Consider the following 70,928-nt stretch of genomic DNA (forward strand, 5'->3'; position numbering starts at 1 on the left):
GTGTGTGTGTGTGTGTGTGTGTGTGTGTGTGTGGTGGGGGAACCTGGACCAAACAGGGGGAGGCATGTGCTAGGCGTGAGGCTTCCCATCCTTAGGATATGATGCTGGAGGATTCCGGTCCAGATGAGACTCCTCCTCCCTATGGCCGTGGGTGTGGGCGGGCTGGTGGCTATTTGTGATGCAGCGTTGCCCCTGCTCCGGTGGTCCAGACGGTCGGTCGGGAGAGCTCTGTGGTGATGGGTGGCATCTTCAGGACGATTCTGCTGACTGCTGCTGCTCTGAGCTGTTTGGAGAGCTGGGTCACTCTCGGTTCCTCCATATGACTGTTAGGGAATCATGCATCAGGCTGGCAGATTCCCACTTCTGTTCAGGAAGCCCTTTTTTGGCCTCTAGGGCTAGAGGGAAGGAAGGCTTGTCTGCAGACTGGCCGTTTGGCAAGGTCATCCTGTGTCTTTAGGTTGTTTTTGTTTGTTTTCAGTGGAGAGTTTATTAACATTTCAAATGTTATCCCCTTTCCTGGTTTCCACCCCCCATTCCCAGAAGCCCCTTTTCCCATCCTCCCTCCCCCTGCTCCTATGAGGGTGTTCCTCCACCCACCCACCCACCCACACCTGCCTCCCCGTCCTTGATTCCCCTACACTGGGCCATCTATCGAGCCTTCAGAGGGCCAAGGGCCCCTTCTCCCATTGATGCCTGACAAGGCCATCCTCTACTACATATGCAGCTGGAGCCATGTGTGCTCCTTTGTTGGTGGCCTAGTTCCTGGGAGCTCTGGGGGGCTCTGGTGGGTTGATATTGTTATTCTTCCTATGGGGTTGCAAACCCCTTCAGCTCCTTTAGTCCTTTCTCTAACTCCTCTATTGGGGACACCGTGCTCAGTCCAATGGTGGGCTGCAAGCATCCACCTCTGTATTTGTCAGGCTCTGGCAGGGCCTCTCAGGAGACAGCCATATCAGGCTCCTTTCAGCATGCACTTCTTGCATCCACAATAGTTTGGTAACTGTATATGGGATGAATCCCCAGATGGGACAATCTCTAGGTGGCCTTCCCTTCAGTCTCTGCTGTACACATTGTCTCCAAATTTGATCCCGTGAGTATTTTACTCCCCTTTCTAAGAAGGACAGAAGCACCCACACTTGCTCTTCCTTCTTCTTGAGCTTCATGTGGTCTGTGAATTAACTGTATCTTGGGTATTCCAAGCTTCTGGGATAATATTCACTTTCAGTGAGTGCATACCATGTGTGTCCTTTTGTGATTGGGTTACCTTACTCAGGATGATATTTTCTAGTTCCATCCATTTGCCTAAGAATTTCATGAATTCATCCTTTTTTAAAGCTGTGTAGTACTCCATTGCCTGTGTCAAGAGGTCTTTGGGCTTTGATCTGGGTCTTTGCTTTGGTGTTGGCTCGGGCTCATCTCCTCAAGCAGCTTCTTCTCGTCCTCCTTTTTGATCAGCCGCCTGTCCACGAACAGGGCTTGGCGCTGTCCCCACCGAGGGCTGCACGCGGGTTTTGCCTTTGTTTTCTAGATTTGCAGGGACGTGCAGGGAATTTGGGGCCTCTTGTTCTGCTTGTCCAAAGGACTCAGATGACTCGCCTCCCCCCAGCCTCAACCCTTGACATTGAAACATAGCTGGAAAGAGCCTGTTTTTCAACACCCCCCCCCCAAGAGCCGCGACTTGCTGCCACTAGCCTTCTGATGGCTTGTGTGAGGTTCCTCCCTTCCTGACCTTCTGAAGCCATTTTGGTGTGCCCTCTTTTCCCCCTTTTTGGCAGGGTAGAGGACTGGTCAGCGATATTTGTCTTGGAGACCACGCTCTGACTTGTCTGAGTTTCTGGGTTGACACTGTGGGACTCGGCAGCTTTCTGACTCTTGGAGCATGGGTCGGACACTAAGGGCGGGTGTTTAGCATGGGGGTTGGGCTGGCAAGAGACTCGTAAGGTAAATGGCACCAAGAAGTTGTGGCATTTGTGTGACTTCCAAGCTCGTTGCAGGAGCACCCTGGGAAGAAGGCCTAACAGCCCAGAACTTGTGGTATCAAATTTTGTGAATATCTCTTTCCTCTGTTCCTCTGCCCATCCATCCATCCATCCATCCATCCATCCATCCATCCATCCATCCATCCATCCACTCACCCATCTATCCATCCATCCATCCATCCATCCATCCATCCATCCATCCATCCATCCATCTATCCATCCATCCACTCACCCATCTATCCATCCATCCATCCATCCATCCATCCATCCATCCATCCATCCATCCATCCACTCACCCATCTATCCATCCATCCATCCATCCATCCATCCATCCATCCATCCATCCATCCACTCACCCATTCATCCATCCATCCATCCATCCATCCATCCATCCATCCATCCGTCTGCCCGTTCATCTGTCTGTCCATCTGTCTGCCCCTCCTTCTGTCCCTCCCTTCCTTCCCTCTCCCTCTCTCTTTGCCTGTGGTTTTTGGCTCCTTCCCAATGATCTGATTTCCCTTTCTGCCTTTAGTGAAGCCTCCCTTCATCTCAGGAACGTGTGACTTTAGTGACTCATGAAACCAGAGGCTGAGAGAAGTCACACTGGCAAGGAATTCCTCAGCAGTGCCCACCCCCCACCTTTTTGCCTTTTCTAACAACAGCAAGTCCCTCCTGGCATACGCCACGCCCCCATGCTCCAATATACCCCCATGATGCCTACCCTTGAGCTCCCAAGCTTCCAGGTCCCCCACAGCTGCAGTCACCCACCCCAGGGATCGAGGGGGCTGGGCAGCGTGGCATGGGTAACTCTTTAATGATCTAGAGCTTGGTTTTGTGCTCAGGAAGGACTCTGAAGAAACGTGACTTTAGTTTTTTAAATGAGTATTTGGAAATCTTTTGTTCCTTAAACTTTCCACTCCAGTTTTCATTTTGTGCTCTGGCCGGCTGTAGCAATCAACCGAGAAAGATGGTAAGACTTCGGGCTCTTCCCTAGCCACCTCTGAGGCAACGTGTCCCCCACCCCCTAACCCCCATCCCCACCTGCCTGCTCACTCGTGATACGTTACCTGCACAGGCACTGCTGGCCTGTTCTGGCCCAGGCTCTGTCAAAGGCTCCTTTCTCCCTCTGTATTTAAGAGGAGTTGGTCTGAAGAGACTGCTTGTGTACCACTCTGCTCACATGTGACCTTGGGCTTGGCTTAGGGCTCTGTTCTTGTCATCTTGGAAGTTCTTAATTTTTTTGAAATAGTTGGTTTTTTAGCACTGGGCTGTACAGATCAGTCCCATGGTTCTGAAGAAGGGGCCACGCCAGAGAAGTATGCTGGTGTCAGAGCGGAGGTGTGCCCATAGAAGGTTCTCAAGTGGAGGAGAAGAGCAGCCAGAGGCTGGTATTGAAGGGTGGGGAGAAAGGGCAAGGTAGGAAGGCTCAAAAGCTTTTTAAACAGGAGGAATAGGTCTGGGAATCGTATTGAATTTAGGAAAAGAGGAACTCCCCATTAACATGCCTACTTGTGAGACAGTTCTGTTTAGCACTCCAGTCCTTGGCCTGATAGTGTGACACACAGCCCGTAACACTGTCCCAACATAACTGCCAAACAGTGGCCACTTTCACTCCAAGTACCAGTGTGGTGGGTTTCTCTGACAAGCAAGGTTTTTCTCTGACAAGGTCTCGGTTTTCTGAGACCCCATCCCCTTTGCTGGGGGAAGCAGAAGCCAGTCGGTCAGGTGGCATTACCACAGAGCCACCAATGGCCTGTGTAAAGTTGGCCACGTGCACATATATGTCAAGGCCAGAGGTAAGATCAGATGGTGTTTCTTAGGAGCCGTCATCACCGTTGTCTGTCGTTGTTGTTTTGAGACGGGATCTCTTATTGGCCAAGACCTCATCCTTCAGGTGCAGCCGGCTGGCGAATGAGTTCCAGGGACCCACCTGCTTTTGCCTTCCCAGTGCTGAGATATGGATTTCAGGATTTTAAGAGCACGCCTCTATGCTTGCCCCCCCTCCCCCCTTTTTTTTTCTTCTGTGAGTCCTAGGGATCAAACTCAGGTCCTCATGCTTGTCATACAAGCACTTTGTCTGTCAAGCCACTCTTAGGGTTTGGTGAAACTTCTTACTGGTTACTTACCTGTAGGCGCTTGGAGCCCCGCCCCCACCCGGGACTCTGCGTCTCTGGCAAGTCTCATTTTCCTCTGGGTCCATTTGTCGATGAGGCCGACTGTCCTTGATGTCTCGAGTTGGGTGGATCTGTTGGAGAAAATCCTCCAGGGCAGGGCATCTTCAGGAAGGTGAGGGTGCTAGGGATCCAGGAGTAGTCCTTGATGTCCTTGTTGCCATGGTCACCTGCAGCTACAGCAGGATCAGAAGCTGATGGCGTGTTTCCCTTTGGGCGAAGGCATGGGAACTCTAGTACAGAGGGGCTGAATTGAGCATGCGCAGTTCGTCATCAATGGTTTAAACTAGGACTTACTCATGTTTATTCTCCCTTTGAGTGGGGTTTCTCAGCACTGTGCCTTACCCACCCGTGGAACTCCATTATGAAGCTAATCATTGCTTTAACACAGAGCCTCCCTGGCGTACGGGCACCTTTAATACACATAGATGTCGTTCTGCATCTCCCGTCTTACTCAGCAGTGGGCTTTAAGATGTGGCTGTCCCTCCACGCACTGGAAACTTACTGAGATGACCCAAAGAGCTTTTGTTTATGCGGGTTAAAGCTATTGACAGTCACCATGCTTGCGGCTTAAAACAGAGACTTTTAAAGTATATACGGATTCACTTGAAAAGAGCCGTGATGAATGCATCCTGTGTTGATGCAGATAACGTTTTGGTGTTGCAACGAAAATGGTTTTGTCTCAGCAGACCCCTCTTTCTAGACTGATGACAGTTTGTTCCTCAGTGTGGAGGGGGTTTCATGAACGATGGAAACTTAGAAAGCGAGTTTGGTTTGCGTGGTCTTATAATACACGTGCTGGAAAAGGAGCCGTGGGGTGGATTAAATTTTAGCAAAACTCTGTTTAGGATTAGTGGGGTCTGGACCCTTAGCTTCTGAGTGATATCATTGCTGGTATTGAAAAGGCCGTGTCGCTTGGCAGATGTTCTGTGCTGTACCAGAACACTTCCTGGTGTGGTGTGTGGGATTTGTTGTGTCTCATACAAAACCCCTCACTTTAAAATGGCATGTGTTCGTTTTACTTTTATTTTTGCAATTCTTACTGCATAGGCTATTATAAAAATCCCAAAATAGTCTTTGCCTTGCTAGAGAGCACAGGTTGATGGTTTTTTAGCACATCATCGAGGTGTCTAAACATCACTGCTACCTTATCTCTTATTTTAATTCTAAAACTTTTTTTTTCCAAAATGAGACTTCATATTCTTTCTACATCTCCAGCCCAGGGGAATCCATGCTTTGTCTGTATTGATTTGCTTATTCTGGATAGTTCATGTCACTTGATTTTTTTTTTCCAGAATGTGTGGCCCTTTCTGATTGGTCTTGTTCACACTGCAGCCTGGGTTGGGGGTCCACCCGTGTCGTTGCCTGCAGTGTTACCCTGTGCTTATTTGTGATTAAATTGCACCCGACTATAGGGATGCATGCCGTGTTTTGTTTCTCTGTTCATTGGTAGGTGGCTCTTCAAAGTGCTTCCACTTTAGAATCATTACAAATGATGCTGTGAAATGTCTGTTTGCATGAGTTTTTATGTGGATGCACATCTTCAACATTCTGTTTGCTTTTGAGTGTCACCGATCCGGTGGGTAACTGTAGCTTGTTGTCTCAGCACCTGTGACTACACATTAACAGCCCCCCCCCCCTCACACCCACACAACACGATTTTGCTGTGACAGTGCTCCAGCTCCTGCCTTCCCAAACTAAGTAGGGAGAAATGAAAGAAGCTGGCTCCTTGGGACGTCTTTTACACCTACAGTCTTGGGGATTTCTCGGGGTGGGGCAGGGCTTAAAAGGCAAAGAGAGTTTGTTCTCTTACTGTAAGATCTGTATAAGAAGAGTTGCCAGATCCAAAGAGGATCTGCCCAGGGTTCCTCAGGTTTCTCTTGTACAGAAAAAATGGTGTTAAGAAATCCATTTTGGATCATGTATGTTTGCTGGGACGTCCCTTTGGTGTGCCAAGGGTCTTCCTTGTGTCTCTCTGCAGGTCTTTCCCTTTCTGATCTGGTTGGTTTGCCACTGCAGCCGGGGAGGTCTCTACCAGCAGGTGGCGCTGCTCCGTAGCTTGTGTCTCACTAGAAAGGATATCCAACCTCCCAGTGAATGACTGACTATGGGAGGTTCCTCAGACCAACAAGAGGCAGCGCCCGCCCCCGCCCGTATCAAGTTGGTGTTCATGACCTTTGCTGATCCAGAAGCAGGTGGCTTGCTGTAGGCTGACGTGATCCCTGATACAGCGGGATGAGAAGTAACTGTATAGAGGGCCGTGTGACGTAATAGAGTGTCGGGGTGATCTCTTATTTATTTAAACTATTGGTAATGTTCTATTTATTTCTAGGCTACCTTGGGGGAAGCTCCATACACACACCGCACACCCCCTATTCACTCCTTTGTAAACCCCAATGATTAAATAGGCTCTGCTTTTGTAAACCGAAATAAAGCATTTGTAAGTCATTGTTTTCCACGGGTGTGCACGGATGTGTCTCACTCTGGTTTTAACCTTGCTTTCCCCCAATGTCCACTGGTGTCACTCACCCTCACATACTCTTTAGTGATGTGTCAGGGCAAGGTACTTTGAAGGGCCCTGCATGGGGGATGGGAACTCGAGGTCCAGGAAAGAAAGCCTGAACGGAGGATGTCGGTCTTAGAATGGAAGCAAAAGGTGGATGAGAGGGAGACTTGGCACACGAAGGCAAGCCTTGGAGCAACTCCTAGGCCCCACCCCTCTTCAGCCTCTCTCTTGCTCTCATCATGGGATGGGTGTGTATATTCAGGTCCACCACACCGAAAGACACAAGTGTGCTCTTGGAGCTTGCCAGGTTCAGAGGAGCCCCATATTCTAAGCAGGAATGCTCTGGTTCACCTGAGGTGTAGTGTGTTCCCCACCCCAAACCCCCACCCAAAGGTTCGTGTAACAGGGAGGTTGCCCCCCAGAGGTTCCTGGAGGACCTGTGACTTCACTGCAACTTGGGTTATGGGCTGGACATGGTGGCGCATGCCTTCAATGGACGTATCCAGGAGGCAGAAGCAGAGAGGCAGAGGGGCAGAGGGGCAGAGGGGCAGAGGGGCAGAGGGGCAGAGGGGCAGAGGGGCAGAGGGGCAGAGGGGCAGAGGGGCAGAGGGGCAGAGGGGCAGAGGGGCAGAGGGGCAGAGGGGCAGAGGCAAAGGGGCAGAGAGGCAGAGGCAGGAGCAGAGGGGCAGAGGAAAAGGGGCAGAGAGGCAGAGGCAGGTGCAAAGGGGCAGAGGCAGGGGCAAAGGGGCAGGGGCAGGGAGGCAGGGAGGCAGGGAGGCAGGGAGGCAGGGAGGCAGGGAGGCAGGGAGGCAGGGAGGCAGGGAGGCAGGGAAGCAGAGACAGAGGCAGGCACTTCCCTCTGAATTTGAGGCCAGCCTAGTCTTCATAGTGAGTTCCAGGCCAGCCAGGGCTACACAGTGAGACCCTGTCTCAAAAGATCAAAACCAAACAAGAATAATCCGACATGCGCTATTTTGTACCCTGTGTACTGCTGTTCCAGGAAACACCAACCAACCTGCCTGAAGCACCTCTCTGCTCAGATCTGAGGTTTCTGCAAGCTGTGGATCACACTGTTCTTATTGCATCAAGGAAGATATCTGCTCTAATAGAAACACAATAGTTTAGATATGGGAAACAAAAGACAATATTTCCCTACTGCCACTTCTCAGCATGTATCTAATTAGTCTCCCTTTGATTGTATGCTGTCAAACAAACTCATCTGTCTTATTATCCTGCAAATTTTCTTCCACTTTTAATAAACAGTAAATTTATATGTTTACCAAAGAGCTGTTTAAAAATAAACCTTACATTTCTATTAAATGTTTGCTTTGCGTGTCTTGTTTTTTGTGTGTATATTCAAGGTTGTGTTAAAAGGTTTCCAGTTATGAAGGATCTTCGCTTTGAGTGGGTTTTAAAAGCTCACTTCTAGAAGGCTTCGTGGAACGCGGTGCCTGTGGCATGTTCTATTCCCTGCGTGGTTTTCCTGATTGGCCACTGGGACACACCTCTCCCACAGTCTTGTGTTCAGCTCGGAAGTATTTCTAGCCAATGTGAGGCCCTGCCCACGTGTGGCTCTGTGTTAGATCCTGTAGCACCATTGGCCACCACTTAACTCTCAGGGCTGACTTCTCCAAGTCGCCTGCGTATTGCAGGGCCCAGGACTCGGGGTACTCTAAGGTCCCCAAACTGCCGTGTACATGACACAAAGTAGAATCATTAGGAAAGATGGACTCTCAGACGGACATGTTTGGGGGGGAGGGGCATTTTTTTGATTAATAACGAGGGCAGTGCCATCTCTGGTCAGGTCCTGGGCTCTATAAGAAAGCAGACTGAGCAAGTCATGAGGAGCAAGCCAGTAAGCAGCACCCCTCCATGTCCTCTGCTTCTGTTCCCCCTGCAGGGGACCTACCTTAAATTCCCATCCTGTTGTTACCTGGGACTGGAAAGATGAAGTTAACCCTTTCCTTCCCAAGTGGCTTTTGGTCAGTGTTTTACCACAGCAGCAGAAAGCCAACCAGTACAGGCCTTTGTGAGGAGCGGGTGTGGCGGCAGTCCCAAAGGTGCCAGGGACTGCAGCTAAGTCGTATGACTTGCACCTGACTTCCTCATATAAGCCACAAACATCTTGAGAGCTGCGCAGGTGTACCAGGATACTGGTGAATCCATTTTGATGGAGATATGCCCCTGCTGCCCTGATTAGCTGAAGCTGCGTGCCTGGTGAGGTGGTGTGGCCTGCTGTGCATAGATGGGAACTGAGAGTATAAAAGAGTGAGAGGCCCAGGGTTCGGGTGAGATATAAACAAGGGAGATATAAACAAGGGAGATATAAACAAGAGAGATATAAACAAGAGAGATATAAACAAGGGAGATATAAACAAGGGAGATATAAAGAAGAAACAGGACTGAATAAACGTGTGCAGAAGGATCCTGTTGCAGCGTCGTTCTTCCTGGCCAGTTGGGCGCGCGCAAGAGGCCTTTGTTGGTTTGTTCTAAATCTGAAGAACAAAACTGACCTTTTAGGCTGAAGGAAATGTTTTAGTTAGTATCATGTCAGTGTGCCATGGTCATAGCAAAATACCTGGGAAAAACAGGTAGAAAGGTTCATTTTGGACCTCAGCTTCAGAGATTTTTCAGTCCATGCAGTCAGCCCCATCCCCGTGGGCTTCTGTGGTGGCCAAGCATGGCAGGGTATGTTTGGCAGAGCAAAGCCACTTCCTTTGCAGATGGTCAAAAAGCAGAGAGTAGAGACTCCACCTTCCCCAGTTTCCACCAGCTTCCAATAGACCAGCCATGACTATCCCTGGATTAACCTATTGATTAGGTTAGCATCCCTGTGTTCCAGTCACTCCCTCAAAGCACACTTGTGAATATTGAACGTGAACCCTAACCAGTAGATGATGATGATGATGACGATGAGGAGGATGATGAGGTAATGTCTTCTTAAACCAATGCAATCATAAAATATATTTTTCAATATGGGGGGTTGCTGGGTGACCCTGACCCCTGTAGCTTCTCTCTCTAGAATCTTTCATTCCTCCTTTGGGATTTCCTATCTCGTCCCATCCATTCAGGTTTAATGAGAATCACAACCTGCTGGCCATGGCCGACTGGCCAGAGATTGCATCTAAGAAGGGTCAAATCTTTGCTGTTTGGATTTGTAACTACGGGAAATGTAGTGCCTACTTGGAGCCAATTGGTTCACTCAACAAATGGTTTATTGGGTGTCTGCTATGTGTTGGCATGGTCCAGACTCTGGGGATGTAGCCAGCAGCGGACATGTTTCCCGCTGGATGGAGGATATTAGTCTGAGAAAAAAACCAAGCCATCAGATTAGAGCAGAAACAAGAGACAGGAAGAGTGCTGGCATCATTTCAGTCAGTCGCCGGTTCAAGTTCTCCTGGGAGAGCTCCCGGCCTGATGAGGTAGTGAGGTAGCGAGTGGCTTTTGGCCAGTAATTCTTGTCATTTTGCCTGAGTTGGTTGGAGATGTGCAGGTCTATGGTCCACTCAAGGACCCACCTCAAAGCTCCCAAGAAGCAGATGCCTCAGGGGCTCTGGGAGCCATGGTTGGATCATTTCCTACAAGCACTTTTTGCGTTAAGCTCAGGCTGGCCCCCTCCTCCCCACCCTGTGGTGGGCTAACTCATTCACTCATTGACTCTTACGACCAACACTTGCTGCCCTAAGGACCCAGCCCCCCCCCCCCACCCCAAGGAGCTCCCATCACCTTTTGGAGGATGTGACAAGGAAATAAGAAGCCTCAGCATACTCTGAGAGCTTCCATTGGGACTCGTCCACTAGCCCTTCAGGGGTACTCCCCAGCCAACCCTGCTCTTTTCCAGCCCTCGAGCCACAGGAGGCCAAGCCGTGCTGTCTTAGACTTCCCTCCCGTGGCTTCCTGTGCATTCTTATCTCCCTGGCTCCATCTTTCCACAGATTTTTTTTTCAGATTTTCATCTCCATCTCAATTCCTTCCAGAACTCTGAATCCATACACCCAGGTACCCACGGATACTTGTCTTTGTCCGAATGTGCTAGACAGCTTCCAAGCTCCCTTTTCTCTGGTCTCTGCCCTTCCCAGTCTTGCCTTTTGCCCTTGAGGCTGGTGGGTATGGACTGACTCTATAATAGGCCCCTGGCAGCAGCAGTATCATCATCATATCATCATCATCATCTACTGGTTAGGGTTTGCATTCAATATTCAGTTCTAAACATAGAACTTAAAAGGAGATGGATGGGAACCAGTGGGCTGGGGATATAATATCTAGCCTAACAGTTAACTTGAGAGAGGGGGATGTAGCAATGTAGCTTGGATGTAGCATTATAGAATGCTTGAGTCTCACACAGGAGAGACCCAAGATTTGAACCCTGCCCCAGACAGAGTTTAACCTGAGACTGGCTGTGTGCTTGAACCGATATGTGACATGCTCTGTAGAGCTAGTCCTTCCCGTTCCCTGTTGCTTCTTATTCTTACTCCTTGTGGCCCGAAGTGTTAGCAGCCAAGTCCATTGTCACAGTTCCCAGTTCTTCATAGTACTCACGGGTCCCTTGGATTTCATCCACATGTTTGTAAAAGACCTTTGTAACAAATCCCCTCCTTGAATGATGCAATTTGAAGGCCCCATCTGTTGTCTCGTGGGACCTGGGCTGAATTAGTAATTGTCACTGGAGACAGGGCCCCAGGAAACAACCTGAATATTCTGGGATTGGGTCAATTCATTATTCAAGAAGGACGGAGGGAAATGGAACACGGATTCTCCACTGCAGGCGGGGACAATCCCAATTGCGGAGAGAATTATCAGCAGTGGAGACAGCGATAATAGGCAGGTAGAAAAGAAAACAGATTTCACACGGTTGTGGCCCATGGTTTCTATGGTGACGGGGGGTGGGGAGGGTAAAGATTTTGGAGTCACCTGGATTCTTCAGAGAGCATGCAGAGGAAATGGGAGAATTTTCAAAGTATAGGCATTTCAGAATACAGGGAGGCTAAGAAGCTGCCTAGGATGGGCTCCGAGGGTCTCTCGTCTCAGAGCAAGGGGCGGGGATGATTGAGGTGGATCTTCTCTATTTTCCCTTTCTTTGGGGTGTGTGTGTGTGTGTGTGTGTGTGTGTGTGTGTGTGTGTATGTGTGTGTGTGTGTATGTGTGTGTGTGTGTGTGTGTGTGTGTGTGTATGTGTGTGTGTATGTGTGTGTGTGTATGTGTGTGTGTGTATGTGTGTGTGTGTGTATGTGTGTGTGTGTGTGTATGTGTGTGTATGTGTGTGTGTGTGTGTGTATGTGTGTGTGTATGTGTGTGTGTATGTGTGTGTGTGTGTATGTGTGTGTGTGTATGTGTGTGTGTATGTGTGTGTGTGTATGTGTGTGTGTGTATGTGTGTGTGTGTATGTGTGTGTATGTGTGTGTGTGTATGTGTGTGTGTGTGTGTGTGTGTGTGTGTGTGTGTGTGTGTGTGTGTGTGTGTGTGTGTGTGTGTGTGTGTGTGTGTGTGTGTGTGTGTGTGTGTGTGTGTGTGTGTGTGTGTGTGTGTGTGTGTGTGTGTGTGTATGTGTGTGTGTGTGTGTGTGTGTGTATGTGTGTGTGTATGTGTGTGTGTGTGTGTGTGTGTGTGTGTGTGTGTGTGTGTGTCTGTTTGTTTTGTTTACAAGTCAGGGTTTCTCTGTGTAGCTCTGGCTGTCCTGGAACTTGTTCCGTACACCAGGCTGGCTTTGAACTCAGAGATATCTGCCTGCCTCTGCCTCCCGAGCGCTGGGATTAAAGTCATGAGCCACCACTGCCGGGTTTATTTACCCATTCTTGAAAGCCCAAGTGAAATAACCAAACCTGAACATCTGCCAAGAAAAGTCTCCTACGCTGTAGAGAGAGAGGAGTCCCCCTTGACTTACAAGGCAGGAAGGTATAAGCAGACACATTTGAATCGGGTGTCTCTTGAATCTCATCTGTTTTACTGCCAGAGGCAGCCATTTCCCATCCCCCACCCCATGTGTGAGAACCAGCCCTCCTTAGCCCTGGTCCTGATTTCTGCACACCTGTGGTTCCTCCACGTTCCATCCATACTTGGTAAACTATTCCCCTGTAAAGGAAGCGTCCTCCCAAAATCACCCTAATGCAAAGGTGCCACCTGTTTTCTGTTAGTACCCCGATGGAGTCACAGGAGGCTAGGCAGCATCTTTCTAAATCTAAATCCCTCTCCTAGTCCCATCAAGCCAGTTGTCCTCCAAGGCTCAGCTCTGTGATAGGCCCCCAGTTACTCAAGTTGGCAGCCTTACTTATATTCAGCAGATTTGTGTCTGTCCCCTAGCCTCTGCCCAGCAAACACTTCCAATTCAACCTTATACAGCACCAGCAGCTGATACTGAAAGACTTATTTTATTTTGAAGTACTCGTATTTGTATGTGCCTACGCACATGAATAAATGCACAATAAGGTAACATTTGATCCCCCGGAGCTAAAGTTACAAGCCGTCGTGAGCCTCCAGACTTGGGTGCTGGGAGTGAACTCGGGTCTCCAGTAAGAGCAGTGGAGTCCCTGAACCCCTCGGTCATCCTTCTGGTCCCTCGTTGGTCCAGGTCACCAGCCTTTCCTGACGGCTAGACGTCTGGTACAGACCCTGCACCAGAGCCTCACTCATCCTTCTACCGGCTCTCTGTTTTCTCTCTGGCCTCCTAAAACCACGGCGTCTGTCAAAATAAATTGCCCCATCGCTGACGTCTTCCCTCGGCATCTCCGATGACACTCAAAGCCCTTTTTCTTCATCATCCCCAAGATACCACACGAGCTGACCTTGCCTGTTCCCCACAGTGTGATCCACTGTTCACATGTTTTCCCCTCCGTCTCCAAGTCCTTCCCTTCATCTCACCAGCGTAGCAACCTTCATGCACACACCAAAGAGCCCCTCCACCTCAGCGCCCTTGTGCCTCCTGCGCCTGCGTATTTTCATGGTAGCCTGGCTAAGTCTCATGTTAGTCAGGTGTCTGCTTGAACCTTTAATATTGCCCTTTACAGAGAATCTCAAAGAGCACCCCTGTTTCCGTGTTTACCTTTTTTTTTTGAAACCCTTATGGCTCATATATATATATATATATATATATATATATATATATATATATATATGTATGTATATTCTTCCCAGCCATAGACTTCACGAAGAGATTCAATAAAGATTCATTGAATGAAGACGATGGAGCAAAATACAGGATGTCTTTCCTAACCCAGCCATGGGTTCCCAGAGGAAGTGGTGGCGTCCCGTGCCGATGGGCCACACACCCAAGGGCACTAGAGCACACCGAAGGAAATCCTATTATGGGCTCATCCGACTGCTCGGAGCCTTGCTTCCCAAGGTACAAGACCTGTCCCCTCATCTTTGTCTCCTCGACATCTCCCCATGGTCAAAAGCACGTGTCGGAAAGATAGATGGTTAGCATTTTCTTCAAAGAGCTACAATGGAATTCACATCACAGGATCGTTCTTGGTGATGGGGCACAAGGTGAATGAGCCAGCTTCCTCTAGCAACATCCTCATCTTGGCCTTGAGTGCCATAGCATGCAGCTAGCTTCAGCTAATTGTGGAATGTTCTGGGTACCATTCTCCTCTTCCTCCTCTTCTTTCTCCTCCTCCTCCCTCCCTTCCTAACTAGAGTCAAAGCCTCTGGGTTTTTCTTTCCCTTAGGAGGGAGTTTCTCCTTCCTTCAGTGTTAGAAGCTGGGGCAGTTGGGAGTTAGTGGACGTTAGAAAACATTTAAGTCCATTTTCTGTTGCTATAACTGAATGCCACAGCCTAGGTAACTCATAAAGAGAAAAGGGTTATTTGACTGGTTATTCTGGAGGCATCTGGTGAGGACTCTTACTGTATAACCTGGTGGAAGGCACCAAATGGCGAGACACACGTATGCCAGCTTAGGTTTGCTTGGGGTTTGATTTGGTTTGCTAATATAGGTGGTGTATGTGTTCACATGTGTATGCATGTGTACATGGAGGCAAGAAGTTAACATGGGTGGTTTCTCTTGATTGCTCTCCACCTTAGTTTTTTGAGACAGAGTCTCTCACTGAACCTGAAACTTGCTGATCCAGTTAGATTGGCTGGCCAGCAAGATCCCAGGGGCTGCCTGGCTCCCCTTCCCCAGAACCGTGATTATAGAGTTGCACTTGGCTTTGGACATGGGTGCCAGGGGTCCAAACTCAGGCCCTCATTCTTGTGGACTCACTCAGTTTTACCAACTGAGTAAGCCATCTTGCTCACCCCTCTCATCCTCTGTCCTCTTCTTGGATAGCAGAGCTCCGTCTTCACGGCTTTATGTGATCCTAATTACCTCTGAAGACCCTCCCTCAAAATACCATTAACATGAATTCATTATCTGTTCTGGGGCGCACACCCCAAACATCGAAAAAAGTTCTCTCTCTCTCTGTCTATCTCTGTCTCTGTCTCTTTCTCCCTCTCTCCCTCTCTCCTTCCCCTCCTCCATCCCTCCCTCAGTTTTGCTGAGGATTGATATAAGGTCCCATTATCTATGCTGTTCTACTACTGAGCTCTGCCCTCAATTTCGGAGAACCTTAGTGCCCAGGGGCTGGGAGATTCCCAGGGTGAGCCCTGTTCCTAGGGCTCCCCTCTGTAATAGGGTTATATGAGCAGTGCTTGGCTTTTGAAAAGCTTTCAAAAGGAGAAACTTGCTGAGAGAGATTTCTTTAAGGTTGAGTCTGAATGTGGCTTCATTACTGTCGGTTTTCTTTCTTTTTTTCTTTTATAATTTTTTATTAGATATTTTCTTTATTTACATTTCAAATACTATCCCGAAAGTCCCCTATACCCTCCCACCACCCTGCTCCTCTACCCACCCACTCCCACTTCTTGGCCCTGGTGTTCTCCTGCACTGGGGCATATAAAGTTTGCAAGACCAAGGGGCCTCTTTTTCCAATGATGGCCAACTAGGCCATCTTCTGCTACATATGCAGCTAGAGACACGAGCTCTGGGGGTACTGGTTAGTTCATATTGTTGTTCCACCTATAGGGTTGCAGACCCCTTCAGCTCTTGGGTACTTTCTCTAGCTCCTCCATTGGGGACCATGTGTTCCATCCAATAGATGACTGTGAGCATCCACTACTGTCAGTTTTCTATTTGGGGTTTGAAGCTTCTCTTCATGAGCAGGGATCTGGCCTTGTTGCCTTTCCAAGACATGGGGATTAGCTGCTGACAGGCAGCCAGGAAAGGAGAGAAATGGTCCAAACAAATCCCAGCCCAGCCCCTGTTAATTGATGTGTCTCCCCCACATGGAGGAGACTGAAGACAACTACAGATGGCACCGGGTAACTGCGAGATTTCTTGTTCCTCTTTTTTGTTCTGATGCACAGATACTTCGGCTCAGGGTTAACCAACAGAGCTCATTTTAGAAAGACCACAGCATCAGGAGAGCACAGCTTTTTCCTCTGACCAGGGAGAATGCATTCTCCAGAGAAAGGGCTTCAGTAACCAGGTGCATCAGCCAAGTAGACAGGACCCAGTTCTGCGCTCCATAGATCCTACGCTACGGCATCTTCTCACATTATCCTGTCCAGACATGGGGTTTTGGTCCAAAGCTCAGAGCAAGGAGTGCCTCAGGTCACAGTGTGGGTGGCTTCTCTCTCTCTCTCTCTCTCTCTCTCTCTCTCTCTCTCTCACACACACACACACACACACACACACACACACACACACACACACATTTCTGAAGTTTCTGCTCTTCCAGTCTCAAAGCCACACACCTGCCAGCTCAGGATGACATCTCCTGCCTGGCAGCGTGGGTCTCAGCTTCCAGTCCCAGCAGCTTGGATCAGATGTCTGCACAAACCCAGTCAGGGACAGGGAAGGGGCAGAAGTCAGGTGGCACAGTCCCGGGCCATCTGCCCTGTGAGCAGGGTTGGGTTCTCTCAGAAATAGGCAATGGCTGAGAAAGAAATGAGTGTTACATCGGATTCATGTGGGTAAAATCTTTGTCTATTGCTCCAGACGGGCTTCTGGATATTAAACAGAAGGACATTTCCACAGGTGATCAGCCAAGTGTATGTTCTAACTGCTGTTTAGGAGTTATTGTACCCTGAACAAGCAACTCATTATCTGAGCCTTAATTTGTTTATCTGTTTAGTATCTGTCTCATAGAGTTGTTGGGGATTAAATAAAGCAGTGCTATTACAGAAAATCTTTTAGAAAAACCAAAATAGTCTTAAAAATTAGTCCTCTCCCTATTCTAGGATCTCTGACAGCTCTGTGGACCCAAAGCGGACCTAACAGTAAAGGGCATCTGACCAGGTGGTGCTGGGCTATTTTCACTTGAGGAGAGCAGTGAAGGTTTTGCCACATCACCGTGGGCATCTCTACTACAAGGGAGGCAGCGCTTTAGAATGTGGGTCCAGGTTGTTAGAGTCACACCCCGGCTCTCTTCCCAATTGCCCACTGGCTGTAAAGCTCAGCACTCGGTACTCATCTTCAGTTGCCCTGACTGTAGACTAGAATCATGGCATCTCTCTTAAAGGATGAAGAGGGGGTGTCTAAGCAACCCATTCTGCGTCATGACCTGGAGTTCAGAAAGCCTTCCACGAAACTGAGATAGAGAAACAGAACAATTAATTAATTAATTAATTAATTAAAGCAAACCAACAAATTAATGTGGGAAGGGCCAGGTCTCTGTGGGTGGTGTCACCCCTGGGCAGGTGGTCCTGGGCTGTATAAGAAATATAGCAAAGCAAGCAATAAAAAGGAACCTAGCAACCCTGCTTCAGTTCCTGCCTCCAGTTCCTGCCCTTATGTCCTCTGCCTTGAGCTCCTGTCAGACTTCTCTCCCCTATAACATATAGTCCAAACAAATGGTTTCCTCCTGAAGTTGATTTTAGTCATGGTGTTTATCTCAGCAATGGGAGAGCAAACTGGGGTAGTAAATGAAAGCCATGGTGTGTGCAGGTGTGTGTGTGTGTGTGTAGGACAACAACCTCGGGTGTCATCCTCAGGAATGCCATCCACTTCTTTTGAGACAGGCTCTCTGATTGGTCTAGAGTAGCTGGCCAGACCCCAACCAGGACCCTCCTGTCTCCGTCTCCCTTGCGCTACTGTCACAAGGACCAGCCATTTTGTCCCAGGTTCTGGGGTGATTCGCAGGTCCTTGTGCTGTGCAAAGGCAAGTGCTTCACCAAATGAACCCTCCCCACCAGAGCCTCGCTTCTGTTTTGGGGGTTGGCGTCAAACTTGGGGTATCCAAGGATCCTATTGAACTACTGATTCTCCTGGCATGTGGTGCCACACCAGCGAAATCTTAGGGTGGGGGATGTCCTAAACCCCAATCAGGTAGCCTCGATGACCTCCCCGTCCCTATGGCAGGCCCAGCCTTTGTCACAGAGAAATGTGGCCCACGACAAGAAACGGGTGAGTGTCCGCGACAGAACATTTCCACTTTATTCTCTGTAAACTCTTCTTTGGTAAACAAGAAGACAGGGGAAGCCAAAGAGAAAAGGAACACACACGTCAAGAACACAAGGAGAGGGCAGTCACCCTCCACAGTAGCTCTGAGAAGACAGCTAGATCATTAAGCAAGCTGGTGGGCAGAACCTGGAAGTCCGGGGTCAGCGGTGGACCGGGGAGAAAGGGGGAGGGGTGGCGCAGCAAGAGGAAGGAGTCCACTCTGTGGGACTCAGAAGCCTAAATCATACAGCGAAGGAACTCATGCATCGCAGCGGAGACGACAGAAGCTTCCCCTGCAGCCCCGCCCACCAACCGTGACCCAACGCAGGCACAACTGTCTATCAGGCCTAAGGAACCCTACCAGCCACCCTCTCTCCATCTCTCCTTTCCAGATCCACAGGCTGGTGTGTGCAGGTGGCAGGGGGTGGGGAGGTCTGGGAAGGAGTGTCAAGAGAGTCAGGACAGCGGGGGCGGGGTTCAAGGGAGGCGCAGAAGCAGCCCCTGTCCCTTCACCCCTTTACACGGGGGGCTCACTGCAGAGCACAATCTCCAGGTCCTTTCTGTAGAGCTTCCCTGCCTCGGCCAAGGACATGACACTCTTCCTGTAGGTGGTGAGCTGTTGGATGTTCATCTCCTGGGGGGATGGGGGGTGGAGGGAGAAAGAGGTGAGAGTGGGTTTAAGTGCCTGGCCTTGCCCAAAGGAGTCTCTTGCCCCAACACAGTCATGAACACACCGAATGGACCTTCCTATCAACTCATCCTAGGGTAAGGAGTCTAGATGGACAAAAGGCATGGGTTTTGCAGTCAGGTAAAGCTGGGTTAAAACCCTCTTTCTGACCAACTGGCTGCATTGCTTTGAGAAAGGTGGTCAGTTTTTCTGGGGCTCAGCAGCCTTAGCTGAAAAATGGGAACACCAATGATGGGAGACATGGTGATGGCCATCCGTCCAGAGAGGGGGACGACTGTTGTGGTCTCTGTATGACTCATGTCTACTTTTCCACCTCTCCAGGGCTCCATCTCCTCCTCCTCCTCCTCCTCCTCCTCCTCCTCCTCCTCCTCCTCCTCCTCCTCCTCCTCCTCCTCCTCCTTAGGGAGCTACCACAGCCTTAGGGATGCTGAGAACTCTTGATTTTCATTCCCATCAGCCCATCCCTTCAGAAGCCTCTCCAGTGGTAATCTGCTTAGAAATCTTATCTCAGTCCTCGAAGGCCTTGTCCAAAGGAGGCCACACCTGCTATGTGAGCTCACCCAAAAAGGCCCTTTCCCTTCCTAGCCCAGGTGCTGGAATTTTGTCATGCCGCTCTCTTTTCATTTGCTGATTCACTCTCTTACTGCCCAGGTGCCAAGTCTGGAGCCTGGCACACGCGGGAGGCTCCCATGGAACCAGCCTTACTAATACCCTGTTCCTGAACCTTCAGAGCTGCTTCCAAGTCCCAGCGCCCGACTCCCTGCCTTTGCAGGCACATCCAGGGCTGACCTGCACAGCTCTAGTCTCTCTTCTTCATGTGAACTAAGAAGGAGTCCAGTGAGTTGATGACCAGGGCATGCAGGTCACTCTGAGGTTTAGTGGAGGCATGTGTGCAGACTTCACCAACCTCAAGTGATAGGTGTGGCCTTATAAAAACTAATCATGCCTCATTCATGCAAGGCAAGTCAGTGATGGCTTTTCTTTCAGCTCCCTAATATTCATTTGAGCACACATGGGCACATAAATGATTTTCTGTTGGGATCTAGTGTCAGGAAAAGGGTTTACTGAGTTCTCAGACTAGCTCTGCCAAAGGCTTTCTTCTTCCTAGGAACTGTCTGAGCCCTTATCATTCACTCCTGGACTCCTCTCAGCCGAAGCACATGTAGGTAATATTAAAATGTAAATGTAGGTTCAAATCAATAAAGGCTGATACTCGGTGAAGCCAGAGAGACAGAAAGGACTGGCAAAAAGAGACAAATGGACCCAGAGGCTGCAGCAATTTTTTTTTTCTGAAATTGAGCATTAAATTTAGTTCTTATCTGGCAGCTGAAGCAGTTAGACAGCTCTAGAAGTTAAAGAGCGTTTGCTATTTAATTAAAGAAAGCGGCAGTCATCTTCTCAGGGAAAGCTATCTTCTGGCAGGTGAAGGGAGACAGCTGCAAAGGCTGACTTCTCATCACCATTCCACTAGATCCCTCCCACCAAGGGGACTGAGGTGAGACCATGGCATGTGTGTGTGTGTTTGTGTGTGTGTGTGTGTGTGTGTGTGTGTGTGTGTGTGTGTGTGTGTGTGTGTTGGTGGGGGCATTCCTGGAGGATTCCCAGAAGGTAGTACCAGGCACTAAATCACATCAGTGATTCCCTCCTAGCCTCTTCCCCAGCCCTAGATTCTTCAGTTAATGGATTTGGAACAATCTTTACCCCTCTCAGCCCCTGCCCTCCCAAATCTCTCTCTCTCTCTCTCTCTCTCTCCCTCTCTCTCTCTCTCTCTCTCTCTCTCTTAAAAGTCTTTCATGAGGGCCATTTGGCTGACACTTCTCCAGAATGGGCTATATCCACACTGTGCCATTCATTCACCACCATTCACAACAGCCAATATTTGGGGTGGGGAGTGGGGAGCATAGGTGGCAAGCGGGAAGACAGGATGGTTTGCACTCGGAAGGCGATTATCACTCAGCTCTTAGAGGAGAATTCCAACATGCTGTAACTCGGATGAGCCTTGAGTTCAGCATGCTGAGCGAAGTTAACCAACCACTGAGTAGTCACGTAATTCCCCTTCTACACGGCACCCAGGGCAGTGAATTTACAGATGTAAGATTACAGGACAGTAAGGAGAAGATGGGAGAGTGGGACTGTGGTTATTGGGTTTCAGCTTATGGAGATGGGGATGCTTATACAGTGTGATGAACATGTTGCATACCAATAGGGCATATTCTTTTACAGTGACAAATTTGGTTATGTGTATTTTAAATCACCCCCCTTCCAAAAGATACCCCACTCCACAAATTGCAACTGTCTTGTCATCACAGATCAGAGATGAAAGGATCCATCCCCCCTCTTTTTGTCTGTGTGCTCACTCCTCCCAGTCCTGGGACCCTAACCACGTCATTTCCTCACCTTCTTGTTCTTCTCATACAGATCCTTCAGGAGGGCGTCCAGTTCATTCTCATCAATATAGCCGCTTCCATCCTGAAGGTGGCAGCAGAGAGCAGTCAGCACAGTGCTCGCAAATCCAGACCCCAATCATCCTGACCACAGCTCTTTCCACTACCTAATTTCAAGAGCTCTGGGGTGTGTGTGTGTGTGTGTGTGTGTGTGTGTGTGTGTGTGTGTGTGTGTGTGTGTGTGTGTGTATGTGAGAGTATGTATATGTGTTAGTGTGAGCTGTGTGTATGAGTGTGTGTACATATGTGTGAGAGTGTATTTTGAGTGTGTATGTGTGTGTGAAAGTGTATGTGTGTGTATGTGTGAGTTGTGTGTGTGTGAGTGTGTGTGTATGTATGTGTGTGAGTGAGTTGTGTGCATGAGTGTGTGAGAGTATGTGCATGTATGTGTGAATGTGTGTGCATGTGTTTGTAAGTTTTGTATGTGAGTGTGTGTACTATATGAGAGTAAGAGTGTATGTGTATGTATGTGTGTGTGAGAAAGAGTGTGCATGTATGTGTGTGAGTGTGTATGTGTAAGATTTGTGTGGGTATGAGTGTGTATGCATGTGTGTGAGTGTGTGTGTATGTGTGAGTGTGTGTGTGTTTAGAGGGAGCGTCTAACCTTTCCATTTCTCTGCAAGGAGAAGTGCTCAGACCATAGGACAGAATAATGTACTTCGTTCTGTCAATAGCAGTTAACACAGGAACCAGACAGCTCAGTACAGATCGGCTTCTTTTCTGGTGGTGTTTCTTATTTGCATTACAAATATAAATGAGGTTGCAGAAGCTTAGAGGTAACTGAGTATAGCTTTTAAGTCTACCTCCAAACCTTTCGTTACAAAGGAGACCATCAGAGTCGCGTGGCAGGGGGACAGCTAAGATTGGGGTAGGGCTAGGATAATATTCTCACTCCCAAAGACCCAGAAACAATTGATTGAGCTATGTACGGTAGAATAAATACCCATAAGCCGGTCATCTCAGCACTCAAGAGGCCAAGACCAGAGGGTGAAGAATTTGATAGCATCTCAGGCTGCATAGAAAGACCCTGTCTCAAATCGAAACCAAAGTAAGAAAGAGAGAGAGGGGGGGGGGAAGAAGGGAAGGGAAGGGAAGGGAAGGGAAGGGGAAGGGGAAGGGGAAGGGGAAGGGGAAAGGGGAAGGGGAAAAGGGGAAGGGGAAGGGGAGGGGAGGGGGAGGAGAAGGGGAAGGGAAGGGAGAGGGGAGGGGAGGGGAAGGGAAGGGAAGGGAAGGGAAGGGAAAAGAAAGGGAAAGGGAAAGGGAAAGGGAAAGGGAAAGGGAAAGGGAAAGGGAAGGGAAGGGAAAGAAAAGAAAAGAAAAGAAAAGAAAAGAAAAGAAAAGAAAGAAAAAACCCAGAGTAACCAAACAAAAGACCATTTCTACTGCAGTATCATGACCTGACCCCACCATGTCCACAAGTGTTTCTGAGCAAAACTCCTGTAGGTCAGGAATCAAAGAATATGCCATTTATTTTCCCACATAGCAGAAGAAAGAAACCACAGGCCCAGGCGCCCCTTCTGAAAGCTAGTCCAAGCAATTCTGGCCATTGTCACTGCAGGTGACAGGGCTTCTAGCTTCCCACCCCATACTGTTCCCTCTCACCTTGTCATAAAATGTGAAGATGGCATTGAACTCTTCTGAGGTCAGCTTCATACCCTGGAAAGACCAAAGAGTTAAAGAAACGAAGCCCCAAAGTATAAATGAGAGAGGGGGGTGGTTAATGTGTAAGAAATCATATAATTCTGCACGACTTTTGGTGTGTGGTTGTGTGCATGTGCGTGCATGTGTGTGTGCACATGAGTGCACGTGCATGTGCGTGAGTGTGTTGGAGCAAAGGAGGGCAGAAGGCTGAAGCTCCAAGAGATGGGGGGTGGGGGGATGGAGAAAGCCAAAAGAGAGCAAAGCAACGTTTGTACCTGAAATTTCAGCAGGAAGTTCTCTTGTACAGGCAAGAGTCTGGAAAGAAAATATTAGAACAGAGATTAGAGAATACGCCAAGGGCAGCAGCCACTCAGATAGGAAGCAGGGTCTAGAGGAAGCGTCTGTAGCTATGGAAACAATCACTGAGCACTTTATAAAGCAGGAGTCAGTTGGAATGTTAAGAAAGAAAAAAAGAGGAAGAAAGAAATGGACAAAGTGTAGAAGCAAGGTTTCCAGTTCCTGGAGCGGGGCAGAGAGGCAGTGGGGAAACAGAGGGAGCCTGACACTCTGGGAGTCTGGAGGTGGGGATGGGGATAAGGGGTTTTCAATTCCAGCTGGTTTTGTCTTGGACTCAGATGGGACAGCAGCACAGGAGCCTGTTCAACGTGACACCGGGGGAGGGGGGTGCAGGAAAGGTACATACCTAGACATCTCTGAGAGACCCAATTTGCCATCTCCATTTAAGTCAAACATCCGTAGCTGTTGGGAACAGAAAGAGTTATCTGGGTTATCTAAACTTCTCAAATAAGGGCCTCCACCTGTTGTCATCTGCACTGGGGTCACTTGAAGCTAGAGACCAGCCTGGTCTCAGTCAATTACTAGGGGAGACAGTGACGATTCAGTACCCCTGGGGTGGTGAGACACAACAGCCATCACTGTGGACACAAGGCCCACCGTCTTGAGGTTCATCTTCTCCTGGAGATTTATGAGTTCCCATGGAAACAGAGAACCCCCAAGTCCGTTATCACCATGGGAGTTGGTTCAGCGAGCACGTCCGAGGACGTATGGTGCTGTGAGTGAAGCATTGGCAGAGAAAGGACCCTGCATGTTAGAAGCCTCAGGGCTCAGGACCCATGCCCCACACCGCTAGGAGAGAGGCAATGCTATCACTTACTATGGTCTGGGTGTACTCCTGGAGCTTAGGTTCATCATAGGGCCTGTTGGCCTTCTTCAGGAGGTCAGACAGGAATCCCTGGAACACCAAAGGCCTGTTCAGAGCCCAACTTGCTCATCTAGCCCCCCCCCCCACCCATTCACTTACTTATTCCTTTAGAAAATCAAAGTTGATCTTTAAGCTCTACCAATTACACAGCTTGCATTTCTCTAACTTTCCTAACCCCTTAATATCTATGGTATGACCATAAAGGCCGCTGGGTGGCTCCTGGGTACATACAACCTTGCACACATAGAATAAATGGTAGAGACTGGCTTTGACTCCCTTCTCAGAACCCAATAAAGGGCCCAGCTATGCCCAAGGGTCACTGGTCTCTCAGAGGAATTGGGGTAGATGTCTAAGTTAGATAGCCAATCTTCTGGAATTTCCTCGAGTACCTATATTGGATCCTCAGGTGCTAAGAAGTGTGCTTTGGTTGAATGCCTGGTCCTGTAGATCCCTATTGCTGGCACAGGACTTCTTCAAAGAAGTTCAACATCTGTGTCAGGATCAAGTACCTCTAAGGAGACCATAACCCCTAAGTGCTCCCCACTCAACATCCCTTCTCTCCCTGGTTCTTTTCACCCACCGACTCTGGCCTCAAGTTTATTCTCCATTCCTCCCCCCATCATTTATTCATTTAGACAATCAAAATTAATCTTTAACCCCCTATCAACCAGACAGCTTACATTTCTCGTACCTCCCTAGCCCCTTAACATCTGTGGTAAGACCATAAAGGCCGTTGGCTTGCTCTTGGGTACATACAGCTTGCCCTCCTCTACCATCCCTAGGACCCCTCATACCTTGAGCTCATTGGCTTCGATGTAGCCACTTCTGTCTGTGTCATACTTCCGCCAAGCCTGCAACGGGAATGCCAACCTAGTCACAAAAACACATCAAACCCTGCTACCTTCCCTCAGGTTCTCTTTAACAGGACAGTAGGGTCTTGGTCCCTTCAGTGTCACAAAGGAAGAAACAAAGGAGAGTCTCTTGGTCAAGGTTACATAGAAGGGGAGAAAAACTACCTGGCAAAGGCCTCTTATTTTAATTTGCTCCAGGCTTAGGTCCTGGTTTGTATGTACTGTTTGTTTTGTACGTTGAGGGAAGTATGGTGTGATCATCACAGCATGCCTGTGGAGGCCAGGGAACAACTCATAGAAGTTGTTTCCTCCTTTCAACATGTGTGGGCTTTGGAGTTTGAACTCAGGTTGTTGGAGGGAACAGCAATCACTCTTACCCACTGAGCCACCCTGCTAGCTCCTAGGTCCTCTTACGGATCGTCCTGCAAATCAGGGTGGGCCTTTTTTTTCTAAGTGCTAGCCAGGCAGTTTTGATCCGGGATAGAACAAGGACCTGATAGATCTTAGGTTTGCTTTGGGTATGAGGTCTCCTTTTATTGGTGAGGAGTGAGGGAGGAGGTGGGGATGGGAGGCAAACTCAGGAGGGAGCAGTAACAGGCCTGGTTCCTGTTTATTTTTCTCAGTCTGCCATCCCTCCCCGCAAAGATGTATTTCATAGACATGTTCAATGGTCAAGCAGAATTGTCAATGCAATTGGTTATTTTAGACTGTCCCCAAAACAACACTACTCCCTTGCCTTTCTTATAACCCCCCCCTCTCAACCTCTCTCTCAACCTCTCTCTCAAAATCACCTATTCTGCTCTCATATGGTCCAAGTGAGATTGAGAGTAAGCATGTGATCTAGGCCTGACCTCTCCCCACTCAGTTCCGGGCTCTGGTCTATGTCTTTTATTTGGTAAAAGTATTAGAACTCTGTAAAAACCAGAGCTTGCTGACCACATGAGCTACATCCTTTAACTCCTTCTTAGAGGCAGTTTCGGCTAGATGACGTAAGAGTCTCACCACCGTGGAGAGAGGGTCTCTTCCAGCTCCAGTGGAGCCTTTAAGAACTACAGCTCAGCTGGCTCCCCACTGGGTTCATAAGATGCTCTGCACCAGAGCCACCAGGTAAGCAGGTTCAACCATAGACACCATTAGATAACTAGTCTTTGTCTCTCTATGGTGTTAAATGTGGGGGGATAATTTGTCACACAGCAGCAGGTAACTTATAATGTCCTGAGACTCCGTGGTCCTATACATAAGGGCTCTGAAACCATCAGGTGGGCGAGATGGAATGTCAGGGACAGAACTGCCCGGGTCTGTGGCAAAGAGTCCCAGAGAACCTGGTTCCCCTCGGTCTTTGTACTATATTTGTGTTTCATATATATATTTCGAATTTTGCTCCTTTGACTTTTCTGCCCATCACACCTGGCTCCAAAGCCACACTTGAGCCACACTTGAGCCACAATGAGTTTCCTGAGAGGGGGAAAAACAAATTCAAATCTCCTCCCTGAAATTTCCCTCCAGTACACGCTACCTCTGTATGAGTGCTTCTCCTGTTGACAGGAGTCTCAGAACTTGTGGACAATGTAGGGTCTTTCATATATATATATAAAAGTGTGATTTTTCACTGCATACTAGGACATCTGGTCTTCGTTTTTCTTAGAGTTGTGAAACACAAGTAAAACCATCCTCTGGACAGCTTGGGTAGCTGCCCCCAATCCTCCTCCACAGGGCGAAACATCCAGAGGCTACTCTAACTATGATCCTGCAGCAGGTCTGACCACACCCCCAACTCCCCCATCCCACCCCCACCTCTACTCTCTACTGGCTCTGGGCTCTAAGCTCTCAACTTCCTTTCCCTTCTACCAAGGTGCCCTTATTCTCTTCTCATTCAAGGAAGAGAGTTAAAGAGACTCAGGCTTTGCAGAATCTAAAAAGAAATAAAAGGAGTCCTGAGGTATTCCTAAAATTAGATGTTAAATGTTGTGCTCAGCAGGATGGGGTCTATGGGAGAACACAGGGCCTTTCAGGGCTTCTGAGGGACCATTTCATGTTTGCAGATGCTAAGAATGGAATGAACAGCTAACCCCCAGGAAGGGTGGTGGGATCCCAGGAGGTGTCTGCGAGAGGGAGGCTGGGCTTGTTCAGCAGACATGCATGGGTGTAAAAGGGTAAAGGCATGCAAGAGTATAGCATCATGTCAACCACATGGAGGGAAAATACATCGAGAAACACACACACACACACACACACACACACACACACACACACACACACACGAGAGAGAGAGAGAGAGAGAGAGAGAGAGAGAGAGAGAGAGAGGGAGGGGGGAAGGGGGAGGGGAGGGGGAGGGGGAGGGGGGAGAGGGAGAGGGAGAGGGAGAGGGAGAGGGAGAGGGAGAGGGAGAGGGAGAGGGAGAGGGAGAGGGAGAGGGGAGAGGGAGAGGGAGAGGGAGAGGGAGAGAGAGAGAGAGAGAGAGAGAGAGGCTTTTTGAGGCAGGGTTTGTCTGTATAGCCCTGGCTGTCCTGGAACTCACTTTGTAGACCAGGCTGGCCTTGAACTCAGAAATCTGCCTGCCTCTGCCTCCCAAGTGCTGGGATTAAAGGTGTGCACCACCACGCCCTTCACTCCCCTCTCTTTTTATCTTTGTTTCCTTCCTTTCCCTCCTCCTTTCCCCCCTCCCTTCTTCCCCTTTCCTCTTCCTGCATTTCCTTCTGTGTTAGGGAGAGAACTCCAGGGCCTTGTACATGCTAGACAAACCTCCCGCCACTGAGGCACATCTTCAACCCACATCTACTTTCTATAGACAATAACTAACTAACTATCTAAATAAATAAATAAAATAGCCCTAGAGATGTACCACTTTTCTTTGACAGAGGCAAAGAAACTAAGTACGAAATTCAGCTCGTCAGCTACTTGACTTGTAGAAGAATCTTGCCATCTCAGAAAAACCGGAGAAAATCCTTTAAGTTGCCATAAATGTCTGGGCAAGTTGCACTGAAAAGAATGAGTCTTCCAGCTTGAAAATTGGTTCTTTCCAGCTAGGGGATCCGATTCAGTGTTGCAGGGCCTCTACAATGACCCAGGTAATACCTCTGCTACATAGACCACACACCTCAACCAGGAGAGCCCTGTGGGGTCTAGCATCTCCCAAGGACTCTCTGCCGGGTGTTAGGGCAGGCCTTCTCTGAATACAGGAGGAAGGGAGGTCGCCGTGTGCAGAGAGAAGGCTCACCTCCATAAACTCAGCGCTGGAGCCCACGTGCTGCCTGAAGCACAAAAGGAAATTCTCTTCGGTCGGCAGGATCTGCGCCAGCTGGGAAACACAGAAAACCACACCAGTGTGAGAGTGGGGAGGCACATCAGGGAATAGAGCCGGCTTTCCCACAGGAAGGATGGAAGATGGCCAGCAGACAAGCGGTATGGAAATGGCATTTTGCTCTCTTTCATTTCCTTCCTTGAGCACAGAAGCTGGCGGCCCTTCAAAGGGGTAGAAGGTTCTGAGAAGTGAGACGTTTGGGATGATCTCTACCCCGGGGAAAGGGGAGCCTTTACCACTTGGGACGCTGCTTTATTGATTGCAAATGAAGACTTTAGCAACTTCATTCTCAAAAATTGCAAATACCCACCATGCATCCAACACATGCAGCCCACCTAACTGCTGTGAATCCCCGCCCCTTCTCTCCCAGCATCCCTGGGCTAAGGCAAATCCTAATTAGTTTAATCAACCCCTCCCTCAAATGAGACAATCCCATTCCCCTCACCAGCGATTGGCTTTGGAATAGGCACGTGACCCAAAGTGGCCAATGACATGTAAGGTGGGCTACTGTGGCTTGTGGAGAAAGTTTCCTTGCATTTAAAGAGGGGACGCACTCTGCAAATGAACATGGCTGTGTCCGCATGATATTTCTGAAGTGTTTGCAGTCCTCTGGCTACAAGATTGGGGAACACAATGGTGTGCTGTTATTGTTGTTGTGGTGGTGGTGTTTTGTTTTTGTCTGTTGTCGTTGTTGTTTTAAAGCAGGGAACAGAGCCAAGAGAAGAGAGGCAGAGCCTTGACCATGGACTCGTTCTTTAGGAGAGTCTCTTGGCTTAAATGAGGAATAAGTAAACCACAGTGCCACACAGGACACAAGGCACGTTTGTAAAGTTCTAGTGACACACACGCCCCAACCCATTCTGGGGCTTATTTCCAGTATCTTCTCCCTGTTACAGCGGCAGTGTTGAAGAGCTGTGGGCAGAGACACCACGGGCCCGTAAACCCTGAAATATTTCTTACAGGTTGTATCTAATAAAGATGTCTTGCGACCCTGAGATTTACAATGGTCACGTTGTATCATGCCTCCTCTTTTAAGTTGATTTGTGTACATTCCTCAGTTGACCCGAAGGGCAACTGCCAGCTAGATACAACTTCCCCCGCAGGTGAACTACCCTCAGCTAAAATAGAACAGCCCTACTGGGGAAGGTCTGTGGTTCCTACAATTCTTGGGCAGAGCAGCCTGTACCCAATGACTTATTAATATGGGCCTCCAGGTGAAACGGAGAGTTCTATTGGAGATAGGCCAAGGCAGAGATGGTCTCCAAGCGTACCCTTCTCTCTGCACTTTGCAAACAATCCTCTCGTCCTGTCTGATCTCCGCCGCATGTCTCAACATGCATGCCGCATGTCTCAAGCTTCATTTCTAGAGCTTCGTCTGGTCTATCGTAGAATTTGAACCAATCTATCCTAGGAGGTCAAGGCCCTGATTTCTGGGCTACCACTACCATTCCTGGCCTCTCGACCACAGGTCACAAACTGATGATCATGGTTGGCATACATATTTACGTATAAGTATGAGCATATACGTGTGGCTGAGCATGTATGTATATGTAGGCATGTAGAAATTACATGGATTGTATGTCATGCATGTAAATTATCTAATATATATATTCATTTTTGGATGCGTTTAGGTGGGGTATGCAGACTCCTATTTACTAATCTTCCCACTGTCCTAAGCTTGGCTTTTCACACATTTACAGCAACTGTTGGATCCTGAGAGCATTTAGAGACCAGATCCTAGACCATTGTTTGTTCCTTGCTCTTTCCTTGGGTGACACACAGAGAAAGCCCCTATTCATTCTGTTCGGTTGGCTTAAGTGCTTCGGCAGGGATATTTCTTGTTTCTTGGACACAAGAACCTGTTACAACCTCAGCCGGACCCCTGGCACTCCTCAGCCACGCCCCCTGGCTCTCCTCAGCCACGCCCCCTGGCTCTCACCTCCGCCATCTCAATTTTCCCATCTGAGTTCTTATCATACTTCTGCATGAACTCCTTCATCTTCTCTCCAAAATTGTCGCTCTTGGACATCTGTGGACAGAGAGAGGAGGCTGATCCTGCTACCATGTTATGTAGAGTTGAGGATCTCAGTGAAGCAGGGCTGAGCTTCGTTTTGAGTCCTGAACACATGGCTCAGAAACGTGTGGCCCTGGTGCTCCGAGGGTCAGTCTGTGCTTTAGATGGGAGTCGCATGATTATCAAGGGACACAGGACACGTGGGCATGTTCTGTACCATGCGATTAGATGCACCCTTTGACGTTTGAGATCCACAGCTCCATAATGGGTTCGGCCTTATTTCCACCACTCTGATGGGAGTTACAGCTCTTAGCACAACCAAGCTCCACCCACCACACCACAATAGGTTCCGACCACTTTCACCAATACAAAATGAAGCGCTCATTCGCCTCTTTACAGATACACTTGCGATTCTGCGGTACTCTTATCTGATTTCACGCTAGAAGGGATGTGAGGGCATCACACAGCTCAGGGGAGATTTAAATTCCGCCACTCAACTATTCTAAGGATAGAAAAACCGATTACTTATTAAGAGTCCTGTTAGCCAGTTACCCGTCAACTTAAACATAGTGGTCTCTTGACGGTCTGGAACCTTTCCCCAGTTTTTGGGTGCGGCTGAGATGTCACCTGCACCCAGGAACTCTATCTTATCCTCAGCCAATGCTGCAGCCCCTCCCCTGCCCCAGGACCGTCTACTCTTCTGCTGCTTGCCCGGGGCCCTTCCACCGAGGCTTCGAGCTTCTTGGGATTGATCCAAGAGAAATTCTACAAATCCTGAGAGCTTTTTCTGGATTCTTCTGTATCACTTCTGGCCTTTGAATCTGATCTCAATGTACCAATCCTCGTCAGTCAGTGTTTATCTATATTTACAAATACGTAAGATCTGACGCCAACTACTTATTATAAATGTGGGCAGCCTAGTAGAGGTTTACCACGGTCCCCAGTGGGCAAGTCATCTCTGCATCTCACAGGTAAATGGACTCCAAGATGCAGTGACTTCCCTCATGTTCACCCAGCAGGTAAATACAGCTAGAGATTGAAAGCCTAGCTCCTGCCCCCCAAATCCACATGACAGATGCTCTGGGAATCGGTCCCAGATGACAGCAATTGGGATTGCGGTGGACAGACTTGTCAGTTACCCTCGTGCTGGCAGAGGGAGAGAATGACTAAGAGGATGATGGTTAGATTTGAAACTCTGGATTAAACACATTCTTCTGTGTTGTAGCTCATGATCCCAGAGTCAGTTGGAAAAGCCAGGATTTCTGTATCCTGGGCTCATATCATCCTAGTCACGAGGGCTGATGAGAGATCTGTGGGCAAGCACATCCACACCCCACCAGCAGCTGGTTCAAAGGTCATGACTCCTCCATACCAACAGGATGGTCAGGGCTCAGGGGGTGCTTCTGAGTAGCCCTTAGTTTTCCTTACAGAGAAGCTAGCCTTTGTTGGTCTAGAAGCTGGATCTGTCCCCTCTTCTCCACCAGGAGACATTTGATAATGTCTGGGACATTTTGTTTTGTTTTGTTTTGTTTTTAGTGGTGTGTTTGTTGTTTGTTTTGATAGGGTCTCACTCTGTAGCCCTGGCTATCCTGGGACTCACATTGTAGACCATATTGGCCTCAGACTCACAGAGATCTGCCTGCCTCTGCCTCTCAAGTACTGGGATTAAAGGTTTGCACCATCACAACCCAACTTAGGACATTTTTGATGCCTATGACTTGGCTATCTCCTGGGTAGGTGCAAACGTGCTGGATAACACACTATAACATAAAGACATCCCTTATGACAAAAACTATTCAGCCTCAGATGACAACAGTGCTGAGGCTGGGATACTTGCAGGCATTTTGGGGTCCTCTGAGAACCCCCTCGTGAATTATAAACCCTTGGCCTTCTGGGCAGTGTTTTCGGGAAAAGATAGATCCATGCACACATAAGCACATACCTGTGCCGTTTGAGGGAATTCATCAACTCTTGGCTTTCATGGTGGTTAACTCCCTAAGTCACCCAAGGATGTTCAAATGAGGTGCTCTTAGGGAGAACCTGGCTTTTCTTTATATCCTTACAAACGAAAGACTCTTTAGTGCCAAGATTGGAGAGACCCCAGGTCTCTAGATGTATGGTCTGTCAGACCATTCTCAAGACTAGATAGGTCAAGATGACAAGAAAATCCCAAACACGGGGGTGGAGCTTACCATGCCAGAACCCTTCCTTGCCTTCTCCAGCTCCTGGAAGAAGTTCTCTAGCTCTTTACCTTCAATGTACCCATTTCCTGTAACGATAGATAAAGAGAATATCAGAGTTAACCTTAGAGCTGAATAATAAGACTAGGAAGTCACCACCTCCACGGAGAACTTTCCCCCCACTCGTCTGCAAACAGGTATCTTGGCCAGTCACGTTAAGGATGGGTCCTTGTCCTCGGTGCACTTGCAGGCACATGTTCAAGATTAATAATGTGTACCCTTGGAGTACTCAGCCAGCGCCTGCAGAACACTGGGGGAACGGACATCTGGTCCGCTGGCACAGATGGCTGCTGTTTCTGAGCAAGCGCTGTGTGCTAGAGGTCCCACGAGAAGCATCGTCTACATCAGGATTTGTCAGCAGGTAGTAGGCCTGCGACTAGGGCAGAAGTTGGGTTTCTAAGCTTGAGAAGGTGTATAGAGTTGGAGAGTGTCCTCCCAGCAACCATTGGGAGCCTTAGAGTGAGACTCTATTTGGAAGTAGGGTTTTTATAGATGTCACTAGTCATGACAGTGGTCAAAGCATAGAGAAGACAGAGGCAAAGATTAGAGCAACATGTTTCCAAGCTAAAGAATATTGTGGATTGCTGCTGCCTCTAGAAGCAGAGGCATGCAACAGTCAAAGCCTATAGTGTATGCATAAGCACACATACACACACACACACACACACACACACACACACACACACACAAACTTGATTTCATAGTTCTAGCATCAAAAACTAGAAAGATTTATTTCTATTGTGTTAGATTACCCATTCTGTAGTACTTTGCTGTGGCAGTCTCAAGAAACAAATATAGAAGGGACCCATGGGAAAAATTATTCAAGCCATCTCATCTGCAGAATGGCTTACTATAGTTAAATAGTTCTGCTGGTTGTTATTTTAGACAAGGTCTTACCATATAGCCCAGCCTGGTCTCAAACTTACAACCTTACTGCTTCTGCCTCCCAGGTTGTAAGATTATAGTCATGTGGCTTATGTTGTGAGACTTTTGGAGAGAGAGAGAGAGAGAGAGAACAAGTGTATGCACACATGGATGCGCAGGTTGTATGCACATATGAAAACAAAGGTCAATGTTGCATACCTCCCTCTGTCATTTTCTGCCTTATTCTCTCACTGAACCTGGATCTGATTATTTTGGCTAGATCCTCATGAATTTATCGATCTGCCTGTCTCTCCCCAAAAGTTCTGGAGCTACTGCTGTGCACAGCCACATCTGGCTTTGACACAGAAGCTGTGAATCAAACTCAGGTCCTCATGCTTGTGCAGTAGTCTCTCCAGCTTCGAGGTGGGAGCTTTCTGCATAGAGACCACACAGTCTGTGTTCATGATGGGAATGGACCTGAGGAAAGAGTGCAGCAATCATAGCCAGGTCTGAAGGTCAAGGCCTGGCTTGTCTGAAGATCACATGAGTGAGAAGTCATATAGGTTCTCACAACTGGAGCCTGAATGGTCCAGACACTGGTGCTGAGATGAGTCTATGGCCAAGGTCACCGGTCTGTGCTAGCACTTACGGGAGGAACTCAGGCAGGGCCAAGGCAATGGCTCTAGAATTTACTGCATGTTGGGATCTCTTGAGGATCATTAAATAATATGAATGTCTGGCTCTCACCACTAGACATCCTGGTATCACTCGCTTGGGCTGTGAACTCAACATCGTGATTTTTCTTTCTTAAGGCTCCCAGATGATTTCCTTGTACAGCAATGTTAGACAATCAACTAACATCAAGTTCCTAATCTGATCAATAGCAGGGGAGCAAGGTCGCCATGGAGGAGGCCCAACCTGAATGGTTAAGAAGGTGATCACTTTCTTCAAGGGCGTGTGGAGCTGCAGACTTAATAAAAGAACCACACAGAAGGATTTGCCTTGGCTTCTGTGGGTAACATGGGGATGGGAGGATCTTTCCAACCTCTCTTCCTAGTGTCCCTGAGGTCTTAAGTCCAAAATAAATAACCTCAGAGGCCACTCCTCCTGGGGAAGATGCTCCAATAAATCTAGTATAGAGAGAATTACATGAGATGAATTATGCATTTATTTTTGTCCGCAAAGAAAAGGTGATTACTGGGCCCCTCTGGGAGGAGGCAATTGTCTTTTCTTCTAGGATGTTCTACAAAGTACTTCAGGAGAGTTGGAAATTCACAAGGGGGGTGGGGCTTGTTGGCCTGTGAGGCCAGCTGGGGTGAAGTGTGGTGACCAGGAGCTTTCTAGGCAAAGAAGCAGAGATGTTGGTGACAATCCTGAGTGGTTACCTAGTGATATCTCTCTGACCTGACAATTATCCCATGGCTGAGATGCAGACTCCCCTTGGCCATGGCTGAGTGCAGAGCCTTGGTCCCCACCCTCTTCCCCTAGGAGGCTTTACAAAGTTAGGTAGGGAGGCAGAGCTCAGCTCTGAGTTTATTGTCACCCAGAAGCCCAAGGCTAGGGTGAGTGGTGTTAGAGCTGAGGGCAGGAGCTTAGGAGCTGGACCTATGAGGATGAATCGCAGCTCACAATGTAGAGGCCATGGGGGGGGGGTTGGGGGCAGGAGCTGAGGTTGGGTGTGTGGAGGAGTGTGTGTTTCCCGAGGGTATCAGACGGTGGATGATGGGAAGATGAAGCATCCACATGAGGAAGAGCTGCATCCACTCAGCTCTGCAGAGCATCCCTTACCAAAAGCCCTCCCCGAGAGACCCACTTCACATGGCAGGTGATGGTGTGTCCTTTCTCTGTCCCTCTATTTGCTGCATAGGGGGTTGGTAAAGTTACCAGCCCTTCCTACCTAGGGACTGACACCTGTTTGTCCTCCTGGGACATGCAGACTTTGAGCATCACCTCTCTAAACCTCAGTTTCTTCAACTGTAAAAGGAGACCAACGGGAGTTCCTCCTCCTGTGACCACTGGAGAGAGGCAACTGAAGAACAGTGAACTTACAGAGCCCACACAAGCCTCAATGGTGCAGGTGCTATAGGCATTGATCATCACCACTGTGGCTCCTGCCTCCGCACCATATTAGGAACACTTTGGCCTTGGACTGCTAAATGATGATGTAATGAAATAGAGGTGTTTTCCCTCCAAGGACCTTTGGGCAGGATGGACAAGAAAGGGCTCAGTGAACAGTCCCAGGCAATGGGAGGAAGAAAGAGAAGGAAGAAGAAACTTAGAGGCAGGGAGAGGGGATCAGGAGCTGCGATGGTCCCCTTCTCGGATACATCGAGCAGCAAGGGGGTTCCCACACACACCCATGGGGGCGTGATAAAAATCCCCATGTGCCTTCCTGAACAAAAGGAGAAAATTTAGCTCCATGCAATGAGCTTCTGCTTCAAAGGGAACAATCGTTCCAGGCTGTAGGCATGGCCCTGTTCCGACAAATCACAGAGTGGTCCAAAAGCCTGTGACCAGCCATTGAAAAGGCCGGACAGGCTACTGAAGGTGGAGAGTGAGAAGTGGGAAATAGACACACAGGTCCAGAAGAAGGGCTGTCACCACTGAGGGGACAGGTGCTCCCTCCAAGGCCACCACAGCCATCATTTAACCCTTTCATGTAAGGCTGGGATACAGAAGCCGTTAGCCAACATCCTTCTAGGAAGATTTAAGTGCTGAGGGTATGGTTTGCTTTTTTCTGCGACCTTGTTACAGTTCGGGGAGTTGGGGGGCACCAAGGATATCTCATGTGAATGGGCATTTATAAAAGATGTGGTTACCATAGTAACCATCATTGCTAACCTCCTTCAAACCATGAACATTAGGGAGAGGGGACTGAGAGGGAGCGGGGGGCGGGGGGAGGTTTGCATCCTTCCTGAGCCTGCTTTTGCTTCCACATTTCACCACTGTGTACCCCAAAGCTAAGGACAGAGAGCATTTCGTTGTCGTTAATCTGAGCTCAGAGGATTGGAAGTCCTTGACGGAAGGAGTCTGTACCCCAGAAAGGTTTTATTTGTTCCTCCCTGAGGTTCCTATGTGCAGATTTTCCGAGGTGAGCAGACAAAAGGTACCCAAGGAGAGGGACTGTGCCTCCAGTTTCACGACTGTCCCTTGCTCCGGAACAAACCAGTTCCTCTTGGGCCCCCATTTCTCTCTCAAGTGAGCAAAACTGCTTAAACCCTTTCTGCTTGATAAGTCATCAGGAGAGCCATACAAAGTAACGTTCGGGGGAAAATGTAACATCTCCTATAAATAGAGCATCCTTTTTTCCTCCCTCACCTCTTCAGCCCTAAGGGTTTCTGACAACTTCTGGTCTCTTTAGAGTGCCCATTCTCAACCAGAGCCCTGGGAAGCTAAACAGCAATGCCACTGCCTGCGCCCCATGCCAGGCTCTCTGACTTAATTGACGAGGTGCTCCTGTCTTCCCAGCTCCCCAGGCTGGCAGTACATCTCAAATAGGAAGGTGTACAGCCATCACCTAGGGATCTTGTTAAAGTAAAAAAAAAAAAAAAAAAAAAAAAAAAAAAAAAAAAAAAAGTTTAGTTTGGTAACTTTAGAGTACCACAGAAGAGCTGGCTGTTCCTGCGTGGTTATGTGGACTGGCGGTAGGTAACCTGGGAGCTGGTTAGAAACGCAGAGTCCAGCTCGGGCTTAATTCCTAACCCTGACCTCTCACAAGGGCAGAATCATAGGTCCCCTCTCTCAACACCCTGAATCTCTCACCGGGTGTGGCACCCATGGATCTTTTTAACTACACCTCAGGGTTTCTCTCGTTTCCTGTGGTGGCAGCATCCGCGTGCTCGGGAAGCTTGCTAGTGTTTGTGTTATTTTGCGTAGCAGGCACTGGCCAGTTCCAAAGCCCTTCCATTTCTGCCCTGTTCTCCTTAGGTTTCTGCTACACAAACACATTGACGTTATAATCCTAGCCTGGAAAAGAGGCCTGGTGGAGGTTGGGTGTTTCCATCACCTGGCTAACAGAGATCACAATCTCCTTTTGTTCATCTTAGGGATAAGGTTTGTCCATAGCTCGACTTGTCTGGATTTCTCTGTCCATCACATGCCTATGTACGCTCCCCACACCTCTCTCCTAGTGGCTCCTTGGTTTAAAATGCCCCAGATCTGCAGCTCACAGAAGAACATTTGGCTACTCCCGTTTTTAATCTACTACTTCTGTAATGGGGCTCGGGAGCTGGGCTGGGTCCCCCGAACCTGTGGGCAGCTGGCAGCCTGACCCTGGGCTGAGTACCAGGCATGGGGAGGCCAGAAGGAAGGGGCAGATTGAGCCAGAGAGGTAAGACTGCAGAGAGCCAAATAGGAGGGGAGGAGGCCAGAGCCTGAGGGTCCAGATGGGGCTGGCTGGGCACAGGAGGGCATCTGATGCAATCCGCCAGGAGAGATGCCAGCCGGCCGGGTGCTGCAGAGGCTCTGTTCTTGAAGAGTCTAGTGCCTGCTCTATTAATTCTGGCTCTGTGGGAATTGGGGAAGATTTCCCTATGAGGTCTCCTGAGCCCCAGCAACCTCCCCAAAGGCCTTAGCTCATAAAAGCACCTGTGTCTGAACAAGCAGGGGGTGGGGACATAGAACACCTGGGTTGGTGGCTGCCTGGGGAAGGGCAAGCTGAAGTATCTTGTCAGTATAAACACAGTACCTCAGCCCTGCCCCTGACTGCCTCTCCAGGGAGCCCTCCTCCCCCTGCTCTTCACAGACCCAGCTTCCCTACTTCTGGCTGGTGCAATCGCAGTCCAAGAAGTGAGGTGTTGGATACCCAGAGGTTCCACGGCTCCGAGTTGATAGACCGAGTACACGCCACACCAAAGGGAATCGTTAGTGGAATAATCAGTGTAGTGGTGAAGGAGACTAGAGGGAGCAGGCAGATTCTAGAAGCCACCCTACCCTACGTGAGCCAGGAGGCTTTCCCAGCGAGCCTTTATCACGGATGCCAAGCTGGGGCCAAGATGGCGACAGGGTTAGTTTGACTACTGAATTAGAAGAAAGCCATCTTCATGCATATAACACCTTGCTCCCAGACCTAGACCCCCACTGACTGTAATGAACTGAGACCCCAACGTATGTGTGCCGCTGAGGTCAGAGGTCAAGCTCAGGTGTCACTCCTCAGGTGCCATCCATCTTTTTGGTGGTGGTGGTGGTGTTTGCTTGTGGGGTTTTGTTTGTCTGTTTGTTTTTCTTTTAGACAGGGTCTCTTGCTGACCTGGGGTAGGTCAGTGAGCTCCAGGGACCCACCTTCCTCTCACCACCTCGAGATTGCAAGTGTGTATCAAAGCTCTTTGATTTGTTTTTAAGTATGCTTTCTAAGGATCAAGCTCAGGTCGTCCTGTTTGCAAAGCCAGCGATTTACACGGAGTCATCTGCACTGCCCCCTGGGGTTTCTGAGCCTAGGATGGGCTTATGATAGTGGTTCTGGTGAACTGCAGTCAGCATAGTTAGTCTACATGTAATACGTGCACGCGTGTGCACACACGCGCGCGCACACACACACACACACATACTAAGTAGTGCAATACATAGCACCTACTGTGTCTTGTACTCTTGATTTCACAAGTCTTTCACTTAAGGTCCCATGAGCTGTCATTTAGTGTGTATGTGTGCATGCATGCACATGTGTGCCTGTGTAAGCAGGCATGTGTGTGTGCTGCTTGTGTGTGTGGTGTGTGTGTGTATATATATGTGTGGTATGTGTTTGTGTGTGTAGTGTGGTATGTGGTGTGTGTGTGTATGGTATGTGTTTATGTGTGTGGTATGGTATGTGGTATGTGTGTGTGTGTTTGTGGTATATGGTATATAGGTGTGGTATGTGGTATATTGTGGTGTGTGTGCTGTATATGTGTGTGTGATGTGTGATATGGGGTGTATATGTATGGTGTGTGGTGTAGTGTGGTATGTGTGTGGGGCACGCGCATGTATGCCTGTGTATGTGTGTGATGTGTGGTATGAGGTATATATGTATGGTGTGTGGTGTGGTGTGGTGTGGTGTGGTGTGGTGTGGTGTGTGGTGTGTGCAGTATGTGTTTATGTGTATGGTGTGTGTGTATATGTGGTATGTGTGGAGTGTGGTGTATGGGTGGTGTGTGTGCATGTGGTGTGGTGTGCACACCTGTACATATGTGTGTGTTGCTAAGTATGGAACTCAGGGCCTCACCCACGACCCCTCTTCCCTCTCCTAGAAACAGAACTAGCGATGCACAGGACTCTGGGAAGGCCTGGACCCCTGGTTCTGGCTCCCTGGTGCTATGGCGTTTGCAGGACACCCAGTTAGAACCACTGGGGTTAGGGAGAGAAGATCCTGGCAGAGCCCCCCTCGATATGGAATGGCCCGTTTTTATTATTAACTTTCAAAGTCCTCGGCGTATGGGGTGGGGGATCCGAGCTCCACACAGATAAGGAACAAGGTCTAGTCCTTCTAAAAGGCTTTGAGAAGCTCACCCACCAAGGCTATTGGAAAGCAGACAAGGCCCAGAAGACTCTGACAGCCCCCTGTGGGTTACCTGTAGCTAGGTGTACATTCTTCCTGAGAAAGAAAGCGTCCATACAACTATTTTCCTTCTTACATAGTAAACTCAGCTCACCTTGTGCCTTGCTTAAGTGGCATCGACTCCATCTCACTTTGATGGCTCTGTGCTGTCCTACAATGGAGCTGACTAGAATCCACTTTTTGTTGTTTTTGTTGTTGTTTACTTTCAAGTAACTCCTTTCGTAGGCTCTCTTGCTTGTGCACCTTTCTACGTATTTAGGACAAGAGCCCGGATCAAATGCTACCTCTCTTGGCCCATGAATGTCTGCTTGCTCCTCTTTCTCGTCTGCATTCTGATTGCTTCTGGAAGGCTGACAGAAAACACCTCTATTTCTTTGCTGAGCCACAACGTGGCTCCTCACAGATTATCAGTGGACTAGGAGCCTGAGTAATGTCTGTCAGAACCACACAGAGATGGTATGTAAACTCTGACTTGGGCATCCATATCTCAGCCACCTGAATCTCTCTCTCTCTCTCTCTCTTTCCCTCTTCTCCTCCCTTACCCTTTCTCTCCCTCCCTCCCTCCCTCCCTCCATTCATCCATCTGTCTGTCTGTCTGTCTGTCTGTCTGTCCCTCTCCGTCTCCCTCTTTCTCACTGTGTTGTTGATGACTGAACCTAAACCCTGCTACTCAGAAGATAAACATTTAGATAAACAGAGCTTCATCTCCAGCCCTCTTCTTCCTTTTTATTTTGAGATAAGATTCTCACCAAGTTGCCCAGGCTGGCCTGAAACTCATTCTTCTGTGATGCAGGCAGTGCTTGGATCTGCAGTCCTCTTCCCAAGCTGTCGGGCATAGGCCTGTGCTACCAGGCCTGACAGCCACTTGGATCTTATAGAGTCAAAGAACTGCTGACAAAGTGACCAGGAAGCAACAGCGTGATGGCTTCAGATACTGTGTCACCCTGAGCATGGAGGTGACATGTAGAAAATCCTCAGAGCCTACTAAGGCATAGGGAGGTTTGGCTGCCGCCTCACTGGGTCCTGATATTGCATCAGAGAGACTGATGGCTCCCACTGTCCACTCTTGGTGACCTATGAGGAAGAGTTGAGTGGTCTAGGAGGCTAGGAGCGATCCCTGGCCCTTTCCTGCTCAGCTTCTGACTTTTCAAATACCTGCTCTCCATCCCCACTGCTAGTGACCTCTTTGAGTACAGTCTTTTCGAATGGAAGGACTAGGTAGCACCTCTTCTTTCTGACTTGAAAGGGGCTGAGTAAGGGTCACCACACCCAGCCCCAGCTCTCCTCTCACTGGACCAAGATCTTTTCTAAAGTCTCCTTTGTTTACAAGAGTCCAGGAGCGAGGTGGCTCCTCTCCCTGGTGCCTATGATTAACTGGGCTCCAGTGAGCTTCCTCCAGGGACTCTGGGAGCTGTGGAGAGTCTCCCAGAGGTTTTTAAGGTAGTGGAGTAACAAACCTACAACAGATCCCTACGTTGCAAACAGAAGCCAGGACAAGAGAAAAAAAAGAGAGAGAGGCTCAGACAGAGCCAGAGTAGGGCAGGTGATGAGGGGCTGGGCTCATCTGCAGCCTTGGGGTGTTCAAGAGGCCAAGGTGAGGGCCAGCCACCAAGGTACCGAGAAAGGCAGTCCCAGGCTTATTTCTAGATCCCTCAGTGGAATCCCAGTTTCTCCATCTATGCCCTTTCGTTTCATATCGATTTCAGTTCTGGGCCCACTTTGGGACTTCCTTGAGGGTGTGTATGCAGGGGTCCCTTTCTGGGATAAAAAGGAATTACCCCCCACCTCCAAAGCAGGGCTGAGGATCTTTTGTGGGCTAGTCCTAGAAAAAAAAACCCTCTTTCTATCCTAGTAGGAGTCCACTTGAATGGACGCTAGCCCCAGCTGGGAGCCACCACCACCACCCAAGTCCTGCATCATCTTCAACTGCACAAGGGGACTCTGCCAGGAAGCATCTCAGGGTGGGACCAAAAGGGTGCAATTGTTTGTTTTTCTTTTAGAAAACTCGGTATCTCAGAACAGACTAAATATAAGGTTTTCATAATGACTGAAAGGATCACTGATGGCCCCCAGGGAAAAGTAGACGTGGAGTCGGCTGTTTCTAGCTGACTCATGTAGCAGGAGGCCAGTGGTATAACCCTGACAGCTTGGTAACTTTCCTTGCCTCGCGCCAAGTCTCTGGTGCAGATACACTGGCCAAAGCATGTCCCGTGTGCAACGCAGTGATGAGAGGCCGTGAGGCTGCTGTCAGAGCCCCTTCCATCAGGGAGCTGGGCACCAGAAGCAGGGAAGTGGAAAGGCAGCCTCTCCTTGGCCCCATTTTTCAGACTGAGAAACTGAGGCACCACCTTCAGTATCAGTAGTTCTCGGGCAGATCACCATCCCCCCCACCCACCCCCACCCCCCAGTATCCAGATACCTAGTCCTCAACCCCTCCAGCTTTCTCAGTTGCCTCCAAGGAAACTTCACCCACTGGCATCCTCAGACACTAACCCTTTCCTTGCCAAGGCAGACACTGGGAGCAGAGGACCTCTGTGCACCCACTTTCATACCTTACCAAGGGGATTCGGAGAGGAAGGAGAGAATGTAGGGAGTTGCTAACCGATAAGACTATTCCCTGCCCCCTCCCTCTCAGTCCCGGGATAAACAGGGCCACTGAGCCACCACCCTGCCAACAGGTCTGAGATGCCAGTGCATTCTGGGTGTTCATCTTAGCCAGGCGTTGGAGGGTGAATTGAATTTTTTTTTTCCTTTTCTTTTCTTGAGTGATAGAAAAGTCTCGGGCAATATCAGAAGCTGGGGGGTGGGAACAGAGGAGAGGTGAGGGACGGGGTGGTGTGTGTGCTCTTTTATATTTGAGTCAGATAAGACTGTAGACACTTAGAATCCCAGGTCTGGAAGCCACCTCCAAAACCATTCACCTGGACCTCACTTTTTGGGTTGGTCATTGTCAAGACCATGTAGTGGAGTGTTGGTCACTGGAGTGTGACACCACTCCCCTCCACCCCCATCTACAGACTCACAGGGTACCCAGGAATCTATATTACCAGGTAGCAGGCTGGGGGCTAATACCAGGACCCTCCCACCACATCCGCTGCTGCTGTAGTTGGGAAACCCACATACTGGTAGGGTTTTAAAAAAAAATAGATAAAGAAAGCCTTGGTTTGTTTAAAAAAAAAAAAAAGCCCCCAATGCATCCTCTACTCCTGCTCCTGGCCAACCAGGCTAGGGGAGCCGCCCCCTCCCCCCAGGTTCCCTTCAGGACGCTCAGCTTTCTCGAGCCTCTGAAACTGGTGATGGGGGTAAGAAGCAAGAAGGGAGAGTGAGGTTTGGAGACCTGTGGCTACGGGACTGGAAGCAGGGCGTTAGCTTGAAGGAAAAGGTGAGGAAGGAGGCAGGGGAATGTGTCATGGGAGCCTTTTTTTGCCTAGGCCTCCTCTCTGGGAACGCTCAGACTTGCTCAGAACCTGGGCCCTGGCCACCCTGCATTGGGAAAACTTACTGACAGTTGCCACCAGGGCAGCCGGGCATTTCCCCGAACTCAAGACCCCAGCAGGCTCTGCCACAGAACAAACCACTTGGGGGCGAAGCATACCTACCCGCATTGAGCCATGCCCCTGACCCCTTTGCCAAGCTCAGGTCCCCGAGGGTCAAGGGGCCCAGAAGTTGGGAGCTTTACTGACCGTCAGCATCAAAGTGCTTCCAGATTTCCAGGAACTGGGATGCAGTCAGCTCGGCCAGGTGCAGGTAAGGGGGCTGCTGCTGCGGGCCAGCCATGGCGAGCCGCTCCGGAGATCTTAAGCCTCTCTCTCAGCGCGCTGTCACTCGGTGCCGCTTGGCTCTGGTTCTCGCGCTGGGGCTGCGCGCCACGCTGCCTTTATATGCAGCCCGGAGCTGCGCCGCGTCGGGCCGCCGGAAGGGGGCGCGCACACTCAGGGAATCGCGCAGGGCGCGGCGCTGCACGGGCGGGGGCTCTTCTCTGCCAGGGTTCCTGGGGACCGGGAGAGAGTGTTCAATGAGACTTCTGGGTGCCCTCCGGGGACACCGCAGGTATTTAGCTGGAAATGGGGAGAGGCAGCTCCTGCCTTCCCTTCCCTCTGTCCATCTTGAGCACACCCAGTTTCTAGTCGCAGCAATAGCATTATTAACAAGTAGCAAAGCTAAGATTTGAGCCCAGAACTCTTCCTGTCCTGTGACTCCCTCGAGGGGTACCAGGATTGCAGGAAAGCAGGGTTCTCAAGGTTTTACCGTAGGTGGACAACTGGAATCGACAAGGTGCAATGAGGATTCAGATGGGAATGGAGGAACTACTCCACTGTTCAGTAACCCACTTCCCTCCGGTATCTGTCACATCCTGCAGACTTTTAGACCTTTATCCAGGTAGTAGCAGACTGGAGCCTCCCGTAGTCCCGTAGGTAGATGGCGGTAAACTCTGACCCAAAGATGTGCTGAACTTCTGTTAAAGAAAACAGACAGCAAGCACAGCACACCGTGGGGTCTCCTCAATCAGAGAGCCAGCCTCCGTCCCATATCCTCCCTACTCTAAAGGTCTGCAGTGTGTGCTTGCTTCTTGGACACCTTACCTTCAGAGCAACAGCAAGCACCCTGCCCCTAAAAAGAAGGACAGAGACTTGAATTGCTGCTCATTAACATGTGCTAATGAGTGTTAGCTGAGCTGCCTTCGAAGGGAGAGCAAAAGAGAAGGAGGTGAGAATCTAAAGCAGGTCGCTAGGGGAGAGGAGAACCCGGGGTGGGGTGGGGGGGAGGGGGGGGAGCGGAGAAGAGCAGGCTGTTTCCTGGGGTCAGGTTGAGGTAGCTCGGAGCTAACCTCAAAGGGCAACATGGAGCCCAAGTTTCAAAACTGCTGGTGTGTTGCCCAGGCACACAGTTTGAGGTTGTTTACAAGAACAGACTGGGAAAGACGCAGCAAAATAGGCTAACTGTTGGGGCTTCTGTAACCCAGCATTCCTTGCTGCCAGGGCTGAGAAATTACTAAGCTAGAGTCCCCCAGCCTGAGTCTTGCCTTCGAGAAGGCAAGAAGGCTCAGTCCTAAAGAACAGTTGCAATAGAATCAAACTCCTCGGGTCTAGTTCCTAAACAAACAACAACAAAACCTCCACAACGTTGTTTGGCTTACACAGCCTGTCTGTGCCTTGGCTTTCCGAGTCTGTAAAATGGGTGTGTGGGTATTGACATCTTGGATTGTTCTGGGGATTACATGAGTCTGTGTTCCTGTCCTTTATGCTTGTGCTCTCTGGTGAGCTTGGAAAGGATTCCTTGATCAGAGGGAGCACTGGTCAGCTTTCCATCGCCATGGTAAAATACCAGAGGAGGTCGAGTTCAAGGAGTAAAAATGTTTATTAGAGGTTTCAGTCTGTGGGCAAATTTGGTTCATTGTTCAAGGGAGCTGTCATAGGCAGAATGTCATGGTGGGGGCCTGTGGGGGGGAGAAGGCTCCTTATCTTGTGGCCAGGAAGTGAAAAAGAGGGAGGGAGTTGAAAGGAGAGGAGGAAGACAAGAGAACAAGACACAGCCTCCATGGACATTCGAATGACTTGTTACCTCCCAGTTAGTCCTATCTCCTTCAGTGTATTCAGTTATGGACCTGTCAATGGATTGATCCAGAGAGGAAGTCAAAGCCCTAACCATCCATCCACTTTCCCTTCCCCAAATCCCACCTCTGAACACCCGGCCCACTAGAAGCCAAGCCTTTAACACGGAAGCCTTTGGAGTCTGTTCCAGATTCAAACTCTTAGCTTTCTGCAACCCCCACCCCACCCCGAAGTTGCTACTGCTTCCTAGAAGGGCGAATGCCAGGGTGAGGTCCAGGGGCAGATGAGATAGGTGATGTTTCCAGAATACCAGCTTTTAAACTCCTAGGCACCCAAGGGACTAGCCTCAGACCTCCTGGCTCTAGCATCTGCCCTCGGGGTTCCTTGGAGTTGCCTCTGGCTCCCTCCCAGCCTGGGTATGCAGGCAGAAGCTGTTTGCTGGGTCTGTAAACATCCAAGGCAGTGCCCGAGTCTTCCTTCCCAGGGCTGCTGAAGCCAGGGGAAGATGGCTCCGGGTATGACTACAAAGGACTGACCACTGTGGACCCCAAATGATGCATCGGGACAGTCTCCATTGTTCACTTTGGAGGCACCAAGAGAGTCTGTTTCTGGGGGCCATTTTTGCTTGTCTCGGTCGTGTGCCCTCATGGGGGACCAAAGGGTTTAAACAAGCTCCTTTATACTCAAATTCAGTCCTGCAAAAGTCACTTAGGTATTAGAAGTCCCTGCCTTGGAGTGAGATATCGGTGAGTTTAAAGCCAAATAACTAATTGGAAGGCTTTGGGTAGGAGGTTTAACTTCCTTGAACCTTAGCAAAAATAAAGATGTTGGTAATAATAAAATAGTCTCTTTTTATTCTAATTATTATTATTAATTATACAATCATATAATAATTGTATAATTAATAGTCAATTATTATAATTATATAATGAATGTTATTATTATTTTACTTATTCACTTTACATACTTTTCACTGCCCCCTCCTAGTCACCCCCTCCCACAATTCTTCCCCCATTCACTGTCCCCTTCTCATCTGAGCAGGTGGGGGCCCCCTGGGTACCCCCTCACCTTGTCACATGAAGTCTCTGTGAGGCTAGGCTCATCCTCTCCCACTGAGGCCAGACAAAGCAGCCCAGCTTAAAAAAAAAATCCCGTATGTAGGCAATGGCTTTTGGGGTAGTCTCTCCCGCAAGAGTTGTTTTGGGGTAGTTGTTCAGAACCCACATGAAGACCAAGCTGCACATCTGCTACATATGTGCAGGGAGGCCTAGGTCCAGCCTGTGTGTGTTCTTTGGTTGGTGGTTCAGTCTCTGAGAACTCCAGTAGTCTCACAAAGGACCACAAATGATGTAGTCAAGGGTCCTGTGTGTGGTCAGGGCTAAATGAAAGAGTAGATGCTGGTACCAACATGAGCAATAGGAACTTTTCCCGACATTCTGAGAGACTGGCCCTAGCCCACACCTGGCAACATGGGAGCCAGATTCCTCTTGTCTGCTTAGCTTGCCCAACCTCCAGCTGAGGCCACTGACCGTGAAAGTCTCACATGGTTTCAAATGTCTGAGGTTTCGTTGCTCTTCCAGGACTTCTGTCTGAGTCTTATGACAGCTGTGATGATGATGGTGATGATGATGGTGGTGGTGATGGTGGTGATGGTGGTGGTGGTAGTGATGGTGGTGGTGGTGGTGGTGGTGGTTGGTGGTGATGGTGGCGGTGGCTGTGGCTGTGACTGTGGTGGTGGTAGATGCTGGTGTCTGTATGTGCCTTCACCAGTGGTTGTAACGTTTGTTGGCCCTCACAGCTACCCTCTTAGGCGTTCTATATAAGATTTAGACTTTTCTTCAAGATAAAGAAACCAAGGCTGGGAGGAAACAATACCCAAGTAGGGCCTAGCAGAGTCGGGTGCTGAGGTCACTTTGTCTCCTTTGGGAACCAAGATCTTTGAATGTCAGAGGCCATGTTCCTAGGCAATATCTAGAAAATACTCCCTAGGCCCCCAGCTACCAGTGCTCTGTATAGTGTCTCCCAGTGTCTCCCAGTTGACCAGTGACTAGATCCTTTCTTTTCCAAAAGAACCAGATTGGGTGTGGCTTTTTGTACCACCATCCCCAGTCCTCTGACTGTCCCCTCTGAGGGCTGTTGCTGACACAAGGGGGTACAGTGAACAGATTTTCCCCCATGACGCCTTTCTCCCAGGTACTCAGGAAGTAAAGAATCCAAATCTGAGATGCCAGAGATGGGCCGGCAAACACCTCGCAGCCCATGGTGGGCAGCACTGACTGGCAGTGTCCCTCCGAGCACCTGGTGTTATTTTGGAACACTTCAAAGGACACTGGGAGCACATCCTAGGGCCTCCCTCGACCTGCAAATGCCTTTTCCAGATATTGCTTCTTTGGTCTTTATAATGGTCAGGCCTGGCTACCAGGGTGCCAGCGAGCTGGCCTGGCTTCCCAGAAAGGAGGATGAAAGGGATGCAGGAGCCCAGCAGTTTCCATGGAAACGGCTCGAGGTGGTGGTGAGAATAGAGTCCAGAGGAACCCAGAGATGGGAACAGGACTTTTGAGTAACCCAGTCTTAAGCTTGGAATCTTTGGGGAAAAAAACAAAAACAAAAACAAAACAAAACAAAACAAACAAACAAAAAACAAAACCATCTCCCTGTGCACAAGGGACCTCGGTCAGAGCATAGTGACACATGTCAGAAGAGCAGGGATGGGAGGAGGTCGGTGATTGTTAAGTGACCTCCTGTTACAAAATGCAGACACACAGGGGTCAGGGGCTCAGGGTCCTGAATCACACTCCTGTCTTGACTCCTGGATGCCAACAGCACTGTCAGGTGCCAGCCGTGCGACCCCAGGTGAGGTGGCCACACTCTCAGCCCTGGTAAAGCCTTGGAAGGTGTTAGGAGTTTTAGGGGAGGTAACATGTAGGATGAACCTTGCATGACCTGGGCATGATAAGCAGATGCTATTGCAAGTAGGAAAACTGAGGCAAGCAACAGAGAGTCTCATCTAAAGGGCACAGTTATCCCCACCAGTCCAGGTCACCGCTTTGGTGAAGATATCAAGTCCCAAAGTGGACAGAGCTGCAGGGACTGCATCTTGATTTGCTGGTTGGCAGGAAACTGGGAAGTCTGGAATTGCAGCAGCCATCTTGATTATCCAAGGGAAGACGCTAGAGTGGCCGTGAGTGGGAGGGAGGGAGGGAGAGAGAGAGAGAGAGAGAGAGAGAGAGAGAGAGAGAGAGAGAGAGAGAGAAGACACTGAGGATCAAACCATTCTTACAAAAGGCAGGATAGAGGGACTGAAAGAAATGGGGCCCCAGGTGCCATCACTCGAGCTGCTAGATCAAGCTGAGCCTGAAGCATTGTAGGACTTAGTTACACTAGTCAATACACATAGCCATGAAGACTTCTCATGGCAGCTTGCTTCCTGCCTCCTCCTTCCCTCCCTCCCTCCCTCCCTCCCTCCCTCCCTCCCTCCCTCCCTCCCTCCCTCCCTCCTTCTTTTCTCTCTTCCCCTTCCTTCCTTCCTTCCTCCCTCCCTCCCTCCCTCCCTCCCTCCCTTCCTTCCTTCCTCCATCCCTCCCTGTCTCTCTCTCCTTCTCTCTCCCTCTCTCTTTCTCTCTCTCTCTTTCTTTCTTTCTTTCTTTCTTTCTTTCTTTCTTTCTTTCTTTCTTTCTTTCTTTCTTCCTTCCTTCCTTCCTTCCTTCCTTCCTTCCTTTCTTTCTTTCTTTCTTTCTTTCTTTCTTTCTTTCTTTCTTTCTTTCTTTCCTCCGCCCCATGGGAGCTAGCATTGGGAAACATTTAGGAACCAAAGCTTCCCTTTCCTTCCTCTTAGAGCGCCAGACAGAGCCAGCCCTTCACAGCCCTTCACAGACCCTACTTTTCCCTTCAGTAAGGAACGCCTGTTCTCACAACCTCTCCTGTCACAGACACCAACCTCAACACCCACAGCTTCCATTTCCCCAATAGATGGGACCTCTTGGTTTCCTAAGTCCAAATTCCCCAGGGGTGAACCAGCTGGGTGGAGCTCACCTTTCTGTGGGAGCCATCCATGTGCTGAACAGTCCAACAGGCAGTGGGGCAAGCTCACTGGAAACGCAGGTCAAAACTACTCTGCCACAGGATGCCAAGTATAAAAGCAGAGGCAGGGGCATGAATACAGGGATTGGCAGGGTTTTGTTTGGTTGTTTGTTTGGTTTTGGTTTTGGTTTTTTAAGGATGGGGCATGGCTCAGCCGTTGAGAGCACTTGTTGCTCTTTCAGAGACTGGTTCTGAGGGTTGAATGAGTTTATGTTCCTGCCCTTCACGCAGCCTGTGATTGTGACCTCTGGTGAACCGGGCAAGGATTCTTTGGTCCAGGGGCTGGAGAGATGGCTCAGTGGTTAAGAGGGCTTGCTGCTCTTGCAGAGGACTTGAGTTCAGTTCCCAGCACCCATGTGGGTGGGTCACAAGTTCCTGTAATATCAGCTGCAGGGGAGCCAACGCCCTCTTGTGGCCTCTGTGGGCACTGTGCTCACATGCACATACTTTATACAGACATGCAGACATACAAATAAATCATAAAAAATAAATGTAAAGGGTCAGATTATACATACATATATTCATATATATCTATACATATACATACATATATGCATATATATATGGCTTTTAAAATATAGGGATTTTGTCACTGTAGCACAAAAAATGGCCATAGGCAAATGAGTAAACTAAGAACACCAGTCTGTATTAATAATGCTTTCTCGCCACCATGTTGTGATCTGTATTTGGCTTGCAGGTTACAGTCAGCTGACACTGAATCTCCTAAGGGAATTTTGGTCCCCAGTAATCTCTCCAAGCCTCCTCTTCCTCCAGGCAGGCAGCACTAGGAGAAGACACCTGGGAGAACCATTGTCCTCCCAGGGCAATGTGGGTGTCTACAGAGAGCCCAGCGTAGTGACCAGCATGAAGAGAGCAGGAGAGCTTCCCGCTCTTTCCTCCAGGCAGGATCTCAGCACTGCTGGATTCCATGTCCACTGACTTAACTCATCAGTCTGAGAGCCTCCCTGTCTCCCTTGGCCTGTAGCTGATAGCTTCTCTGCAGATCAGGAGACAGGGTCAGTGCACTAGTGTGGCTGCCTTGGCTCTGCTTGGGGGACCCGGCAGGGAGCACCTGGCTTGATTTGCGAACAAATTTGTTCCACTTCCTGCCAGAATGGAACTTCCTGGTAGCTGGAAATTTGGACCTGTATACTCAGGATAGAAAAAAAAAAGTGTCCCTAGAGGGGCAGTGTCCCACTTCCAGAATTCTCCAGGAAGCAATAGGGATACTAGAACGAGACACTAAAAGATGAGAGCTATGTTTTATTCATTCCATGAATTCATTTAAGATTTTATTAGCTCAGGCTATACAAAAAAATAATATTTAGTTACCATCTACATTGTGCCAGGCAATATACTAGAATTTTGAGGTTTAATTTAGGTCAATGAAACAGAAACTGATGTTCCCTTCAGGATGCTAAAGTCCAGTGATCCCATCACTTGAGAGGCTGAGATAGGAGAATTACCAGTTCAAGGCCAGCCTGGACTAAAAAGTGCAACACTACCTTTATTTGTTTACAAATAAACAGATGGGAGTCCAATGGGGGAGACACTGACCAAACCAGACTACTGAACCGAATGGTGCACAGCGGGATTTTACCTCAGTTCAAATCTACAAGCTTCCCTGAGTGTAAATTAACTAGAAGGGAGGGGCATGAGAATTCTGGGGGTTTGAACCTGGAAACAGAGGCCCCAGGCAGGGACAGATAAAGGTGAGTCAGAGGGACTGGACTGCTGTATGGCACAGAGTATGTGGCATGTCCCAACCCTAGAGAGGGTGACCCCAGAGAGAGAGGTAGGGCCAGATTCTAGGGGACTGAATTGTCCAAGGGTTTTCTGTCAGGAACCACCCGGCAGTTCCCTTCATAAAGGCTCCCTCTGCATAAATGTAACCTACAGATGACCCCTTTCTGCTGTCTTGGGGAGCAGCTATGCTTTGGACTTGGACAGTTGCTGGTGTTGGCTGAAGAAGTCAGGATCTGTTTAGGGAGCAAATGGGAACTAGCTGAGCCTGGCATTGCTGGCAGCAGTGACACACACCTTTAATCCCAGCCACCACGAGGCAGAGACAGGTGGGTCTTTTAGCTCAGGCTGTAAGTTTGAGGCTAGCCTGGTCTACAGAGCAAGCAAATGGGAACCAGCACTGAACTGGACATCAGAGGCTGGGGAGAAGGAAATGCCCCCATCACTATTGGGTAGCCCTATTTGGGAGGAGGAGCCCCAGTCACACTGAATGGGTTGTTTGAGTTCATGCTGAATATACCTCGCTATGGACTAAACGTTGGTGACCCTTTTCAAACTTTTTTTTGTTTGTTTGTTTTTGTTTTGTTTTGTTTTCGAGACAGGGTTTCTCTGTATAGCCCTGGCTGTCCTGGAACTCACTTTGTAGACCAGGCTGGCCTCAAACTCAGAAATCCACCTGCCTCTGCCTCCCGAGTGCTGGGATTAAAGGCGTGCGCCACCACGCCCGGCTCCTTTTCAAACTTTTACATTGCGCTTAATCGCTGCCAGCTTCCTGATTGGAGGTTGGGACTTTGGAAGGTGATGAGGTCACGAAGGTGGAACCCCTGTAAGGGGGTTAATGTTCTCGTAAGATAATGTGAGTGCACAGACCTCTCTTTCTCCTCTGCCACGCGAGGACACAGAGTGTTGTTGCAAACCAAGACGGAGGTTCCCAGTAGACTCATCCAGTGACACATTGATCTTAAACTTCCTAGTCTCCAGAATGGGGAGAGATACATTTCTGTTGTTTGATCAATCCAAACACGACAACCACACATGTGTTTTTGATGAAGATGTTGTCTAATAGAAAGGGCGAGCCACGCAGGAAGTCTTACAGGTTCAGAGCTTGGGGGCGGGTTCTTGGTGTGAGAAACAGGTTTAGAAATCCAAAACCTTGAGGATGTGGCCAGGTATACTGGGACTACCCTCTCACCCGGGGGGGGGGGGTTGCTTTTTCCTCTTTGAGGTCCCTCTAGTGGTCTCCCCTCCTTTGGAAGAACAGAGACTGCTCCAGGGTCTCTGACCTCACCAGGGGAGAGAGGAGTTTTTCTTAAGGTGAGTAAGTTGCCCCTGCCCTGGTAGGGTGATGACCCCGGAGGGAATCAGACCTATGAGAAAACAGAGGAATCTGTTTCCTTGTGCACCAGACACTTTTAAGAGCACGCTGTGTCCTGGTCTTAGACCCCTCCTTATCTACAACAGAGGGAAGGACCGTGTGTGTGTGTGTGTGTGTGTGTGTGTGTGTGTGTGTGTGTGTACGCGCGCGCGTGCCTTACTCTTTGCCCTTTCCAGGTTCTCAGCACTTTGTAGCCCATCTGTGCTTAGGGAATAACCTTGAACAAATGGAGGGTGGAGAATGAGGAAGGAGGTTACAGCATGCGGGGCCGGGGCTGGGGTGGTGTGCGGGAGTGCAGGGTGAAAGCTATTGAAACGACCTCTTTCGCGGGGACCCAGCCAGCTTGTCTTCTGGCCAACAAGGGCTGGGCATAGAGCCTGCCTGGGCTGCCTCAGGAGGGCAGCTGCTCACCCTGCTGGGGGCCAAAGCTCCGGCTGGTGAGGAGGAAGCGCCTGGCCTTCTCTCTGCCCTCATTCATGATCCCCGGGCCTGGCGTGGGGCTCTGTACTGCCTTCCCGAGTGCGTCATTGGGGATCCCCTCCCAGACAGACTCCAGGAAGGGGGTGGGGGTGGGGTGTGCAGGCCCCGACTTGGAAGAGTTCGAACTGGGTGCTTCCTGTCCTCTTCAGATCTGCTGATGGTGGTCAGATACATGAATCAGAAACGCGAGCAATGAGGGCGCAGGAAGACAAGATCTAGAAGGAAGAAGAGAAAGAGGGAAGAGATGGCTACATGCCTTGTAGTGGTTGAAATCAGTCAGTGCTGACCCTGCCTTGTGTATCCCCTGCTTCCCGCAGATGCCTGTGGCATCCTGCCCGGGCTCTTCAAAGGCTCCCAGCACTCCCCAGCTGCGGTGCATGCTGGGTGTTGAGGCTTGCAGCTGTACCATTCTCTAGGGAACTGTCACGTAGCCCAAAATGCTCTTCCCACCACCACCCATGTGGGAAAAGCCCACAGCGAATGACTGACAGATCTGAGAGGTTAAGGGTTAACCCCTTGTCTCATGAGGCAGAGTCTCCATTGGGATCAGGGAAAGACCAGACTTCCTCTTGTCCACCCCCCCCCCACCCCCCCACCCCCCCCCACCCGTCCATCATCCTCTTCCTCCTTCTAACTATCTCTGGGAGCCTGACACAAGAGATCCTGTCTTAGGCTCTGCTGTTAGAGGTGACTAAGATCTCTTACCTCTCATTAGAGCCCAGCCCTTCAGACTGGGACCTTTGTTTCTGGGGCAGTCAGAATCTCTCTCTCTCTCTCTCTCTCTCTCTCTCTCTCTCACACACACACACACACACACACACACACACACACACACACGTTCTCATGGCAGACAGGCAGCCCTAGCTGGTTGCTTGTGAATGGCAGGCACACCAGCAAAGCTTGTCACCACCCCTGTTTCTCGGCTGTACTTACCTAGACCTGGGTCCTCGCTCTCAGAGTTTCTATTTCTTCATCTTCAGCACATCAGAAAAAACAAAAAACAAAAAAGGTCCTTGTCTGTACTTGCAGGGACCTTTTGAGACAGGGAGAGACAGGGTAGTGTGGAAGGCAGCAGAGAAAGCAGCCTTAGAGCCATGCAGACCTGCGTGTTCTGCTCAGTGGCCTCAAGTGTCACCAGCTCCTCCGCTCACAGCGTTCGCATGCCTAAGTCTGAGGTGGGTGATGGCACTGTAGGTGGGTGATGGCACTGTAGTAGTTAATGCCAGGCCTTGCTTGGCGAATGGCGGCTATGGCAAGTATACATAGTACCTGGGAAAGACTAAGTACCTGGTACGATGTGAGTGTTGTTCAGTTTATTAATGGCTGTTATGTCTAAGTCAGTGGTAATGATAATGAATACCCTGGTGATATGGGAGAGGTACCTTGGAAGCAGGACAGATGGACCCCATAGGCCACCGTGTGCCAGGTATGGACTGGGGAAGTGCAGACAGGTAGAAGCCACCTGGGCTTGCTTCTCAGCCACCTGGTGTGAACCCTCAGTGTTCTGCAGCAGTGGCCTTCTGCCTGCAGTGACTGTTTGCACAGCAGCGCATCTGTCACCCTGTCACCACCTCCGCCCTGGGAAGCAGATCCCCAGGGACCGTGAACAAAGAGCACCCCAGGAGAAGCCCGGCCTGGGGAATGGGTGATCGCAAATGAGCTTCGGAGGGTCTCCAACCCTTTCCAGATGTTCTCCAGAGCATCAGACTGAGGACTGGCTCCTACCCCCTGCTATTCTCCCCACACCCATCTCTTTTCAATCTGTCTCCGTGTTTGGGAGTTTCTTAACACCCAGCTAATGCAGCGGGAAGAATCTGACTAATAAATTCACACAGAGGTGTTGGTGACTTAATGCATCGCGTTGCATCGCACCCTCTTTCTCCCAGGAGGTTGGACTAAAGGAATGAGGCTTTGAGTGGCAGAGCTTGAAAACCTGTAGAGTGTGTGTGTGTGTGTGTGTGTGTGTGTGTGTGTGTGTGTGATAGTCTCAAAGGTTAGAGGCTAGATTCTTCTGGGCCTAAAAGACAAATAGGTTAGGTTTTTATTGTTGTTGTTGTTGTTTATCGTTTTTTGAAACAGAATTTCTCTGTGTAGCCCTAGCTGTTCTAGAACTCACTCTGTAGACAAGGCTGGCCTTGGACTCTAGATCCTCCTATCTCTGTCCCCTGAGTGCTGGGATTAAAGTTGAGTGTCACCACTGCCGGGTGACAGAGAGGTTCTTTGGGGACCCAGGCACCCAGGACAGATTGATGTAAACTCAAGACCCCTCTCTGTATCATCAGGCTTCTTGGAGAAACCAGATTGTGCTGGAGGGATGTGGGGGTTGGTGACCAAGTCACAGCAATAAGGTGCCACTGTCTGTATAGCCAATACACAGGAGGTCAGCCCACCCCTTGCCCTTGGCCTTGAGGCCTGGTGGCAGTCGTCGTTGTGCTTCTAGTGGCTTTGCCTTGTCTTGCAGGTCTCAGGTGTGCTGCTTGACTTTGGGCAACAGTCCCAGGTTGTTATTTTTTTTTTCTCCCAAGTCTGGGGTTGATGCTCAGTCTTAGATGGTCAGCCTTTCCGACCCCAGTTGGTTGGGCAGATGCCCACCTCTGGTCTGTACTCCCCAAGTGGATTCCAACCAAAACTAGGGTGGGGCTTTACACAACGCCAACCCAACTGCAGAGGCCCCTGTGGAAAATTGGCACTCCTTTCTCTGAAGCCTGTTCTTGACCAGGTTCCCCTTCCTCAGGCGTCCCCTGGCAGAGTCTTAGCGAGTACTTCCTGTGAGGTTGGTACCCAGCGCCTGGCCAGCATCATCCCACTTACTTCTCAGATGCAACATGAGCATCTCCTACTTCCCACTTCTAGGAGGATGGCAGGGAGCGTACACAGCAAGACACTAAAGTGCTTGGCTCCCTGACTCCTTCCTCATGAGCTTCATTCATGAGAACAGCTACAAACATTCAGAGCAAATGCCATGTGAGTTTTGCCCAGGTCCTCTCCAGACCCCGCCATGGCCCAGATTTGTGAGTTTTGATCTTCTAACGTATACTGCTACCTCCTTCCCAGACTGCCTGAGTCTCTTCAGAGATGTGGTGATGGTTCTTGGGGGTCAGACTGGAGAGTTTAAGAGCATGAGACCATCAGCTTGCTTGGCCTACTTTCTTTGTCTGCTTCCCTCTCTCCCTTACTTGTTTCCTTGATAAGTTGCTTGCACCCAAGTCATCATCTCAGGTTCTGCTTCTGGAAGAATCTGACCTAAGGTGGGTTATTTAGGCTTTCTGTCAAGGGCCAGATAATCAACATCACAGGATCGATGGGCCATATTGTGGTCTCTGTCAGAATGACCCAGTTCTGCCACTGTCGATTAAAGTGGAAGCTGTGATGTGAATGAATGTGCATAGATTTTTTTTTTCAATAAAACTTTATTCGTAGAAACACGACGAGGGCCAGATTTAGCCTTCAGCTGGAGACAATAGCCTTTTGTAGAAGCCTGCTGCTCGAATACACCCCTCTGCTCACATATGAGGAGACGGAGGTATCGAAAGGCCACACACTCATGAGTGGCAAGACCGGCAGCTTTGAAGCCACCATACTGAAATGTCCCTTGCAAGAAGAGGTAAACCTCTGTCCAGTCAGGCCCAGTCAATGGTTCTGGGTGTCAAAGAAGGGGAGCTGTGTTGGTTAACTTTCCTCATCATTGTGATCACATACTTGGCAGGCAGCAGCTTAAGAGAGAAAGGGTTTATTTGGACTGTTTGAGGGTATCCAGTCCATACTGGCAGGGATGGCTGGTTACATTGTATCTGCAGTCAGGAGGCAGAACGTGCTGTAGTGAAACTTCAAGACATACGTATCTCCAGTGGACTAGTTCCTTCTGCTGGGTCAAACCACAAGGCCCACCCATAGCTGGAGCACCAAGTGCTGGAACTTTGGGGAAATATTTTACATTAGAATCACAACAGGGGAAGTGTTCTAGCTGATTCATCCCCACCCCCAATTTTCAGAAAGAAAGATTGCATAGAGATGGGTGATGGGCAGCTTCCTCTAAAGTTCTGGATGGTTCCGTGCTAGGAGACCTGGAAAGATTCTAAAAACAGCACCAGGTCCTTTGACAAGTGTGGTGCTGATTACCCCCATGCTTTGGTACCCTGGTCAATGTTCTGCTTTCGTACACAAAGAGTCCCCATCACCCCCAGATCTCCATATGAAGTCTGTGTTGGAACAGGAGGGAGGCATCAGTGGGCCTTGAATTTCCCAAGCTTGGGACAGGGAGCTGCCCTGGTATAGCCTCCAACCTAAACTTGACTTGGATGGGGCTGAAAAACAAAACCTACCTTTCTACCCATGTCGAGGGACTAAGGAACCCAGGCCCCCTCCAAATCCAGTGACCCACTAACCTTGGGGCTTTCTGGCCAGGTCTGTGTGCTCACACATAGAAACACACATTCAGGTCTTGACATAAATCCTTTCTAATCATTGTAGTAAATGTTATTAAACAACAAAAGCTTCTCGTGATCTTTAGCCACATTTCTGTCCTCCATCCTCCTCCTTAATTTTCTTCACTCTGTGCATATCTGCATATCTATGGTCATATGAATTTGCTAAGGTTCAATGACATCGGTGGACGGTCTTCCCATGCCTGGTCATACTGTCCTTATGAGGGCTTTTTAAAAGCGCTAGACAATCTGCGTTTCTGACTTTCTCTCTTCTGCCAGTCTCCTGTCACGAGGGAGAAGCTATTGTGTCTATTATTTTCAGGCACGGGCCATTTGCACCCATTTCTAATATGAACAGAGAAGCTGTTTCTACCCCAGCTCCTTTACATTTTTCTCCTGTGGAATGTGGGTGTGGGGTAAGCTTGGGGAAGTCAGAAGTATCTGCAGCCGCTCTACAGAACTCTCTTAAGACACTGTAAGGAAGCAAGTGTGGATGGACGCATGTTCACAGTCAGTGGCTTGGATCCCAGACACTGGATGTCTCATAGAAAGTCTGTGATGTGAGATGCAACAAATGGTATGATAATGACATGACTCCCTGTCCCCTCACTGACCCGGTCCCCTCCCTGTTCTGCCCTTGTTCTTCCTTCACAGCCTCACTCACGGACCATACCAGTGGTAAGCCCATCACTCGACCTTTACCCTACTTATAAGTGGAAAGTTTTTGTAATGAATGAGCCTTGCATGAGAAGCTGAAAGCGTCCAGTCTCAGCACCCAGAGGCCTCCTCCCCAGTCTGGTGCCTCTGCAGCCCGCACATTGCCTGCTCTCATCTTTTTTTATTAAGTTGCTTTCTAATTCTGCTTCCTAATCAGCCTCCTTGACTAAATACATTGGTGACCACAGGGACTTGGCAGTCTATCAGGGCCTCGCTTGGCACAGCGAGAAGGGCTTGCTATTGTCCGGTGGGAGGATCAACGGTGGTACATGGGGGACTGTGAGCATCGGTGTGAACATCTTCTGGGCAGCTCGTCTGTTCATCGTTACCTGGTACCTTGCTGCCAGGATCTAAGCTCCATTCTCCGGCCAGGTCCTGTGGATGGCTTCTGGACAAAGCAGCCTTTGTGTCCATGGAAGCTGCATCTCTGTGGTTCAGAATTTCAATTGGACAGTGGCTGCCATGGCAACTAATACAGTTTATAAGTTGGGGGACTGAGCCCAGGCTGGGCCAGGTACATTTTTAAGAGGCTCTTTTCTGATTCTGCAGGTTCCCGGAGCTTACCAGAGATGGCTAACTTTGCCCAAGGTTCCCCCCAGCCCACACCAGCACTGGGTGCACTCTAATCTAGGAAGGGATTAAGGCTCTTCCTGGTCATATCTCCAGCTTCCCCTCTTAGATTCTAAGTGATTCAGGCTCAGACAAAGGAGGCCGAGGTTTTCTTTGGTGTGCCGAGGAGATAAGATTGAAGCTAAAGCAGAGAGTGGAAAATCAGCCCTGCTTTTGACATCCGTTCATAAAATTTCCAAATAGCCATCCAGTCTCACCCTCTGGAGCTCTGTGGAGGACAGTTTTGGTTTTTGCTTCGCATTGCTTACAAAGAACTATATACAAACGTACAGTTGTTCAGGTTGTGCACTGTCTAAGTCCATGCAGGGCACACATGCACAGAGCTTCCCGGAATTACACACCACAGGAAATGGATAACACTCCCAACTTCTCACTCAAAAACCCGCTGGTCTTAGTGAACAAAAGAGACTGGTGGTATCCATGAAAGGACGGGTGAATGTTGATTAGGACTGATCAGTCTAAATAAAGCTTCCTTGGGCTGTTGGAGGGAGACGCAGCACCTGTATAAAAGTTATCGGTTCACTGGAAAGAGCATCTTACTCACGGCTCCCTGGGCCAAGTCTGGGAAAGGGCAAGGGGTGTGGCCAAAAGTAGTGGGTGTGGCCAAACGCCTTAGCTGCCCTGAGAGAAAGTCACTGAAGCCTCCTTGGCCCTGGTGAAGTCAGGGCTGTGCATCTGGTGTCAGAGCCAGTTGGAGAGCTATTGACCCTGAACAACCTGTGGTCAGGACGCGCCGCGCTTGGCGAGACAGCAGTGCACCTCGCTTAGCAGCCTTCTATGAGGGCAGGAACGAGAAGGACGGGTGATGGTTGAGTCCGAGGAGGTGATAACAAACACCAGATTATGTATATTCGGAAGCCTCGATGCTCCTTGGATGCTACAGTCACATTGCAGGGAAGTGGAGTTTGGATGTCCTTATTTCCACCAAGATTTAGCGTCTTTTCTCTGGTGTGGTGAGGGATCAGAATAGAGATTAAGTTGTATTAAAAAAAAAAATAAGGTCATGTTTCTTGTAGCTGTGTATCTTGGAGGCAAGACTTATTCCCACAACAAATTGCTTTAAGAGTCTCCAAAAAGAAAACAGATTGAGTGTTGTTGGTTTATGTTGTTTGAGCCATCAGGGATGCTACCCCTGAGAGCTTTGCAAAAAATCCCGGGTGGATGGCTCTGCTTTCTGTCACTTCTGTCACGTTTTCGCTCCTGTGCACAGCCTGAGCCGGACTTCATCCACACTTGACTGCAGCTTAGCCGAATGCTTCTTCCGCTTGTCTATGGGATTCTTCTTCCAGACTCAAGAGAAATCAGAGTTCTCAGGGCAGTCCTGGGCCTTCGGCTGGATGGGTTGAGGCTATGTTAGCTTTCTGTCACTGGGACAAAATACTTGAGGAAAATCAGCTCAGAAGGATGGAGGATTTATCAACCATTGCTTTCGGTTTCAGTCCATGTGTGTCTAGCCCTGTTGCTTTGGGCCTGTGGAGACCCAGGATGCCAGGGCAAATGCGCATGGCAGAGGGATTATTTCATGGTGGCCAGGACTGGATAGAGGGAAGGAGGGCCAGAAAGGAGAGGGCTGGATGGAGGGATGAGAGAGGGATGCAGGCAGGGAGGGAGGGAGAGAGGGAGGGAGGGAGGGAGGGAGGGAGGGAGGGAGGGAGGGAGGGAGAGAGGATCTGAATTTAACCCTCGAGAACACACCCAAGGATTTATTTACTTCAACGCCACCTACCCCTTAATCTCCTCACGGAAAAGCCAACCAGGAGCTATGACTTCATGGGAATTTAACATTCAGGTCATCACAGAGTGACTTTGCCTTTGCCACGTGCTCTGGGAAGAAGGTTCCTCTCTCTTCCTATGTCTTTGGGCATTAAGTGAGTCAAATCCCTCTCATGTAAATGACTCTGAAGGAAGGCTCCTAAAAGAAACCTCCATTACAGAATAAAGGGGCATGCCTTTCTTTGCCAATGCACTTTCAATTCTGTGTCTTTTGCTATAGGCTTACTTGTATTGATTGTATTAACAAGTGAAGCAATGTACCTATAACTATTAAAATTCGAATTCTCTGTAGGTGCTGGAGAGAAATGTGGGGTGGGGGTGGGGAGACAGGGACAGCTGTGGACTTCTGATTGCCTCGTCTGCAGATCTGACTCTGCAGTTGTCTAAATGTTTGACTTGAGTACAACACAATTTACTCAAAAAATGAGAATAATTCAGGGAAACAGGAGAGACATATGACACCGGGGAATGCCCTTGTGTGCCAAGTTGGGAACACTAAACAAGATGATTTCAAATGAGGTTTTTTAAAAAACACAGTCATTTAGGGGTTGGCTCACAAACAAGTAAAGGGTGTGCTGTGTCAACACAAGGAACAGAAACCACATGACTCTACCCGGAAGTGCACATCTGCACATCTGCAACTCCAGTGCCCAGAAAGGGGTCCTGTCAACAAGCTGCCTAGTTAGCCTGGTGTATCTGTATAACTAGCATCATGCCCACATGCACACGTACATGCTTGTGCACACTGGGGAACACATGAACACACACCACAAAGGCACATGAACTCCCCGCCCCACACAGCAATTTAAACTGCACACTTGTCGTACAATATATTCCAAGAACAAAATAACTAAAGCCAAACTGTTTTCAGAAAAAAAAAAAGAAATAACATTAATATTTCTACTAGTCATTTTCTTTAAGAATAACAAAATATCTGAAACTGGAGACTGTCAACAGTCACACGGGAACTTCTGGGAGACAAACCACACCTAAACACAGAATAATTTTATTATTTTACACATATCACATGAACATGTACACACCCACACATGTATATGCATACACAGAGCAGATATTGGGAAGGAGAGAGAGAGAGGGAGAGAGAGAGGGAGAGAGAGAGAGAAGATTGTACCTCCAGAAAGGCTTAGAAGTAATGAACAGCTCCATAGCAACAAGGAGCCTGGAATTCAGTTTATATCCTCTAAGCACCGTTCCCCCACGAAGGTCTCATTTCCACTAAGCGGAATGTGTGTAGCTCATTTCCATCCTGATCTGAATGAACAACTATAAAGAGCTGTTTATGAAATGACAGGGAGACTTGGAAGATCAGTGGGATGGCAGGGGGATGATGGTGACCAGATTTTGACTGTGATTTTTTTTTTTTTTTTGGAGACAGGGTTTCTCTGTGTAGCTCTGGCTGTCCTGGAACTCACTCTGTGGACCAGGCTGGCCTCGAACTCAGAAATCCACCTGCCTCTGCCTCCTGAGTGCTGGGATTTGACTGTGATTTAAAGGTGCATTATGTGTTTAAGATACACGCTGCAGTCTTCTCTTCAAAATGGTCCAGTTGGAAGGGGACCACATTGAATGAACACGGGAGGAAAAGAAGACCGCGATGCCAGTCAGCATTGAAACTGGGTAATGCTAACACAGGTGTTGCACCATCTTCTGTAGATTAGCATAGGGTTGAAAACGTCCATCACAATATTTTTAACTAGAATGAAAAGGAAGAGACAGGGATTAAGAGGCACTCCGTGGGTCTCCCTGGCGGAAGGAAGAAGCCCAGGCAGTTCCACAAAGAACAGCCATCTCCCTCCACCCCAAGGGTCACGATATCCACAAGGCAGAGAAACACAAGACCTAGGAAGTGTTTCAAAAACTGTGGCATTGAGTTGGAGAATTTATTCCCAAACAGCTGACTGAGCTGGGATGGTGGAAGGGCAGCTTGAGCCTGACGTGGCTGTGTGGAGGAGGAAGTGGGTCACCTGTGGGCTCTCAGTCCCCCTCGATCCTGGCCATGGCTTTTAAAGGGAGTGGCTCCAGCTCCCCTTGAAGGTGGGTCAGGACTTAGAGGGTTTCAACCATGTAGGCATGGGTGAAGTCAGTCTCTGTAGGCCTTTATGAAATTTCAAGCCTAAAACATTCTGGAATTTTCCATCTGTGAGAGAATCTCTCTCTCTCTCTCTCTCTCTCTCTCTCTCTCTCTCTCTCTCTCTCTCTCTCTCCCTCTCTCTCTCTCTCATTGCTGGCAGTCCATTCTACCCAAGACTCACCTTGAACTTCAATCCTTCCTCTGTCTTCTGAGTCCTGAGATGACAGGCAGGTACCACCACACCCAGTTTATGAGTTAGCAGTGATAGAACCCAGGGCTTGGTAGACACCAGATAAGCACTCAATCAACTGAACTGTATGTCCAGCCTACAGATGTCCTTGACAATGCAGCATTGACCGAAAAGAGTCAACTCTGACAAAATACAGACTATATTGGAGCGTATTGCACGGACTATAAAAGCAGCATAGTGTAATGGGATAAGGAAGTTTCATAGTGGCTTGGCAGTGACCGAGGGACAAAGGAGCTAAGATCTAAGATCTCACAGAACCCTGGAGTGCTGGCATGGTGACAGTTGCATGGAGTTTGCTCTTCGGTTTACTTAGCCACACACTTATGTCTTAAGGATGTCTTCTTATTTTAAGTATTTTATTGTGTATTAGTGTTTTGCCTGCATGTATGCCTGTGTACCACGTTTGTGCCTGGTGCCCTCGGAGGTCAAAGAGGGTCCCCTGGAACTGAAGTTGCAGCTGACTGAGCTGCTGTATAGGTGCTGGGTTCTCTGTCTGAGCAGTGAATGCTGTTAACCACCAGGCCATCTCTCCAGCCCTGAAATGCCTCTTTTGAAGGGAGAGCAACACTGGGGAAAGGAGACAAGATCGTACTCTGTAGCCTTGGCTAGTCTGGAACTTGCTATGTAGACTAAGCCAGGCTTGGAACTCACAGAGCTCCTCCTGCCTCTGCTTCTCCTTCTCAGGTAGTAGGGTTGGCACCACAACCAGGCCTTAAGACGCCTTTTTAAATGCATTGTGCTCAGTGGCCAAGAGCACTTTCGACTTTTACAGAAGACCTGGGTCTGAGTCCCTGTACCTGAATGGCAGCCACAAGCATCTATAACTAGGGATCTTCTCACTTCTGGCCTCCACAGTCACTGCATACATGAGGTGGACGAGCTACATTTGGGCAAAACACAGACAGAACATACAAATTAAAAAAAATCATTTAAAGTGCTATGCATTTTACGACATAAATGTAAAATCATATACTAGAAAAAATGATAAAGTAGATTAAAAAAACCAACAACCTCAAAATAGAAGATATCCCTCTGTGACTGCCCCTCTAAAGGTATCTGTTGTCAACTCTTTGGATGGGATCTTTCTGGGAGTTAAGCTTAGTGGTTAAGGAGATGATCTTTGAGGGCTGGAGAGATGGCTCAGTGGTTACCCTGGCTGCTCCTCTGGAGAACTCGAGTCCAGTCCCCAGCACCCACACCTGCAGCCCACAGCCACCTGTAACTCCTGCTCCAGCATCTCTAAGGTATCTGACCTATGACCTTCATGGGCACCTGCACTCATGGGTGTATACCCACAGGCAGGCACACACACACACACACACACACACACACACACACACACACACACACACGGGTGCTGGGGATTTAAACTCAGTCCGTCTGCTTGCAGAGCAAATGATCTTATCCACTAAGCCATCTATTTCCCTAGGTCCGCAGTTGGGATTTGAAGCCAATCCTTTTGTTTCCCACACCCCTGCTCCCTAGCTGAGAAAGATGCCCTAGGAGGTAACCTAATAAAGATTATAAACTAAGTGGATGGTGGCAGAAGCGTCAGGACTCAGGGCCCCCGGGCTTCTCATCTCTGAGCTAATGCCTGGGACATCTGAGTTCAAGCATGCTGAGCTGTTGGATGCCAAACAGATCACCCCTAAGTCCCTGCCCCCACGACACAGCTCCCAACCTGGAGATGTCTAGGCTAATCAAGACCCAAGGAGGGTTTTTCGAAGCCGGTGAGGCAGGCTGCAGACATAGCAGGAGGTAAGGAGCAGCATCTTTTGATTTGTGAACTGATCCCCTTTGATCTGAAGATCAATAAGAGTAAATGAGTTACAGGTGAGGAAGTCTGTCCCCCGCTACTGCTATGGTGGGGCTCTTGGATTTGCTGCTGTCCCCCAGCAGCTTGTGACTCCCTCTAGAATTCTCCCTCAGCCACCTCCACAGAAAGCAGGCATCAAGGAGATTTTCTTTCTGTGAGTGCCAAACAAGCTTCTCTGTGTGTGTGTGTGTGTGTGTGTGTGTGTGTGTGTGTGTGTGTGTCCCACGTGTGATTTCAATAGCTCTTCCCCACTGTTTGGCAGCTGCAGCTGCCCTCCAGTCTCAGCTGTAGGAAGGAGGCCTGGATTTAATAGGTCTTTACTGCAAATGTCAACTAGACCCTACGAAAGCTGCCTGGAGACACCACAGGGAGCAAAGCCAGGCTATTTCAAGACTCCACAGCCCAGTTCAAGGGATGAGCACTGACTTGGACCAGCTAAGAATTTAGGGTGATTGTGTTTCTGGGGTGTTATGCAGCTCCTGGGTTTAACATTTCTTCTGCCAGTCTCCCCTGAGCAGACAGAATCAGAGGGCAGCAAGGAGGGGCTTACTAGCCACCTGAAGGGTTAGGGAGTCCCAGGCCCAAAGCTACAAGGGAGTTAGTCATCACTCTTGGGGCTCCAGATTGAGCCAGACCTATTGGGGAATAGTTTCCAGCTGTGCACAAATGAGTAGAGGGGTTTGTGTCCTGCCTCAGCACAGCCAGGTTCCCACATGAACAAGCACTGATTGAGTGAATTGTTGCCTCAGTAATTAGTAATAGGGGCCTGAAGTCCTGCAGAGGACTCTGGAAGTTTGGATTTAGCCATCCGCTATAAGGAACTGAGGACCGCTAAACTCAAGGAGCTAGTCCCTAGGTGTCCCAGTGTGCCCCCTTCTAAGTGCTAATCCAGAACACTAACCCTTGCCCCACTGTAGATGGGTTTCATGGATTCGAATGGCCCAGACCATGAGATTTAGCATCTGACAAATATGAGTTCAAACGCTGCGACCTGTCAGCTGTTTGACCTCATACAAATTTCTTCATCTTAAGAAAGAAAGAAAGAAAGGAAGGAAGGAAGGAAGGAAGAAAGAAAGAAAGAAAGAAAGAGAGAAAACAACAACTTGTTCTGAAATAGTTGCCTCCCAATCCCCATATGTGTGCAGGTTATTCACGCCACAGAATGCCTGTTAGGTCAGAGGACAAGTTTCCGGAGTTGGTTCTCTTCTTCCACTGTAGGTTCTGGGGATTGAACACAGGTCAGCAGGCTTGACCAGCAAGTGCTTATAGCCACGGAGACATCTCATTTCTTCTGCTTCATCTTTTAAATTGCAATTTTCTCATTAATCTCTGTATATCTGTCTGTCTGTGTATCTGTCTGTCCCTCTCTCTGTGTATAACTTCTGTAAGAATAAAAGGCTTATGGGACTCTTGGAATGACTCAAAAATAAGAAATGAAGAAAATAAATGTTTGTTCTCCTGCCTCCATGAATGAGTTTGACTACCTTAGCCTGTCTGACACATGATGCTAAAATATTCTCTTCCATCCTGCTTGTTGGGGAGTACTTAGTAATATTGATTTACTATTCACAAATTGGTTTTATTTAGTTTTGGGGTCTATGATCATCAAGGTGGTGAGATTTGGTGCTGGAAGACACAAAGGGTAAATCAGTTGTTTAGATACTAGAATGTTCTTTCATGGCCAACCACCAAAAACCCGGCAGAACACTCAGGACTGAACTAAGTTAGGCATATTATCTCGTGGCAAAAGGATGGGAGTAGGAACAATGGGCTTCTCAGGAAGATGGCAGAAGGAATTATTTGGGGGGGGGTGCATAGTGATGTAGGGGTGGTAAGGAAGTAAGGCATATGGACACTGCCAAGTAGTAGTGGTCACTCATACTGATGTCTGTATAAGTTTCCTATTGTAGCTATAACAGAATACTATAAGGCTAGTGGCTTAAATAGATGTTGCAGTTCTAGAAAAAAAAAGTCCAAAATCATTTTGACTGAACTAGAAACCAACATGTCAGCAGGGAGAGTCCCATTGGAAGGCCTTGTCCCTTTTTGCTCCCAGTCTCTAGATGTTGCTTCCACCCCGTAGCTGTGGCCTCTTCCTTTGTCTTCAAACCAGATACATGATACTATATCTTACAATGACCATGGGGCCCTCCTAAATAACTTAGGGTCATTCTTCCACCAAAATTCTTTGACTTAGTTTCCATGAACTAATTTACCTCCTGTAATAGGAAGTGTCATGCCCACACATTCTCAGGATTGGGAAGGGTGCCACCATCTTCAACATGAGATTAGTCCCCATTGCAAGTGTACAGTTCTTATGTAGATGAGCAGAGTAAGCCACCAAGCTGTGACTTGTAAAGCAACAGCAACCACTCACATAAACCAGGTCACCAATCCTTAACACGCATTTGTCACAGCAAATGGATAGATACCGACAGAATCTTCTTAACTAGAGTCAATACACTTTCTACCTCCTTAGTTTCTGCCCGCTGTCCCTGCTCATCTCCAGCACCACACCCAGGCTACCATTTGACAGTAGATGTCATGTCTCTTTAGGTTCCTCCTGTGACAGTTGCTCAGGCTTTTACCCCACTTCTGATGTCCTTGAAAGTTTGGAAAGTGCTGATCAAACATTTTGTAGACCGCCAGTCAGTTAGGATCTGTCTGCTGTTTTCTCAGGAGAGGTTTATAGACTTTGAAAAGGAAGACCCTGGAGACACAATGCCCTTCCCTCCCTATCCTCTCAAGACTGCGTTCTGTCAGCATGACCTTTATGCTCATGTTTCCCAGGTGTCTGAGGTACAACGTCGTTGCTTTCACCTCGTTTGTGTGCCGAGATTTCTGAGAGGAGTCCCATCACACAGCAGCTCTCCTTAAAGAGTGTGCAGCCTCTTTCACGGTAGAGAATTCACATAAAGTAGTATTTTATGTGAATACTCTGGTCTTGACCTCTTGAACTTCTTGTTTCTACCTTCTAAGTGCTGGGGTGTGGGTGTGTGCTTGGCTTAGGTGGATTCTACATGTATCTAATAGCCTTCACTTACCTCTTTGGTCATTTATTTCAGCATGGACTCAGGGGCATTCATTTTATCCTTTGGTTATGATCTAATGTTACGTTCTTGAAAAGTTAGCTTTGATTGGAGTACTCTCCTTTGGTCCCTATGTCTCTAAATTGCTTTTTACTTAATTATTTTTACATAAAATATGCTTTGACTATATTCTTTCTTCTCCTGTAATATAGTTACATCATTTCCCCTTCCTTTCCTCTCACCAAACCTTACAAATCCCCCTTTACTCTCTTTCATGATCTGTTTTTAGTTAATTGTTGATATATATATTATATCATATCCATAAATTATATGTATATTTATATACATATAAATATACAAACACAACCTCAGTCCATACAATGTTACTTGTATGTATGTATTTTCAAGGCTGGCCATTTGGCACTGCCCCTAGGCTTTTTTTCCCTTTTTTGAGATGTGTGCATATATGTGCTTGTGTGTGCATGTATGCATGTTTGTGCATTTGCTTAGGGCTGCTTTACTCTCTGGCACTGCAGCGTATATGCCTTGGAATCATTGTGAATATTCTTTGCCTTGGCCCTCAGAATAGCCATTTTCCCAAGGAGCCAGGTCCCGTTTATTGGATGCTGCTATATACATACTATGGTGGAGGTGCAGGGTGGGCCAACTTCCTGTAGTGCAGAAGTTCAACTTTTGTCACCTTAAGTTTATGATCTCGTTTGACCTATAAGTAGAGATAGATGTAAGTGGCCATTCTGCATAGGGAGGGCTCAGGACTGGGGACCACCTCTGAGAGTCATCATACTAGAAACCCCTTTCGTATCTGAGACTGGCCTTGACCTCTTGGCCTTCCTGTTTCTACCTTCTAAGTGCTGGGGTGTGGGTGTGTGCTTGGCTTAGTGACGTTTTTGGAGAAGTTTTTCTCTAAAGAGGAACAAAGACATGGGCTTGTAGCTTGACAGGGACATAATCTTCCTTTCCTTTCTCTCTCTCTCTCTCTCTCTCTCTCTCTCTCTCTCTCTCTCTCTCTCTCTCTCCTTCCCTCCCTCCCTCTCTCTCTTTTTCTTTCTTTCCTTCCTTTCTTTCCTCTTTCCTTTATTTTCTTTCTCTTTCTTTCTTTCTTTCTTTCTTTCTTTCTTTCTTTCTTTCTTTCTTTCTACACAAGGACTCACTATATTGACCAAGCAGGTCTTAAACTTAAAGAAACCAGCCTGCTTCTGCCTGCTTAGTGCTGAGATTAATGGTGTGCATCACCATCTCTGGCCTCTAATTAATCTTTTGATAATGGAGTTGATTACAGTGCATTTATATTTATGGGAATAATCCACAGAGAAGTAAAACCACTAATAGTTTAGTGAAAAGAGGGGATAATAATGACGATGTTTATTAAGATATTTCTCTTTCAGAGACCTGCACACCGTGTTTATTGCAATGCCATCCCACAATATCGAAGTTGAACTAGCATGCACATGAATGTAACATATAAATATGTAAATATATATGTCTTAGCTATAAAGAAGAAAAAAATGTAGTTTTCTAGAAAGTGGATGGAAGTGAAGCGTATCATTTTAGTTGAAATGAGCCAAACAAAAATAATACAGTGTCACAAGTGTCCTCACATTTGTAGGATCTGTTTAAGACGTTCTGGGAGTGGAAAGGAGGAAAGAAGAGGATCTGCTTGGGGGTGAGAGGAGAGAAGGGAGTGAATAGGTGTGGATACACCACAGCATGTTGTGTCTGTGCATGACAGTGCCATAATGAAGCTCATTATTCCCTGCAGTTAATATCTACTGACACGTCACTGTTTTCCCTTACCCATCCATCCACCTGTCCATTCACCCAACCAACCATCCACCCACCCACCTATCTCTCCATCCACCCACCCACCTATCTCTCCATCCATCCATCCATCCATCCATCCATCCATCCATCCACCTACCCATCCCAGAAGTACACTGTGCACCTGGCAAATGCTTAGAACACAATGAAACACAAAGGGGACATGGTGCATGCCTATGCTTGTGAACTTTAGTCTCCTTCTCAATACTCTGAATACTTTTGGATATAGATGGCCGATTCTATGACAGGAAGTGACAGTGACTTATTACTGTCCTCTGGTCTCAGACAATGTCTTAGCTGGGTTTTTGTTGCTGTGATAAAACACTGACCAAAGCAATTCGGGGAGGAGAGGGTTTATTTTAGCTTACAGCTTGCAGCCCATTATTCTATTAGGTGTGTGTGTTGGTGGGGGTGGGAGGGAGGTCTAGGCAGGAACTGATGCAGAAACCATGAAGGAATACTGCTTGATGCTTTATTCAACCTGCTTTCTTATACAACCCAGGTCCAGGACATGGCTAGTATCAGCTATCCCATATCAATCATTAATCAAGAAAATGCCCTAGAAACTTGCCAACAGACCAGTCTGAGGATGGCACTTTCTCAGTTGAGGTTCCCTCTTTCAAGTTTACTCCAGTCTATATCAAGTTGACAAAAAACCAAAAAAAAAAAAAAAAAAAAAAAAAAAAACCCTAACCATCACAGTAGATAATAAAAGTGAGGCAAGAGATTTCGGTGTACTACCGTGAGAGCAAGAGGAGAGTGTGGTTGACTGTAACATCTGAGGTTTACCTAACAGGGACACTCCCCAAACTGAGGCAGCATCCTGAACCACAGAGTTGGCAAAGAGCGCACTTTCTCAAAAGGAAAACAGAACAATGAACACCTGCACACGAAGGCTCTCAATTTTAAGTCGTTGGCAATTGATTTTTATAAACCCTTTCCTTGCCTTCCTATATCTCTCTCCTCCATTTATAAGTCTGATCCAATTTACGGGTGTCGGTTTGCAAAGTTTGCTTCATGGTAATCCATTAAGTAAGCATGGTGGTTCTATGTTTACCTAATTAATAAGTAAACTACTATTTAACATCATCTGCATTGCGCTTTTAAAATTTTTTGAATTTTGTATCCCAGTCCTTTAAATATCAGTCCCTCTGAAATATGCTTTGTGGCTATTGACTGTATCTAAAGAATATATGAATATGCACACATTTAGTCTGAGCCCAGTGGATATTAAGCTCTAAATGCTACCTGTATTTTTAA

General features: G+C 48.6%; 1 protein-coding gene across 3 annotated transcripts; it reads right to left on the minus strand.

The window, feature by feature from the left end:
* Nucleotides 1-18,033: 18,033 nt before the first annotated feature.
* On the minus strand, nt 18,034-43,720 carry Calb2 (calbindin 2). Of its 3 annotated transcripts, none has more exons than NM_001368293.1 (11): nt 43,552-43,720; nt 32,428-32,504; nt 30,161-30,250; nt 28,138-28,218; nt 24,864-24,920; nt 24,022-24,099; nt 23,551-23,606; nt 23,123-23,162; nt 22,809-22,862; nt 21,160-21,231; nt 18,034-18,705 (listed from the first exon to the last, which is right to left on the minus strand). In NM_001368293.1, the coding sequence occupies exons 1-11, from the start codon at nt 43,643-43,645 to the stop codon at nt 18,592-18,594; spliced, it is 813 nt and encodes a 270-aa protein (NP_001355222.1). In that variant the 5' UTR covers nt 43,646-43,720; the 3' UTR covers nt 18,034-18,591. The 3 variants fall into 3 exon arrangements, with proteins under 3 accessions (NP_001355222.1, NP_031612.1, NP_001355223.1); NM_007586.2 differs by having other exon boundaries at nt 18,034-18,708; NM_001368294.1 differs by lacking the exon at nt 30,161-30,250 and having other exon boundaries at nt 18,034-18,708.
* Nucleotides 43,721-70,928: the final 27,208 nt, after the last annotated feature.

Source organism: Mus musculus, chromosome 8, assembly GCF_000001635.26.
Source record: "Mus musculus strain C57BL/6J chromosome 8, GRCm38.p6 C57BL/6J".
Taxonomy (NCBI): Eukaryota; Metazoa; Chordata; class Mammalia; order Rodentia; family Muridae; genus Mus; species Mus musculus.

Bases quoted from the DNA above. Each gene is read 5' to 3' on its own strand.
- Calb2 (NM_007586.2), bottom strand. From the start codon at position 43,645: ATGGCTGGCCCGCAGCAGCAGCCCCCTTACCTGCACCTGGCCGAGCTG. The intron at 32,505-43,551 runs GTCAGTAAAGCT...CTATCGTTACAG, and splicing joins GAAGCACTTTGATGCTGACG to GAAATGGGTACATTGAAGGT. The intron at 24,100-24,863 runs GTATGAGGGGTC...TTGGTGTTCCAG, and splicing joins TCGAAGCCAATGAGCTCAAG to GGATTCCTGTCTGACCTCCT.